The sequence below is a fragment of the Mustela putorius genome, unplaced genomic scaffold, assembly GCF_011764305.1.
Source record: "Mustela putorius furo isolate JIRA1106 unplaced genomic scaffold, ASM1176430v1.1 tig00003858_pilon_pilon_pilon, whole genome shotgun sequence".
NCBI classification, from domain to species: Eukaryota; Metazoa; Chordata; class Mammalia; order Carnivora; family Mustelidae; genus Mustela; species Mustela putorius.
Window position 1 is genome coordinate 149,184 of NW_025422010.1, and position 72,089 is coordinate 221,272.

Consider the following 72,089-nt stretch of genomic DNA (forward strand, 5'->3'; position numbering starts at 1 on the left):
TGCAGGAGAACCATTCACTGGTGTCTTCCCTCAGTGCTGGGAGTTCCTGGCAGCATCTTGAGAGGGCTGAGTTGTTGACCATCTCCTAAGGGCCCTCTCAGGGGAAAAGCAACGGATGAACCACATGTCACTTCTTTGTAATTCCTGGTCTCCCCTTGAAGAATTCAGTGAAAAATTGGTATTAATGAACTCTGTCCCCTCAGGCCAAAGCAGAGAGTTATGGGCCTGGTCTGCTAGGTTGGGAAGTGTCTTGACATGAGGGAGATATTGGCTGACCCCCCCAGTCTCCTCTATATACCCTGGGAAGGGGTGTGCATGTCCTCTGCATTTCTGCTCCCTGGGTGCAGGATACATCTTTCCTAAGGGTTTAATTACCAGTGGCCCCAAAAACACAATTATCTAAAGGGTGGAGGAGCACAGGTCAGTTCATGCTGATAAGACCATGTCTCCGAAGACTGAGGTGTGGTGGCACCTGCAATACAGGAAGGAGTCCCCTGGCTGATAAAAAGTCCCTCCCTCTGTGTGGAGGTGATGGTGAGTCAGGCAGGTTGATATCCAGAGTGTCTCTCTCTCTACTCAGCTCTGGGCTGTCCCTCCCAGTCAGAGTGGAGTCTGAACACTGAAATGGCAGGGGTGCTGTGGGCTTTTCCCTTTGGATTTCTGGGGTGGGGTGAAGCCTCAGCAGGGCACCCCGTCCTGGAGCCCTGCCTTGTGCCATATTCTCTGTGCTCACTGGGGCCCAAGAGAGCTTCCCCAACCCTGCCCCACACTTTGCTGTCCCCACATTCAGGCCCAGGATCCCCAGGGGAGGGAGTGATTTGCATAAAGGTTTCCTTTCTGCTCTTCCAGGAGGGGAGAGGATAAGAGAGGCTTTGTGCAGGCCTCTCACTTGTGGGTTCAGAAGAGCCTGGGGCATCTCCACCATGGCCTGGAGCCTTTTCTTCATCACCCTCCTGACTCTCTGCTCAGGTGTCTGTCTGTGAAAAGCACAGGGAATGATTATGAGGACACATGGGTGGGGATTTCCTTCTTCCTTTTGAGAACACCTGGTGGGTGATAACTTGAGACTGACCTGTGTGTGTCTGCACTGCTCTGTTGCAGGATCCTGGGCACAGTCTTCCCTCACACAAGAAGCCTCCTTGTCAGCGTCTGTGGGACAGGAGGTCACACTCAACTGCGCTGGAAATGACAACAATGTTGGAGCATATTATGTGGGCTGGTACCAACAGGTTTCTGGTGGTGCCCCAAAAACAGTTATGCTTGGAACCACTAGGCCCTCAGGGATCCCAGACCGATTCTCTGGCTCTCACTCTGGGAACAAAGCCTCTCTGATCATCTCAAACCTGTGGCCTGAAGACGAAGCTGATTATTACTGCTCAACCTGGGACAAAGGCATCAACAATTACACAGTGCTGCAGGCCCATGCAGACCGTTGTCAAAAATCTGCCCCTGTTCCCCATGGTCACAGGGAGACTGTGCAGGGTCTGAGGATCTGACTCTCTGATCACAGAACAACTCTGAAGGTTCTAAAGTGACAGTGACTCTCCCTCATGTTGTTTTTCTTGCTACTGTTTGTAAAAATGAAGCAAAACAAAACTCTTGAGATAATTTTCATGCATAAAGTTGACTCAAAGTGCACAATCCAGTAGTCTTTAATGTATTTACAGAGGTGGACAACCTCTGTTCTGAACTAATTTACCACATTCCCATCGCCTGCAGAGAAATCCCAGATCCACCAGCAGTCAGGCCAGTGTCCCCATACAGCACTCAGCCCTCTGTGGCTCGAATTACATTCTGTCTGCAATGAGTTCTCCAGTGTACACATTTTACAGCGCCTGAATTACAATGCCATTATAAGTGCTCCATTCAAAGGTCATGTGGAGAAAGTGCATTGCTGTTATTATATCAGCACCACCATCTGTAAATATAGGAAAGCCTTTACTTTTGTGAAGTCATGCTTGTGCAGAGGCCATGCTAATCTTCTTCATGGTTCCAAATTTATTTTTTTTGTATTATAATAAAATGTCTAATTAAAACACTCTGGCAGAAGAGAATTTCTTTTTATTTAATTTTTTCAATTTATTTATTTTCAGAAAAACAGTATCAATTATTTTTTCACCACACCCAGTGCTCCGTGCAATCCGTGCCCTCTATAATACCCACAACCTGGTACCCCAACCTCCCACACCCCCGACACTTCAAACCCCTCAGACTGTTTTAAGAGTCCATAATCTCTCATGATTCACCTCCCCTTCCAATTTACCCCAATTCCCTTCTCCTCTCTAACACTCCTTGTCCTCCATGATATTTGTTATGCTCCACAGATAAGTGAAACCATATGATAATTGACTCTCTCTGCTTGACTTATTTCACTCAGCATAATCTCTTCCAGTCCCGTCCATGTTACTACAAAAGTTGGTTATTCATCCTTTCTGGTGGAGGCATAATACTCCATAGTGTATATGGACCACATCTTCCTTATCCATTTGTCCGTTGAAGGGCATCTTGGTTCTTTCCATAGTTTGGCGACCCTGGCCATTGCTGCTATAAACATTGGGGTACAGATGGCCCTTCTTTTCACAACATCTGTATCTTTGGGGTAAATAGCCAGGAGTGCAATTGCAGGGTCATAGGGAAGTTGTATTTTTAATTTCTTGAGGAATAACCACACTGTTCTCCAAAGAGGCTGCACCAACTTGCATTCCCACCAACAGTGTAAGAGGGTTCCCCTTTCTGCAAAACGTGTTGTTTCCTGTTTTCTTATTTTTGGCCATTCTAACTGTTGTAAGGTGATATCTCAATGTGGTTTTAATTTGAATCTCCCTGAAGGCTAATGATAATGAACAGTTTTTCATGTGTCTGATAGCCATTTGTATGCCTTGATTGGAGAAGTATCTGTCCATATCTTCTGCCAATTTTTTTTAAATTTTTTATAAACATATATTTTTATCCCCAGGGGTACAGGTCTGTGAATCACCAGGTTTACACACTTCACAGCACTCACCAAAGCACATACCCTCCCCAATGTCCATAATCCCACCCCCCTCCCCCAAACCCCATCCCCCGAGCAACCCTCAGTATGTTTTGTGAGATTAAGAGTCACTTATGGTTTGTCTCCCTCCCAATCCCATCTTCTTTCATTGATTCTTCTCCTACCCGCTTAAGCCCCCATGTTGCATCACCACTTCCTCATATCAGGGAGATCATATGATAGTTGTCTTTCTCTGCTTGACTTACTTCGCTAAGCATGATACGCTCTAGTTCCATCCATGTTGTCGCAAATGGCAAGATTTCATTTCTTTTGATGGCTGCATAGTATTCCATTGTGTATATATACCACATCTTCTTGATCCATTCATCTGTTGATGGACATCTAGGTTCTTTCCATAGTTTGGCTATTGTGGGCATTGCTGCTATAAACATTCGGGTGCATGTGCCCCTTTGGATCACTACGTTTGTATCTTTAGGGTAAATACCCAATAGTGCAATTGCTGGGTCATAGGGCAGTTCTATTTTCAACATTTTGAGGAACCTCCATGCTGATTGCCAGAGTGGCTGCACCAGCTTGCATTCCCACCAACAGTGTAGGAGGGTTCCCCTTTCTCCGCATCCTCGCCAGCATCTGTCATTTCCTGACTTGTTGATTTTAGCCATTCTGACTGGTGTGAGGTGATATCGCATTGTGGTTTTGATTTGTATTTCCCTGATGCCGAGTGATATGGAGCACTTTTTCATGTGTCTGTTGGCCATCTGGATATCTTCTTTGCAGAAATGTCTGTTCATGTCCTCTGCCCATTTCTTGATTGGATTATTTGTTCTTTGGGTGTTGAGTTTGCTAAGTTCTTTATAGATTCTGGACACTAGTCCTTTATCTGATATGTCATTTGCAAATATCTTCTCCCATTCTGTCAGTTGTCTTTTGATTTTGTTAACTGTTTCCTTTGCTGTGCAAAAGCTTTTGATCTTGATGAAATCCCAGTAGTTCATTTTTTCCCTTGCTTCCCTTGCCTTTTGCGTTGTTCCTAGGAAGATGTTGCTGCGGCAGAGGTCGAAGAGGTTGCTGCCCGTGTTCTCCTCAAGGATTTTGATGGATTCCTTTCGTACATTGAGGTCCTTCATCCATTTTGAGTCTATTTTTGTGTGTGGTGTAAGGAAATGGTCCAATTTCATTTTTCTGCATATGGCTGTCCAATTTTCCCAGCACCATTTATTAAAAAGGCTGTCTTTTTTCCATTGGACATTCTTTCCTGCTTTGTCGAAGATTAGTTGACCATAGATTTGAGGGTCTATTTCTGGGCTCTCTATTCTGTTCCATTGATCTATGTGTCTGTTTTTGTGCCAGTACCATGCTGTCTTGATGATGACAGCTTTGTAATAGAGCTTGAAGACCGGAATTGTGATGCCACCAACGGTGGCTTTCTTTTTCAATATCCCTTTGGCTATTCGAGGTCTTTTCTGGTTCCATATAAATTTTAGAATTATTTGTTCCATTTCTTGGAAAAAGATGGATGGTATTTTGATAGGAATTGCATTAAATGTGTAGATTACTTTAGGTAGCATAGACATTTTCACAATATTTATTCTTCCAATCCAGGAGCATGGAACATTTTTCCATTTCTTTGTGTCTTCCTCAATTTCTTTCATGAGTACTTTATAGTTTTCTGAGTATAGATTCTGTGTCTCTTTGGTTAGGTTTATTCCTAGGTATCTTATGGTTTTGGATGCAATTGTAAATGGGATTGACTCCTTAATATCACTTTCTTCTGTCTTGCTGTTGGTGTAGAGAAATGCAACTGATTTCTGTGCATTGATTTTATATCCTGACACTTTACTGAATTCCTGTATAAGTTCTAGCAGTTTTGGAGTGGAGTCTTTTGGGTTTTCCACATATAGTATCATATCATCTGCGAAGAGTGATAATTTGACTTCTTCTTTGCCGATTTGGATGCCTTTAATTTCCTTTTGTTGTCTGATTGCTGAGGCTAGGACCTCTAGTATGATGTTGAATAGCAGTGGTGATAATGGACATCCCTGCCGTGTTCCTGACCTTAGCGGAAAAGCTTTCAGTTTTTCTCCATTGAGAATGATATTTGTGGTGGGTTTTTCATAGATGGCTTTGATGATATTGAGGTATGTGCCCTCTATCCCTACACTTTGAAGAGTTTTGATCAGGAAGGGATGTTGTACTTTGTCAAATGCTTTTTCAGCATCTATTGAGAGTATCATATGGTTCTTGTTCTTACTTTTATTGATGTGTTGTATCACATTGACTGATTTGCGGATGTTGAACCAACCTTGCAGCCCTGGAATAAATCCCACTTGGTCGTGGTGAATAATCTTTTTAATGTACTGTTGAATCCTATTGGCTAGTATTTTGTTGAGTATTTTCGCATCTGTGTTCATCAAGGATATCGGTCTATAGCTCTCTTTTTTGGTGGGATCCTTGTCTGGTTTTGGGATCAAGGTGATGCTGGCCTCATAAAATGAGTTTGGAAGGTTTCCTTCCATTTCTATTTTTTGGAACAGTTTCAGGAGAATAGGAATTAGTTCTTCTTTAAATGTTTGGTAGAATTCCCCCGGGAAGCCGTCTGACCCTGGGCTTTTGTTTGTTTGGAGATTTTTAATGACTGTTTCAATCTCCTTACTGGTTATGGGTCTGTTCAGGCTTTCTTTTTCTTCCTGGTTCAGTTGTGGTAGTTTATATGTTTCTAGGAATGCATCCATTTCTTCCAGATTGTCAAATTTATTGCCGTAGAGTTGCTCATAGTATGTTCTTATAATAGTTTGTATTTCTTTGGTGTTAGTTGTGATCTCTCCTCTTTCATTCATGATTTTATTTATTTGGGTCCTTTCTCTTTTCTTTTTGATAAGTCGGGCCAGGGGTTTATCAATTTTATTAATTCTTTCAAAGAACCAGCTCCTAGTTTCGTTGATTTGTTCTATTGTTTTTTTGGTTTCTATTTCATTGATTTCTGCTCTGATCTTTATGATTTCTCTTCTCCTGCTGGGCTTAGGGTTTCTTTCTTGTTCTTTCTCCAGCTCCTTTAGGTGTAGGGTTAGGCTGTGTACCTGAGACCTTTCTTGTTTCTTGAGAAAGGCTTGTACCGCTATATATTTTCCTCTCAGGACTGCCTTTGTTGTGTCCCACAGATTTTGAACCGTTGTATTTTCATTATCATTTGTTTCCATGATTTTTTTCAATTCTTCTTTAATTTCCCGGTTGACCGATTCCTTCTTTAGAAGGATACTATTTAGTCACCATGTATTTGGGTTCTTTCCAAACTTCCTTTTGTGGTTGAGTTCTAGCTTTAGAGCATTGTGGTCTGAAAATATGCAGGGAATGATCCCAATCTTTTGATACCGGTTGAGTCCTGATTTAGGACCGAGGATGTGATCTATTCTGGAGAATGTTCCATGTGCACTAGAGAAGAATGTGTATTCTGTTGCCCTGGGATGAAATATTCTGAATATATCTGTGATGTCCATCTGGTCCAGTGTGTCATTTAAGGCCTTTATTTCCTTGCTGATCTTTTGCTTGGATGACCTGTCCATTTCAGTGAGGGGAGTGTTAAAGTCCCCTACTATTATTGTATTATTGTTGATGTGTTTCTTTGATTTTGTTATTAATTGGTTTATATAGTTGGCTGCTCCCACATTGGGGGCATAGATATTTAAAATTGTTAAATATTCTTGTTGGACAGACCCTTTGAGTATGATATAGTTTCCTTCCTCATCTCTTATTATAGTCTTTGGCTTAAAATCTAATTGATCTGATATAAGGATTGCCACTCCTGCTTTCTTCTGATGTCCATTAGCATGGTAAATTCTTTTCCACCCCCTCACTTTAAATCTGGAGGTGTCTTCGGGCTTAAAATGTGTTTCTTGGAGGCAACATATAGATGCGTTTTGTTTTTTTATCCATTCTGATACCCTGTGTCTTTTGACAGGGGCATTTAGCCCATTGACATTCAGGGTAACTATTGAGAGATATGAATTTAGTGCCATTGTATTGCCTGTAAGGTGACTGTTTCTGTATATGGTCTCTGTTCCTTTCTGATCTACCACTTGTAGGCTCTCTCTTTGCTTAGAGGACCCCTTTCAATATTTCCTGTAGAGCTGGTTTGGTATTTGCAAATTCTTTCAGTTGTTGTTTGTCCTGGAAGCTTTTAATCTCTCCTTCTATTTTCAATGATAGCCTAGCTGGATATAGTATTCTTGGTTGCATGTTTTTCTCGTTTAGTGCTCTGAAAATATCATGCCAGCTCTTTCTGGCCTGCCAGGTCTCTGTGGATAAGTCAGCTGCCAATCTAATATTTTTATCATTGTATGTTACAGACTTCTTTTCCCGGGCTGCTTTCAGGATTTTCTCTTTGTCATTGAGACTTGTATATTTTACTATTAGGTGACGGGGTGTGGGCCTATTCTTATTGATTTTGAGGGGCATTCTCTGAACCTCCTGAATTTTGATGCTCGTTCCCTTTGCCATATTGGGGAAATTCTCCCCAATAATTCTCTCCAGTATACCTTCTGCTCCCCTCTCACTTTCTTCTTCTTCTGGAATCCCAATTATTCTAATGTTGTTTCGTCTTATGGTGTCACTTATCTCTCGAATTCTCCCCTCGTGGTCCAGTAGCTGTTTGTCCCTCTTTTGCTCAGCTTCTTTATTCTCTGTCATTTGGTCTTCTATATCACTAATTCTTTCTTCTGCCTCATTTATCCTAGCAGTTAGAGCCTCCATTTTTGATTGCACCTCATTAATAGCTTTTTTGATTTCACCTTGGTGAGATTGTAGTTCTTTTATTTCTCCAGAAAGGGCTTTTATATCTCTCGAGAGGGTTTCTCTAATATCTTCCATGCCTTTTTCGAGCCCGGCTTGAACCTTGAGAATTGTCATTCTGAACTCTAGATCTGACATATTACCGATGTCTGTATTGATTAGGTCCCTAGCCTTCGGTACTGCCTCTTGTTCTTTTTTTTGTGTTGAATTTTTACGTCTTGTCATTTTGTCCAGATAAGAGTAAATGAAGGGGCAAGTAAAATACTAAAAGGGTGGCAACAACCCCAGGAAAATATGCTTTAACCAAATTAGAAGAGATCCAAAATCGTGAGTGGGGAGAAAGGGGATAAAAAGAGGTTCAAAATGAAGAAAGAAAAAAAAAACAAAAAGAAAAGAAAAAGAAAAAAAAAGAAAAGAAAAGAAAAGAATTTTTTAAAAAAAGAAAACACCTAAGAAAAATGTCAAAAAAATATATATATATATTAGATAAACTAGTAAAAAATCTTTAAAAAAGAAAAAGGTAACAGTTAAAAAAAATTTTACCCAAAGGCGAGGAAAAAAAAAAATGAAAAAGAAAAATTAAATTAACTGCAAGACTAAAAAAAATCACAGGAAAAAAGCCATGAGTTCCGTGCTTGGCTTTCTCCTCCTCTGGAATTCTGCTGCTCTCCTTGGTATTGAAACCGCACTCCTTGGTAGGTGAACTTGGTCTCGGCTGGATTTCTTGTTGATCTTCTGGGGGAGGGGCCTGTTGTAGTGATTCTCAAGTGTCTTTGCCCCAGGCGGAATTACACCGCCCTTACCCGGGGCCGGGGTGAGTAATCCGCTTGGGTTTGCTTTCAGGAGCTTTTGTTCCCTGAGCGCTTTCCGTAGAGTTCCATAGGACGGGAATACAAATGGCGGCCTCCTGGTCTCCGGCCCAGAGGAGCCGAGAGCCCAGGGCCCCACTCCTCAGTGTGCCCTCAGAGAACCGCGCCCAGTTACTCCCGTCTGCCTGACCTCCGGCCGCGCTCCGAGCTCACCGTGCCTGCGACCGGTTCAAGGTAACACGGAGCTGCGAGCTTACTGTCGGCTCTGTCTCTGTAGCCGGCTTTCCCGTTCCAATACCCGCAAGCTCTGCGACACTCAGACACCCCTGATCCTTCTGTGACCCTGCGGGACCTGAGGCCACGCTGACCCCGCGTGGGCTTCGCCCCGGTTTAGCCTCTGGAGCGATGTCCCTCAGCGGAACAGACTTTTAAAAGTCCTGATTTTGTGCGCGGTTGCTCCGCCACTTGCCGGGAGCCGGCCCCTCCCCCCGGGGTCTATCTTCCCGTCGCTTTGGATTCACTTCCCCGCCAGTCCTACCTTTCAGAAAGTGGTTGTTTTTCTGTTTCCAGAATTGCTGTTCTTCTTCTCTTCGATCTGCCGATGGATTTTCAGGTGTTTGCAATCTTTAGATAAGCTATCTAGCTGATCTCCGGCTAGCTGAAGCATCTCAGCTTGCTACTTCTCCGCCATCTTGACTCCTCCCCCCCCTTCATCCATTTTGAGTCTATTTTTGTGTGTGGTGTAAGGAAATGGTCCAATTTCATTTTTCTGCATGTGGCTGTCCAATTTTCCCAGCAACATTTATTGAAGAGGCTGTCTTTTTTCCATTGGACATTCTTTCCTGCTTTGTCGAAGATTAGTTGACCGTAGAGTTGAGGGTCTATTTCTGGGTTCTCTATTCTGTTCCATTGATCTATGTGTCTGTTTTTGTGCCAGTACCATGCTGTCTTGATGAAGACAGCTTTATAATAGAGCTTGAAGTCCGGAATTGCGATGCCACCAACGTTGGCTTTCTTTTTCAATATCCCTTTGGCTATTCGAGGTCTTTTCTGGTTCCATATAAATTTTAGAATTATTTGTTCCATTTCTTTGAAAAAGATGGATGGTACTTTGAAAGGAATTGCATTAAATGTGTAGATTGCTTTAGGTAGCATAGACATTTTCACAATATTTATTCTTCCAATCCAGGAGCATGGAACATTTTTCCATTTCTTTGTGTCTTCCTCAATTTCTTTCATGAGTTCTTTATAGTTTTCTGAGTATAGATTCTGTGTCTCTTTGGTTAGGTATTCCTAGGTATCTTATGGTTTTGGGTGCAATTGTAAATGGGATTGACTCCTTAATTTCTCTTTCTTCTGTCTTGCTGTTGGTGTAGAGAAATGCAACTGATTTCTGTGCATTGATTTTATATCCTGACACTTTACTGAATTCCTGTATAAGTTCTAGCAGCTTTGGAGTGGAGTCTTTTGGGTTTTCCACGTATAGTATCATATCATCTGCGAAGAGTGATAATTTGACTTCTTCTTTGCCAATTTGGATGCATTTAATTTCCTTTTGTTGTCTGATTGCTGAGGCTAGGACCTCTAGTACTATGTTGAATAGCAGTAGTGATAATGGAAATCCCTGCCGTGTTCCTGACCTTAGCGGAAAAGCTTTCAGTTTTTCTCCATTGAGAATGATATTTGCGGTGGGTTTTTCATAGATGGCTTTGATGATATTGAGGTATGTGCCCTCTATCCCTACACTTTGAAGAGTTTTGATCAGGAAGGGATGTTGTACTTTGTCAAATGCTTTTTCAGCATCTATTGAGAGTATCATATGGTTCTTGTTCTTACTTTTATTGATGTGTTGTATCACATTGACTGATTTGCGGATGTTGAACCAACCTTGCAGCCCTGGAATAAATCCCACTTGGTCGTGGTGAATAATCCTTTAAATGTACTGTTGAATCCTATTGGCTAGTATTTTGTTGAGTATTTTCGCATCTGTGTTCATCAAGGATATCGGTCTATAGCTCTCTTTTTTGATGGGATCCTTGTCTGGTTTTGGGATCAAGGTGATGCTGGCCTCATAAAATGAGTTTGGAAGTTTTCCTTCCATTTCTATTTTTTGGAACAGTTTCAGGAGAATAGGAATTAGTTCTTCTTTAAATGTTTGGTAGAATTCCCCCTGGAAGCCGTCTGACCCTGGGCTTTTGTTTGTTTGGAGATTTTTAATGACTGTTTCAATCTCCTTACTGGTTATGGGTCTGTTCAGGCTTTCTATTTCTTCCTGGTTCAGTTGTGGTAGTTTATATGTTTCTAGGAATGCAGCCATTTCTTCCAGATTGTCACATTTATTGGCGTAGAGTTGCTCATAGTATGTTCTTATAATAGATTTTATTTCTTTGGTGTTAGTTGTGATCTCTCCTCTTTCATTCATGATTTTATTTATTTGGGTCCTTTCTCTTTTCTTTTTGATAAGTTGGGCCAGGGGTTTATCAATTTTATTAATTCTTTCAAAGAATCAGCTCCTACTTTCGATGATTTGTTCTATTGTTTTTTTGGTTTCTATTTCCTTGATTTCTGCTCTGATCTTTATGATTTCTCTTCTCCTGCTGGGCTTAGGGTTTCTTTCTTGTTCTTTCTCCAGCTCCTTTAGGTGTAGGGTTAGGTTGTGTACCTGAGACCTTTCTTGTTTCTTGAGAAAGGCTTGTACCGCTATATATTTTCTTCTCAGGACTGCCTTTGTTGTGTCTCACAGATTTTGAACCGTTGTATTTTCATTAACATTAGTTTCCATGATTTTTATCAATTCTTCTTTAATTTCCCGGTTAACCCATTCATTCTTTAGAAGGATGCTGTTTAGTCTCCATGTATCTTGGTTCTTTTCAAACTTCCTTTTGTGTTTGAGTTCTAGCTTTAGAGCATTGTGGTCTGAAAATATGCAGGGAATGATCCCAATCTTTTGATACCGGTTGAGTCCTGATTTAGGACCGAGGATGTGATCTATTCTGGAGAATGTTCCATGTGCACTAGAGAAGAATGTGTATTCTGTTCCTTTGGGATGAAATATTCTGAATATATCTGTAATGTCCATCTGGTCCAGTGTGTCATTTAAGGCCTTTATTTCCTTGCTGATCTTTTGCTTGGATGATCTGTCCATTTCAGTGAGGGGAGTGTTAAAGTCCCCTCCTATTATTGTATTATTGTTGATGTGTTTCTTTGATTTTGTTATTAATTGGTTTATATAGTTGGCTGCTCCCACGTTGGGGGCATAGATATTTAAAATTGTTAAATCTTCTTGTTGGACAGACCCTTTGAGTATGATATAGTGTCCTTCCTCATCTCTTATTATAGTCTTTGGCTTAAAATCTAATTGATCTGATATAAGGATTGCCACTCCTGCTTTCTTCTGATGTCCATTAGCATGGTAAATTCTTTTCCACCCCCTCACTTTAAATCTGGAGGTGTCTTCGGGCTTAAAATGAGTTTCTTGGAAGGCAACATATAGATGGGTTTTGGTTTTGTATCCATTCTGATACCCTGTGTATTTTGACAGGGGCATTTAGCCCATTAACATTCAGGGTAACTATTGAGAGATATGAATTTAGTGCCATTGTTTTGCCTGTAAGGTGACTGTTACTGTATATGGTCTCTGTTCTTTCTGATCTTCCACTTGTAGGCTCTCTCTTTGCTTAGAGGACCCCTTTCAATATTTCCTGTAGAGCTGGTTTGGTGTTTGCAAACTCTTTCAGTTGTTGTTTGTCCTGGAAGCTTTTAATCTCTCCTTCTATTTTCAATGATATCCTAGCTGGATATTGTATTCTGGGCTGCATGTTTTTCTCATTTAGTGCTCTGAAAATATCATGCCAGCTCTTTCTGGCCTGCCAGGTCTCTGTGGATAAGTCAGCTGCCAATCTAATATTTTTACCATTGTATGTTACAGACTTCTTTTCCCGGGCTGCTTTCAGGATTTTCTCTTTGTCATTGAGACTTGTAAATTTTACTATTAGGTGACGGGGTGTGGGCCTTTTCTTATTGATTTTGAGGGGCGTTCTCTGAACCTTCTGAATTTTGATGCTCTTTCCCTTTGCCATATTGGGGAAATTCTCCCCATGTCTGTCCATTTCTTGACTGGATTCTTTGTTCTTTGGGTGTTGAATTTGATAAGTTCTTCATAGATTTTTTTTCACAGTGTCTAACATTTTTATTTTTTTTTAATTTTCATTATAACAGTACTCATTATTTTTGCACCACAGCCAGTGCTCCATGCAATCCTTGCCTTCTATAATACCCACCAACTGGTACCCCAACCTCCATCCCCCCTGCCACTTCAAACCCTCAGATTGTTTTACAGAGTCCATAGTCTCTCATGGTTCACCTCCCCTTCCAATTTCTCCCAACTCCCTTCTCCTCTCTAACTCCCCATGTCCTCCATGTTATTTGTTATGCTCCACATATAAGTGAAACCATATGATAATTGACTCTCTCTTCTTGACTTATTTCATTCAGCATAATTTCTTCCAGTCCCGTCCATGTTGCTACAAAACTTGGGTATTGGGACGCCTGGGTGGCTCAGTTGGTTGAGCAGCTGCCTTCAGCTCAGGTCATGATCCCAGCATCCTGGGATCGAGTCCCACATATGGCTCCTTGCTCGGCAGGGAGCCTGCTTCTCCCTCTGCCTTTGCCTGCCTGTGCTTGCTTTCTCACTCTCCCTCTGACAAATAAATAAATGCAATCTTAAAAAAAAATTGGGTATTCATCTTTTCTGATGGAGGCATAATACTCTATAGTGTATATGGACCACATCTTCCTTATCCATTCGTCCGTTGAAGGGCATCTTGGTTCTTTCCACAGTTTGGCGACCGTGGCCATTGCTGCTATAAACATTGGGTTACAGATGATCCTTCTTTTCACTACATCTGTATCTTTGGGGTAATTACCCAGGAGTGCAATCTTCATAGATATTTATCTGTATGGTTATTTGGGAATATTTTCTCCCATTCCTTGGATTGCCTTTTAGTTTTGTTGATTATTTTCCTTGTTGTGAAGAAGAATTTTATCTTGGTGGAGTCCCAAAAGTCCATTTTTGCTTTTGTTTTCCTTGACTGTGGAGACATGTCTTGAAATAATTTGCTGTGGCTGTTGTTGAAGAGGTTACTGCCTATGTTCTCTAGGATTTTGATTGATTCCTGTATCACATTGAGGTCGTCCATGTATTTTGAGTTTATCTTTTTTTTTTTTTTAAATGAACATAGGTTTGAAGTGACGGGGGGGTGGGAGGTTGGGGTACCAGGTGGTGGGTATTATAGAGGGCACGGACTGCATGGAGCACTGGATGTGGTGAAAAAATAATGAATACTGTTTTTCTGAAAATAAATAAATTAATTAAAAAAATAAAAAAAAAACAAAGAAGAGCCAAAAAAAATGTATTATTTGATTCAGGGGTACAGGTCTGAATCATCAGTTTTACACAATTCACAGCACTCACCATAGCACATACCCTCCCCAATGTCCATAACCTAACCCCCTTATCCCTCCCCGCCTTGAGTTTATCTTTGTGTATCATGTAAGAGAATGGTCCAGTTTCATTCTTCTGCTTGTCTTTGTCCAGTTTAACCAATATCATTTGTTGAAGTGACTGTTTTCTTTTTTCCCCCATTAGATTTTTTTTCCTGCTTTGTTGAAGATTAGTTGAGCATAGAGTTGAGGGTCTATTTCTAGGCTCTCTATTCTGTTCAATTTATCTATGTGTCTGTTTTCATTCCAGGATCATACTGTCTTGATGATTACAGCTTTGTTATAGAGCTTGACATCCAAAATTGTGATACCTCAGATTTTAGTTTTCTTTAATAACATTTTTCTGGCTATTCAGGGTCATTTCTGGTTCCATACAAATTTAAGGATTATTTTATTTTTGTAAAAAAAGTTGATGGTACTTTGATAGGGATTGCATTGAATGTGTAGATTTCTCTATGTGGCATAGACATTTTAACAATATTTTTTCTTCCAATGCATGAGTATGGACTGTTTTCCCATTTCTTTGTGTCTTCCATATTTTTTTCCATGAGTATTCTATAGTTTTCTAAGTATAGTTCCTTTGTCTCTTTGGTTAGATTTATTCCTCTGCATCTTATTATTTTAGGTACAATTTTAAATGGGATTGACTCCTTAATTTCTCTGTCTTCTATCTTGTTGTTGGTGTATAGAAATGTAGCTGATTTCTGGGCCATTCATCTTATATCCTGCCACTTTACTAAATTTCTGTATGAGTTCCACAGTTTTGGGCAGAGTCTTTTGGGTTTTCCACATAAATTATTGTATCATCTGCAAGGAGTGAATGTTTGACTTTTTCTTTGCCAAATGGGATGCCTTTCACCTTTTTTTGTTGTCTGATTGCTGGTGCTAGGGCTTCTAGTCTTTGGGATAGTGGACAGCCCTGCTGTTTTCCTTACCTTAAGGGAAAAGCTCTGTTTTTCCCTATTGAAAATGATATTTGTTGTGGGTTTTTCAGAGAGGTTGTTGATTATATTGTGGGATGTACCTTATATCCCTACAACGTGAAGGGTTTTAATAAAAAATGGTGTTGTACTTTGTTAAATGGTTTGTCTGCATCTACTGAGAGTATCATATGGTTTTTCTGCTTTCTTTTACTAATGCATTTTATCACATTGATTGATTTGCACATGTTGAGCCAACCTTACAGCCCAGGAATAAATTCCACTTGAATGTGGTGAATAATAATTTTAATGTACTGTTGGATTCTATTGACGAGTATTTTAGTGAGATTTTTTGCATTGATGTTCATCAAGTATATTGTTCTGCAATTATCCTTTTTGGTGGTATCTTTGTCTGGTTTGGGGATCAAGGAAATGTGGCCTCATAAAATGAGTTTGGCAGCTTTCCTTTCATTTCTATTTTGGGAAGAGTTTTAGAAGAATAGGTATTAATTCTTCTTTAAATTTTTGGTAGAATTTTTCTGGGAAGAGGTCTGGCCCTGGGCCCTTGTTTATTCGGAGGTTTTTCATGACTGCTTCAATTTCCTTGCCTCTTATGGGTTGAAGATAACTGTAAAAGCAATTTCCATAACTAAATATATATTAGGAAACTAAAACCTAACTGCTATTGTGGCTGTTGATGCATATGAGCAAATAGTGACTTCATCACCACATTAATAACCATACTAGTTAAATCCATGGTCAGTAATGGTATGAGATCCAGGTGCTAAATATATTTCATTATTTGAAATAAATAAATACATAAATACAAAAATAAATATTAGTATAAACAAGTAAATAACTTGTTATTTACCTAACAGCAATCAGTGTTTCCAACATGTTTCCTTCTGTATTAAAGAACCTTAGTTTTGTTGAAATGCTCATTTCCTCCAAAATTTTGACTTTAGGAGAGTGATCAAATCTGTAGTTACAGGAGTGAGTCATGATTGGTCTGAAAAATCAGTCGGTAATATGGCCACCCAGTGATTGGTTTAGCAAAGGACAGTTCACTAAGCTTTTCTACTTTCATTATTTCATTTAAATGTCAAAACCACCCCACAATGATTTCTTGTACAAAATCAGTGTGCTACTAAATGATGGAGCCAGAAGTCCCACATTTGACCCAATTAAAATCAACAAGATATTACTCTCCAAGATACCACAAGAGGCAAAAAAATAACCTCTTGCTTTCTAAGCAATTATGTTAATTCAATCAACAAGCATTTTCTGGTAAGTTTGCTGTTCCAGCAAAATTTTGTCAGCTAATGGATTTGAAAACAACATCTCTAAAAGAGAGAATAAAAAGTTAAAAAAATTAAAAGTTAAATAAAAAATAAATAAAATAAATTATATAATATATATATATATATATATATACACATATGTATATATGTGTGTGTGTGTGTATTCTCAAACTCAACACCCAAGAAACAAATAATCAAGTAAAAAAAAAAAGTGGGGGGCAGAAGGCAAGAACAGATACCTCTTCAAAGAAGACATACAATTATCTAACAGACACATGAAAAAGTGTTCATCATCATTAGCCATCAGGGAAATTCAAATCAAAACCACACATACACACCACTTTACACTACTTTGAATGGCAAAAATTAACAAAGCAGGAAACAACAAATGTTGGAGAGGATATTGAGTACAGTCACTTTGGAAAACAATATGTAGGTTCATCAAAATGTTATGCATAGTTAAAAATAGTTAAGAATACCCAGCAATTACACTACTAGGTATTTACCTCAAATATACAGATGTAGTGAAAAGAAGGAGCACATGCACCTAATGTTAATAGTGGCTATATCAACAATAGCTGAACTGTGGAAGGAGCTGAGATGTCCTTCAACAGATGAATGGATAGAGAAGATATGGTTCATATACACATTGTAGTATTAGCCATCAAAAATGATGAATACTCATCATTTGTATCAACATGGATGGAACTGGAGGGGATTATGCTAAGTGAAATAAGCCAAGTAGAGGAAGACAGTTATATGTACCAGGGAAAACTGAGGTGGGGAAATCAGAGAGGGAGGTGAACCACGAGAGAATATGGACTCCAGGAAACAATCTGAGGTTTTCAGAGGGGTCGGATGGGGTTATGGGTTAGCCTGGTGGTGGGTATTAAGGAGGGCACATGTTGTAATGAGCACTGATGAACACTACATCAAAAACTAATGATGTACTATATGGTGACTAATATAACATAATAAAATTCGACCAGATTTCAACCAGAATATTCTTACATGAATACACTGCTTTAATTTGTCCTCCTATCATTATTACAGACATAAATTTATTTAAATAGAAACATTAAGGAGAAGAGAATAGCAGCATATTCTTCATCCTTTGGAACTGTTATCAAGCCTTCTTTTTTTCAGGATGAAATATTTAACTATTGTGGAATAATAATCAGCACCAGAAAGCATATCATATTTTTGGAATTTTGTTTTGTAAAACAATCATTTGGTCCTAATTTCTGGAAAATAAAAGCACTGTCCATCTAATTTCTGAGATTTTTGGCACAGATCCCACTGTTGCTTTCTGGAAGCCCATTTATTGATGCTGTCTCTAAGTTTATGTCCAGAAACCGAGGTTTTTGGTAATATTTTTCCACAGTTAAATACAAGTTCTTTTCCAAATTACTCAATGTGTTATCTACTTATAAATTGCCAAATTGTTTCCTCTGACATACTCATGTAGTGCCACTTGTAGAATAAAACCTAATATACTTGTACAAATTAAATAGGATACTCCAAAGTCATTGTTACATTTTACAGTCTACACACAGTAAAAATTATAACACCTGAAAATTACTTTCTGAGTACAGAAATAGCTAAAAATGAATAAACATGAGAATAAAACATAATCATCAAATTATTCCAAAAATATATGATAAGATCAGACAACCCAAAAGCCTAAAGTATGAACAGGTGGAAGTAATGGAGTCAGTTTTTAAATTTGGCAAATGAGATAGAAACAATTTCGGTTTGCTGATAAATTAACATTAGGTTAGAGGTGTTTGTTTTATTTTGGGAAAGTAGCAAGAACTCCTCTTAGGTAAAATGTATATTCACCAAACAAATAGAGCTATAACTTCATGGCTGTTTGCTGTAGAAGTTATAAGAAAGAAGTAATAAGTACAATTTTGACTGTCTTTATATATGCATAAGTTGAACAATCCAGAATTAAATCATATTTATGTACTGTATTAAATATCTAATTACAAAAGCATCTCATTAAATTATGGTTTGTTGATAGTGGCCCACTGTTGGATATTTTCAGAGTATATTAGTTATTGGAAATTACTTAGAAATAAACATCTTAAATAAAGGTGAAAAGTGGATTTTTTTTCTTTTTTTAAAGGTTTTATTTACTTATTAGATAGAAAGTAGAAGCAAGCTAGATAGAAAGCATGAGGTGGGGCATGAGACAAGATGGCATGGAAGTAGGAGGAAGCGCCTTTTCAACCTGTACCCTATAGTGAGCTGATTACCTACCAAAGAACTCCGATCACCCATGAAATCAGCCTGAGATCAGAATTATACACATCTGGATCTCTACAGGGTCATAAGACACCAGTAGACAGGTAAAGCAGAGTGGGAACTTCGCACTGATACCAGAAGATAAACAAAAGGGGGAGGGAGACACCAGAGGCGACACATCCGAAAGTAATACCCCAATACAAGAGTGCCTTGCATCTGGGGACCAGCATTAACTTAGAGTCTGGTTGAAAGCACTCCAAAAGAGCAAGGGATCATGGAGAGATATTGTGGGAATCAGGGTGGTTAGGGATGGGGGCAAAGGCTCCGAACCCAAGACGGCCACCCCTGGCACTGAGCCAGAGAAAGTGTGGAAGAGAAACCAGGAATCTGCCAATGCACCTGAGAGTGTGTGGGGTCTGGCTTCCATGAGGGGCTGGGAACATCGCCAGCTGGCAGAAGCACAGCCTTTTTGCAGTCCCCACATGAGTGCTGTGCCATGTTATCAGAGTCTGAGTCGTGCCCCACACCCTCCCCTGAGAGAGGTGCGCACAGGTGCCAGCCACAGGGCTCATGGACCTGGAGAGACCAGGCACTACCAGCCTGGGCCAGCAGGAAAATCTCAGTGTGCGATCACTACTTGGAATCTCTCGGTGGTCCATAGCTGCCCAGACAGCTGCCGCTGTCATGGTTTGGGGTACAAGCAGGAGTTCCTCTGTCCCCAGGGACCTCAACTCGAGGGGGAACTTATGTGCTCTGCAGCACCCAGAGAGGAGCAGACAGAGGCTTTTCTCTGAGGGGGAGGTCTGGGTGCAGTTTGCTTTCCTCTAAACCTCAAAAAAACATCATGAGCTGTCAAGGTGAGAGAAAGAAAATGAAAAAAAAAAAAAAAAAAAACAAAACACGAACAAACAAACATAAAAAACCTCCAAAGAACAAAAGCCTGAAAAACCTGTTTCCTCAGAGCCCACCCACTTGAGGGGGGGGCGGGAGGACTTAACTGAGAGAACATTGCCTGAAAACTCATGTGGGAGGCCCCTCCCCCAGAAAGCCAAGAAGGAAAAAAAAAAAAAAAAAAGAAAAAAAAAAAAAACCAAGAAGAGAACAACCGTCACTACTTCATAGATACAACTTTTATTTTTAATTCATTCCCACTATTCTGCTTCATTTTTTATGTAGATAATTTTTAACCTATTTACCATCACAGCAAGATGTCCAGTACATCAATTTCCAAAATAACCTTTTAACCTGAACATTTTGATACATATACCCATGTTTTTCTTTTGCTTTTCAATTTTTTAATTTTTTTTAAATTTTAGTTTAGTTTAGTTTATTCTTTTTTTATTTGTATTTTTTAACATTCATATAGAGTTAAACTTCAAGGTAATCCCCTTTCCCAAATCACTGCTATCCCTATAGGTAAACCAATTTTTAATCACCCTATATCATAGAAAAGTTAAGCCTTTTAAGAAAGATATCAAAATACATCCAGGGAGAATCAAAATAAACTTCCTTGCCCACACTGAGAACTTATAACCACTCTCCCATCTTTTTCTTCCACCAATGTTTCAGTGTATTTGTTTTTGTCTTAGTAGTATATAAATCTTATACTTGAAGTTATCTTTGATGAAGTTCCTTTTTTTTTGCATAAATATATATTATTTATTTATTTATTTGACAGACAGAGATCACAGGTAGGCAGAGAGACAGGCAGAGAGAGAGGAAGGGAATCAGGCTCCCCAATGAGCAGAGATCCCAATGTGGGGCTCGATCCCAGGGCCCTGGGATCATGACCTTAGCTGAAGGCAGAGGCTTTAGCCCACTGAGCAACCCAGGTTCCACTATATATATATTTTTTTCTCTTGTTATATACTTTTTAAAATTTCTTTTTCTATTTATTTTCAACATAACAGTATTCATTATTTTTGCACCACACCCAGTGCTCTATGCAATCCGTGCCTTCTATAATACCCCCAACATGGTACCCCAAACTGCCACCACCCGCCGCTTCAAAACCCTCAGATTTTTTGGAGAGTCCATAGTCTCTCACGGTTCACCTCCCTTTTCAATTGCCCCCAACTCCCTTCTCCTTTATAACATCCCATGTCCTCCATGCTATTTGTTATGCTCCACAAATAAGTGAAACCTTATGATACTTGATTCTCTGCTTGACTGATTTCACTCAGCAGAATCTCTTCCAGTCCCGTCCATGTTGCTACAAAAGTTGGGTATTAGTCCTTTCTGATGGAGGCAAAATACTCCATAGTGTATATAAACCATATCTTCCTTATCCATTCATCCGTTGAAGGGCATCTTGGTTCTTTCCAGTTTGGCGACGGTGGCCATTGCTGCTATAAACATTGGGGTACAGATGGCCCTTATTTTCACGGCATCTGTATCTTTGGAGTAAATACCCAGGAGTGCAATGGCAGGGTCATAGGTATGTTCTTTTTTTTTTTTTTTTCAAAGATTTTATTTATTTATTTGACAGACAGAGATCACAAGTAGGCAGAGAGGCAGACAGAGAGAGAGAGAGGAGGAAGCAGGCTCTCCACAGAGCAGAGAGCCCGATGTGGGGCTCGATCTCAGAATACCGGGATCATGACCTGAGCCTAAGGCAGAGGCTTTAACCCACTGAGCCAGCCAGGCCCTCCCGGGAATTTCTATTTTTAACTTCTTGAGGAATCTCCACACTGTTCTCCAAAGAAGCTGCACCAACTTGCATTCTCACCAACAATGGAAGAGGGTTCCCCTTTCTCCACATCCCCTCCAACACATGTTGTTACCTGGCTTGCTAATTTCGGCCATTCTAACTGGTGTAAGGTGATATTACAATGTGGTTTCCATTTGAAACTCCCTGATGGCTAGTGATGATGAACATTTTTTCATGTGTCTAATAGCCATTTGTATGTCTTTATTGGAGAAGTGTCAATTAATGTCTTCTGCCCATTTTTTGATATGCTTGTTTTGTGTATGTTGAGTTTGAGGAGCTCTTTATAGATCCTGATATCAACCTTTTGTCTGTACTGTCATTTGCATATATCTTCTCCCCTTCCGTGGGTTGCCTCTTTGTTTCTTGACTGTTTCCTTTTTTGTGCAGAAGCTTTTGATTTTGATGAAATCCCAAAAGTTCATTTTGGCTTTTGTATCCTTGCCTTTGAAGACATATCTTGAAAGGAGTTGCTGTGGCTGATATCATAAAGATTACTGCCTATGTTCTCCTCTAGGATTCTGATGGATTCCAGTCTCACATTGAGGTCTTTTATCCATTTTGAGTTTATCTTTGTGTACAGTGTAAGAGAATGGTTGAGTTTAATTCTTCTACATATAGCTGTCCACTTTTCCCAGCACCATTTATTGAAGAGACTGTCCTTTTCCACTGTATATTTTCCCGTTTTGTTGAAGCTTATTTGACCATAGAGTTGTGGGTCCATACCTGGGCTCTCTACTCTGTTCCACTGGTCTATGTGTCTGTTTTTATGCCAGTACCATGCGTCTTGGTGATCACAGCTTTGTAGTAAAGCTTGAAATCAGGTAGCATGATACTCCCTGATTTATTTTCTGTTTTTCGACATTTGCTTAGCGATTCGGGGTCTCTTCTGATTCCATAGAAAGTTTTGGATTATTTGCTCCAGCTCTTTGAAGAATACCAGTGGAATTTTGATCTTAATGGCATTAAAAGTATAGATTGCTGTAGGCAGTATAGACAGTTTAACAATGTTTATTCTTCCAATCCAAGAGCTTGGAATTGTCTTCCATCTTTTTGTGTCTTCTTCAATTTCTTTCATGAGTGTTCTGTAGTTCCTCGAATACAGATCCTTTACCTCTTTGGTTAGGTTTATTCCCAGGTACCTTATGGTTCTTGGTGCTCTAGTAAATGGAATCGATTCTCTAATTTCCCTTTCTGTATTTTCATTGTTAGTGTATAATGAAGCCACTGATTTCTGCACATTGACTTTGTATCCTGCCATATTGCTGTATTGCTGTATGAGTTCTAGTAGTTTGGGGGTGGAGTCTTTTGGGTTTTCCATATAAAGAATCATGTCATCTGCGAAGAGAAAGATTTTGACTTTGTCATTGCCAATTTGGATAACCTTTTATTTCTCTTTGTTGTCTGATTGTTGTAGCTAGGACTTCTAATACTATGTTGAATAAGAGTGGTGAGAGTGGACATCCTTGTCGTGTTCCTGATCTCAATGGTAAGGCTGTAAGCTTTTTCCCATTGAGAGTGATATTTGCTGTGGGTCTTTCATAGATAGATTTGATTAGGTTCAGGAATGTTCTCTCTATCCCTATACTTTGAAACATTTTAATCAAGAACGGATGCTGGATTTTGTCAAATGCTTTTTCTGCATCGATTGAGAGGACCACGTGGTTCATCTCTCTTCTCATATTAATTTGTTCTATCACATTGATTGATATGCAAATGTTGAACCATCCTTGTAGTTCAGGGATGAATCACACCCGGTCATGGGGGATAAACTCTTTAATGTGCTGTTGGATGCTGTTGGCTAGGATCTTGTTGAGAATCTTAGCATCCATATTCATCAGTGATATTGGTCTAAAATTCTCCTTTTTGGTAGGGTCTTTGCCTGGTTTGGGGATCAGGGTAATGCTGGCTTCATAGAAAGAGTCAGGAAGTTTTCCTTCTGCTTCAACTATTTGAAACAGCTTCAGGAGAATAGATGTTATTTCTTCTTCCAAAGTTTGATAGAATTCCCCAGGGATTCAGTCAGGTCCTGGGCTCTTGTTTTTTGGGAGGTTTTTGATCACTGCTTCAATCTCGTTACTAGATATCAGTCTATTCAGGTTGTAACTTTCTTCCTGGTTCAATTTTGGGAGTTTATAGTTTTCCAGGAATGCATCCATTTCATCTAGGTTGCTTAGTTTTTTGGCATATAACTGTTGATAACAACTTTTGGTGATTGTTTCTACTTCCTTGGTGTTCGTTGTGATCTCTCCCTTTTCATTCATGGTTTTATGAATTTGGGCTTTTTCTCTTTTCTTTTGGATTAGTGTGGCCAATGGTTTCTCGATCTTATTGATTCTTTCAAAAAACCAACTTCTAGTTTCATTGATACGTTCTACTGTATCTCTTATTTCTACCTCATCGATCTCAGCTCTAATCTTGATGATTTCCCTTCTTATATGTGGAGTTGGTTTGATTTCTTGTTGAATCTCTAGTTCTTTTAGGTGTAGAGACAGCTGCTGTGTTCTGGATTTTTCAATATTTTTCAGGGAGGTGTGGATGGCTATGTATTTCCCCCTTAGGACCGCCTTTGTTGTATCCCATAGGTTTTGGACCGAAGTGTCTTCATTCTCATTGGTTTCCATGAATTTTTTCAGTTCTTCTTTGATCTACTGGTTGATCCAAGCATTCTTCAGCAAGGTGGCCTTTAGCTTCCAGGTTTTTGAGTTCCTTCAGAACTTTTCCTTGTGATTGAGCTCCAGTTTCAAGGCCTTGTGATCTGAGAATATGCAGGGAATAATCTCAGTCTTTTGGTATCTCAGTCCTGATTTGTGACCCAGTGTGTGGTCTATTCTTGAGAAGGTTCTGTGTGCACTTGAGAAGAATGAATATTCTGTTGTTTTAGGGTGGAATGTTCTGTATATATCTTTGAGGTCCATTTGGTCCAATGTGTCATTCAGTGCTCTTGTTTCTTTATTGATTTTCTGCTTTGATGATCTGTCTATTTCTGAGAGAGACGTGTTAAGATCTCCTACTATTAATGTATTCATCTCAATATGATTCTTTATCTTGAATAACAGTTTTCTTATGTAATTGGCTGCTCCCATATTCGGGGCATAGATACTTACAGTTGTTAGAATATCTTGGTGGATAGTACCTTTAAGAATGATGTTGTATCCTTCTGTATCTCTGACTATGGTCTTTAGTTTAAAATCTAATTTCTCTGATATGAGAATCACTACCCCAGCCTTCTTTTGAGGCCCATTGGCATGAAAGATGCTTCTCCATCCCTTCACTTTCAATCTGGGTGTATCTTTCGGTTCAAAATGGGTCTCTTATAGACAACATATGGATGGGTCCTGTCATTTTATCCAATCTGCAACCCTGTGCCATTTTATGGGTGTATTTAGGCCATTCACATTGAGAGTGATTATTGATAGACACGTTTTTATTGACATCATGTTAACTTTGAAGTCTTTCTTTCTGCAGATTGTCTCTATATTTCTGTTCAATGCTATTTGTAGGATTTTTCCTCTTTTGTAGAACCGCCTTAATATTTCCTGCAGTGTTGGCTTGGTGGTTGCATAATCTTTTAGGCCTTGCTGGTCTTGGAAACTCTTTATTTCTCCATTCATTTTGAATGTCAGTCTTGCTGTATAAAGTATTCTTGGATGCATGTTCTTCTCATTTAATGCCCTGAATATATCTTGCCAGGCCTTTCTGGCTTGTCAGGTTTATGTGGACAGGTCTGACATTATTCTGATGGACTTTCTTTGTAAGTAAGGAGCCTCTTTGTCGTAGCCGTTTTCAAGTGATTATACCTACAATTATAATTCCTCAATTTGACTATCAGGGGTCCTGATGTTTTTTTGGAATGTATAATTTTGGGTGGAGACCGTTCAGCCTCTAGTACATGAACGCTGATTCGCGAGAATGGGGAAATTTTCATGAAGAACTTTTTCCACTATATCTTCTAGAATTCTTTCTTTCTCCTCCCCTTCAGGGATTCCAATAATTTTGACGTTGGAACATTTCATGGCATCACTTATTTCCCTGATTCTGTTTTCGTGTTTTCTAAGCTGTTTGTTCCAGGCTTCCTCCTGATCCTTTATCTCTATCTGTTTGTCCTCCAGATCACTAATTCTATCTTCTGTGTCAGTTACCGTAGCTTTGAGAGAATTTAGATTAGATTGGAACTCATTGAGAGCATTGTGAAGCTCATAGCTGGTAGCTTTAAGCTCCGCCCTAACATTGTGAACATCCTGTCTGGTCGCTTTCAGTTTGGCCCTAATCAATTCCGTTTGGTCATCCATGGCTTTCTCCAATCTAGCTATGCCTGGATAATTGTTACCCTGAATTCTCTTTCTGACATATTGTCTATGTTGATAGCCATTAGCTCTGTTGCTGAAGATCCATCCTCTGTATTTTTCTTCTGTTGGGCATTCCTCTTCCTAGTCATTTTGGTGGGAGATGACTGAACAGATGTAGCTGGATGTATCGACCATGGTGCAGTCAAGGTTCACCCTGGGACACTTCTGAGCAATCAGGATTCCCCACCCACATGAGAGACAAAAGAAAAGAAAAAGAACAAAAGGAAAAGAAAGAGAGAGAGAGAGAGGAAAGAAAGGGAGGATGAAAGAGAATGTTCAGCCCAAAAGGGACCCAAGGTAAGATTTATGAAATATATGAACAAAGAGAGACAAACACAAAGACTGATAAAAGTATATGAGAAGAGGGAAAATAAATAAATATAGATAGATAGATAGATACAAATAAATGAAGAACCTCATCAAAAAGAACCCAAAGTAAGGTTTATATAATATTAGGAAAAACACAATAACACAGAAACAATGGTGGAAGATAAAGATGGGAGAGTGGTTATAAGCTCTCAGTGTGGGCGAGGAAGGTTGTTTTGATTCCTCTTGGATGAATCTTGATATCTTTGTTAAAGGAGTCAAGTTTCCTAAGATAAAGGGAGATTAAAAATTGGTTTAACTATAGGACTTGTATTGACTGGGGAAAGGGGATTAGTTTGAAGTAAAACTCTTTATGAATACTAGAAAATAAAAATAAAAGGAATAAACCAGACTAAACTGTAACTTTTTAAAAATATTCAAAAAATAGAAATCCAAAAGAAAAACACAGGTGTATGTATCAGAAAGTTCAGATTGGAAGGTTATTATGATATTTGATGTACTGGATATCTCACTATGATGGTAAATAGGTTAAAAAAATTATCTATTAAAAAAAAAGAGGAAGAAGAACCAGAATAGTGGGAACTAGTTAAAAATAAAAGTTGTCCTATGAAGTAGTGGTGGTTGTTCTCTTGTGGTCTTTTTTTTTCTCCTTTCTTGGTTTGTTTTCTGGGGGAGGGGCCTGCCACTTGGGTTTTCAGTCAATGATGTTCCCTGCATTAATTCCCCCCATCCCCCACAAGGGGGTGGGCTCTGAGGAAACTGGTTTTCTTCAGGCTTTTGTTCTCTGGCAGTTTTTATGTTTTTCACTTTTTCTTTTTCTCTCACCTTGACCACTTTTGATGGTTTTTGTAGTTTTAGAGGAAAACAAACCGCACCCTGATCTCCCTCTCAGAGAGAAGCCTCAGTCTGGCTGCAGAGCCCAAATAAGTTCCCCTTTGGCCGCTGGCAGAGCAGGTTCCAAATCCCAGTCTCTAGGGATGCAGGATCTTTTGCTTGTACCCAAAACCACGGCAGAGGCAGCTGTCTGGATGGCTCCAGACTGCCAGAGAGGTTCCAAGCAGCGATCACACACTGAGATTTTCCCGGGGGCCCAGGCTAGGAGTGCCTGGTCTTTCTGGGTAAGAGCGCCCGGCTTGTGCGCACCAATTTCAGGGGAGGCTGTGGGTTGCTCGAGCTTTTCAGGCTCTGAGAATGGGGCACAGGTCCAAAAGCACCAGGCTGGGCCTTTGCGCACTTCTTTCAGGGAAGAATTTGGGGCGCACGTCTTAGGCTCTGAAACAGAGCTCCGGGCGAGACTTTGTGTACATCTTTCAGGGGAGAAAAGGGGTCATGCGCATCTCTGGCTCTGGTGAGGCACCCAACCCCTCACAGGAGCCGGACCCCACGCGTTCTGGGGGGGGGGGCTGGCTGCTTAGGGACAGAGACCTGGTTTCTCTGCCACACTCTCTGGCTCAGTGCCAGGGGAGGCTGCCCTGGGACCGGGGACTTAAGCCCCTGTCCCTAGCCATCCTGATTCCCACAATTTCCCCCTTGAGATCCTTTGCTCTTTTGGAGTGCTTTCAAGCAGTCTCCAAGTTAATGCTGGTCCCCAGGTGCAGGGCACTCTTGCTCCTATTGAGGTATTACTTTCCAACCAGTTGCCTCTGGTGGCTCCCTCCCCCTTTTGTTTATCTTAAGATATCAGTCGCCCTTCTCACTCCGCTTTACCTGCCCACTGGCATCTTCTGCCCCTGTAGAGATCAAGACGTGTATAATTCTGATCTCAGGCTGATTTCATGGGTGATTGGAGTTCTTTGGTTGGCGCCTCCTCCTACTTCCCTGCCATCATGTCCCCCTCCTCTCATATACTTTTATCAGTCATTTTGTTTGTCTGTTTTTGTTTGTATATGTCATAAATCTTACCTTAGGGCCAATTTGGGTTGAGCCTTCTCTTTTACTTTTCTTCTTTTTTCTGTCTCTCTCTCTCTCTTTTCTTTCTTTCTTTTTTTTTTTTTTTTTTTTTTTTCTTTTTTTTCTCTCTCTTTCTTTTTTCTTCCATTTGGATGGGAACTCCTGATTGCTCAGAAGCATTTCAGGGTGCACCTTGACTGCACCATGGTCGATACATCCAGCTACATTCGTTCAGCCATCTTTCACCAAAATGATTAGGAGGAGGAATGCCCCAACAGAAGAAAAATTCAGAGGATGGGCCTTCTGCAAAAGAGCTAATGGCTATCAGCATAGGCAATGTGTCTGAAAGTGAATTCAGGCTAACAATTATCGAGACAATAGCTAGTATGGAGAAAGCCATGGATGACCAAACACAATTGATTAGGGCAGAACTGAAAGCAACTGGGGATGATGTTCAAATGTTCTCAATTAGTTCAAATCTCATCTAAACTCTAAAAGCTAGGGCAACTGAGACAGAAGATAGAATTAGCAATCTGGAGGACAAACAGATAGAGAGAAAGGATCAGGAGGAAGTCTTGAACAAACAGCTTAGAAGCCACAAAAACAGAATCAGGAAAATATATGATGTCATTAAATGTTCCAATGTCAGAATTATTGGAATCCCTGAAGGGGAGGAGAAAGAAAGAAGTCTAGAAGATATAGTAGAACAAGTTCTCCATGAAAAATTTCCCAATCTCGTGAATGGAACCAGTGTTCATGTACTAGAGGCAGAACGGACTCACCTCAAGTTTATAGATTCTCAAAAGTCCTCGAGACAACTAATAGTAAGAATGAAGAATTATAATTGTAGAAGGCATGCAGCCAAGAATACTTTATCCAGCAAGACTGACATTAAAAATGAATGGAGAGATAAAGAGTTTCCAAGACCAGCAAGGCTTAAAAGAGTATGTGATCACCAAGCTGACACTGCAGGAAATATTAAGGGGGGTTCTATAAAAGAGGAAAATTCCTAAGAATAGCATTGAACAGAAATATAGAGACAATCTACAGAAATAAAGATATCAAAGGTGAAAAAAATGTCAATAAAAACGTATCTATCAATAATCACTGTTAATATGAATGGCCTAAATGCACCCATAAAATGGCACAGGGTTGCAGATTGGATAAAACGACAGGACCCATCCATATGTTGTCTACAGGAGACCCATTTTGAACCTAAGGATACACCCAGACTGAAAGTAAAGGATAGGGAAGCATCTTTCATGCCAATGGTCCTTAAAAGAAGACCAGGTTAGTGATTCGCATATCAGAAAAATTAGATTTTAAACTAAAGACTGTAGTCACAGATACAGAAGGACACTACATAATTCTTAAAGAGACTATCTGCCAAGATGATCTAAAAATTGTAAATATTTATGCCCTCAATATGGGAGAAGCCAATAACATAAGAAAACTATTATTTAGATCAAGAGTCATATTGAAATGAATACCTTAATAGTAGGAGATCTTAACACACCTCTATCAGAAATAGACAGATCATCAAAGCAGAAAATCAAAAAAGAAAGAAGATAATTGAATGACACAGTGGACAAGATTGGCCTCATAGATATATACAGAACATTCCACCCTAAAACAACAGAACACTCATTCTCAAGTGCACATGGAACCTTCTCCAGTATAGACCACTTACTGGGTCACAAATCAGGACTCAACTGATACCAAAAGACTGAGATTATTCCCTGCATATTCTCAGATCACAATGCTTTGAAACTGTAGCTCAATCACAAGGAGAAGTTCAGAAGGAACTCAAAAACCTGGAAGCTAAAGACCACCTTGCTTAGGAATGCTTGGATCAACCAGGAGATCAAAGAAGAACTGAAACAATTCATGGAAACCAATGAGAATGAAGACACTTCAGTCCAAAACCTAAAGGATACAGCAAAGGCAGTCCTAAGGGGGAAATACATAGCCATCCAAGCCTCCCTCAAAAAAATTGAGAAATCCAGAACACACTAGCTGTCTCTACACCTTAAAGAACTGGAGAATCAACAACAAATCAAACCAACTTCACTCATAAGAAGGGAAATCATCAAGATTAGAGCTGAGATCAATGAGGTAAAAACTGGAGATACAGTAGAATGTATCAATGAAACTAGAAGCTGTTTTTTTTTTGAAAGAATCAATAAAATCAATAAACTATTGGCCACACTATTCCAAAAGAAAATAGAGAAAGCTCAAATACATAAAATTGTGAATGAAAAGGGAGAGATCACAATGAACACCAAGGAAGTAGAAACAATCATCAGCAGTTATTATCAACAGTTATATGCCAATAAATTAAGCAACCTGCATGAAATGAATGCATTCCTGGGAAACTATAAACTCCCCAAATTGAACCAGGAAGAAATCGACAACCTGAATAAACTGATATCAAGTAACGAGATTGAAACAGTGATCAAAAACTTCCCAAAGAACAAGAGCCCAGGACCTGACGGATTCCCTGGGGAATTCTACAAAACTTTGAAAGAAGAAATAACACCTATTCTCCTGAAGCTCTTTCAAAAAATTGAAGCATTTTTTCATGTGTCTGATAGCCATTTGTATGTCTTCATTGGAGAAGTGTCTGTCCATATCTTCTGCCCATTTTTTTATATGATTATCTGTTTTGTGTGTGTTGAGTTTGAGAAGTTTATTATAGATCCTGGATATCAACCTTTTGTTGCTCTGTACTGTCATTTCTCAAATATCTTCTCCCATTCCATGGGTTACCTCTTTGTTTTTTTGACTGTTTCCTTTGCTGTGCAGAAAGTTTTGATCTTGATGTTAATCATCACTAGCCATCAGGGAGATTCAAATTAAAACCACTTTGAGATACCACCTTAAACCAGTTAGAATGGCCAAAATTAGCAAGACAGGAAACAACGTGTACTGGAGAGGATGTGGAGAAAGGGGTACCCTCTTCCACTGTTGGTGGGAATGCAAGTTGGTGCAGCCACTTTGGAGAACTGTGTGGAGATTCCTTAAGAAATTAAAAATAGAGCTTCCCTATGACCCTGAAATTACACTATTTGCAGATGTACTGAAAAAAAAGGGCCATCTGTACCCCAATGTTTATAGCAGCAATGGCCATGGTCGCCAAACTGTGGAAAGAACAAAGATCCCCTTCAATGGATGAATGGATAAAGAAGATGTGGTCCATATACACTATGGAGTACTATGCCTCCTTCAGAAATGATGAATACCCAACTTTTGTAGCAACATGGACAAGACTGGAAGATATTATGCTGAGTGAAATAAGTCAAGCAGGGAAAGTCAATTACCATATGGTCTCACTTATTTGTGGAGCATACCAAATAACGTGGAGGACATGGGTAGATGGAGAAAAGAAGGGAGTTGAGGGAAATTGGAAGGTGAGGTGAACCATGAGAGACTATGGACTCTGAAAAACAACCTGATGGTTTTGAAGGGTCAGGGGGTGGGAGGTTGGTTGAACCAAGTGGTGGGTATAGGAGAGACACGGATTGTAAGGAGCACTGGGTGTGGTGCAAGAACTATGAATACTGTTACCCTGAAAAGAAATTAAAAAAAAATAATCAAACAAACAAACAAATGTTCTGATGCTTCTATTCTCCTTTCCAAGACCTCACTAACAGACTAGCAGTGGTAAGAGAGGGATATGGACATCAATGCTAAGAATTAGTAAAACACACAACAAGTATACTCCAAATTGTTATTTTTTAAAGGTTTTAATTATTTATTTGAGAGAGAGAGAACATACCTGCCTGCAGGAACAAACAGGGGAGGGGCAGAGGGGGAGTGGGCAAAGAGTAAGGGAGAAGCAGACTCCCCACTGAACATGGAGCCCAATGCAGGGGTTGACCCCAGGACTCTGAGATCATGACTTGAGCCAAAGGCAGTGATTCATCTACTGAGTCACCTAGGAGCCCCTAAAATATGATCTTACTAAAACTAGGGATATACAGTCAAACTTCTAATACATTTAAAAAATGTAGCAGATTCTGAGGCTGTCTGACAGAAATTGTTAAAGTGGTGGTACGCAGTGATCTTTATATTGAAATTTGATACTCATCAGAAGAGTTTTGAAAACAAGCAAGACTTGTTTTACAGGGACTATTGTGCACTGTGTGTTAAACGCCAGCAACGAACCACAGAACACTACTTCAAGAAGTAACATATGGCTAACGTAACATAATAAAATTAAATTAAAAATGAAACAAGGGTGCCTGGGTGGCCTGGGTTAAAGCCTCTGCTTTCGGCTCAGGTCATAATCCCAGGGTCCTGGGATCGAGCCCCACATTGGGCTTTCTGCTCTGTGGGGATCCTTCTTCCTCCTCTGTCTCTCTGCCTGCCTCTCTGCCTACTTGTGACCTCTGTCTGTCAATTAAATGAATAAAATCTTTTAAAAAATGAAACAAAACAAACAAATAAAACAAGTATCACTGTTTATATTGAGGCTATGCCTCTCAGGAACTTGCCAGTACTATCTGCACCATAATAGCTTGCTGAGCTTCACACTTATCTCCTGAAAAGAATCTTCAAAGGGTAATAGAAGAAGAAAAAAAAAATGTAGCCTAAGAACAACCTTTTTATAGTTTTTCTAATGACTGAATTCCTTTTTTGTTTCTTAGAGTTTCTACACACCTTTATTCAGAAATCATTAAAACTATTAGTTTTTGATGCCATGAGAAAGCTGCTCCCATTAATTAGTTTAAGGCATCAAACAATTCTTTGAAAATATCTATAAATAGCTATTGAATTAATATCACTTCTGAATTTTGTACAATTCATGGCTCAAACAGTGTTTTTCAAATTGTGACTCCCACTCTAGCAACATCAGCATCAATTAGGGATAGATTACAAACGTTAAATTCTGGAATGTCATTGCAGAGGATCTGGATCAGAACCCATGGAATGGGACCCAGAAATATTTGTTTTAACAATCCCTCTATATCAGATGGTTCCAACACTTGTTATGGTTTGAGGGTCACTGACCTAAAACTGGTTTCTCCTTAGACCCATCACACACACATACACACACACTCCTTAATATATACACATACATTTGTATAAAATCATCCCATCCAGAAGTCTTTGCTTTCCTATGATAATAAAATTGAGAAAGTGATCTTCTCCCAAATATGCGGAAGAAATGAATATTTCATCTTGGAAAAACATAAGGACTTAATCATTTTGATGGAAATTCTGTGGTGCAAAGTCTGTCTTACATGTCCTAGAAACATATTTCCTTCTGCTACTACCTCTACTTCTTGGGAGAAAATAGATCATTCTTTGTGTATATGTATTGTCCTGTATACTAGGGTCCATTATTAGTTATGAATACCATGTAGATGAAGTTCCCAGTGTATCAATTCATGCCATCATATTCACATGACATCAGTAGTGATATTAAATTTGATCAGTTGGTTAAGGTACTGTTTGCCAGGTTTCTTCCTGTAAAGTTAATAATTCTCTCCTTCCCTACTTTGTTCTCTATAATTAAGTCATAAAATCCAGGATAGACTTTTATAGGCTTTTAAATAATTGGAATTATAATGCTTTAGTGAATATCTCTTATGTATATCCTGGTGTTGTTTAGTTCATTAAAAGTAGTTTAAAAGGAATTGAGACTTGTTTCAAGGTACTAAAGTTGTGTTAAGAAGGTACTAAATTGTGTGTTAAAACAGCATACCAATTTGTGGAAAGGTTCTTTATTTTACATGGTAGTTAACTGTAAATATTATCAACATATTTATATTTTATTATTTAAATTTAATACCTAAACATTTTTGTTGCCAAACTGAGAGCAGAATGTGGAAATGCCATCAGTGCCTAATAATACCTTTTCCTATTACTTATGTGGTGTGGATTTACTAAGGATTCTTCATTTATGAATTTATTCATCATATTTGCATATTTTCTACTAGGTAATTAATATTTATCTATTCACTTGCATTTTATTATTTTCTACCTACTGTTATTTGCCCACTATCTTTGTAAACATTTTTCTTGGTCTATTAAGATTTATATTTTATAAAACATATAGAAAATTGCAAATTTAAGAAGTGTCTGTAAAAATGATTCCTAAGAAGGAAGGAATTTTCATAAAAGGTTTATAGATTTATAGCCCCATTCTCAAGACTATCTTTACTGAAGAGAGAAAAAAGGAATACCAGGCTGCATTCCCTTGACATGATAAATATACAAATAGTGCCTCATGTTCTCCTTATCATAGGTTCAATGTGTGAGATTCCTTATAGACAGAAATTAGAGGAACTGATACAACATGCTAAATGAACATTTGGCTCTTTATATGAGTTCCTGTGAGTTAACTATTCATTTTCTATGCTAGCTTTGAAAACGTTTACTTGAAAGATTGTCATGACACTGAAATTTGGCCCTCATTGTAGTTTATGAGGAAAACCAAAGGACTTTGTGTTTCAGATATTTTTATCAGAGAATGATGTTAACAAGAGATCGCTTCAGCCAAGATGTGACTAGGATTTACAGAAAGGATAATGTCTGTCAAATAGTTGGATCAACCAAACTAGATAAGACTTGAAGAGAAGACGAAACACCTCTCCTTTTGCTTATTAAACTGAGATATATACCACTTCATTTCTTCCATGCCAGTCTGGTTCAAATCTGCAAGAAAAACACATTGCTCACAATGCAGAGGAGCCTTGGAAACACATGGAAACCTTTGAGTTTGTAAGAGAAACCAAAGACCAAAGGCTGCACACTGTGTGATTCAATTTGCATGAAACCAAACTCCATTTGTCTTTGAAACCAAAGACAAAAAGCCACACACCATGTGACTCAATTTGCATAAAGTGTATATAATAGTCAGAAATTCATAAAGACTGCAAGGAGAGTTGGAATTGAGGAGGGATGGGAAGGCAGTCAATATTAATGTCTTTTGGGGGGGTGATGGAAATGTGCTGGAATTAAGTAGTTATGATAGTCTCACAACACATTGGATATTACCAAAAACCACTGGACTACGTACTTTACAGGAATGACTAATGGTATGCAAATTTCATCTCACTAAACTGTTATTAAAAAAGAGGAAAAGACATTAATTATATTCCAGAAAATGCTCCAAAATACATAATTTTTATTAAAAGAAAACTTATTAAAGAAATTGATATACCCAACACGGCTATACCATTTTTTTAAAATATTTTATTTAATTATCAGAGAGACAGAGGGGGAGAGAATGAGCACAGGCAGACAGAATGGCAGGCAGAGGCAGAGGGAGAAGCAGGCTCCCTGCCTAGCAAGGAGCCCAATGCGGGACTCGATCCCAGGACGCTGGGATCATGAACCTGAGCCGAAGGCAGCTGCTTAACCAACTGAGCCACCCAGGTGTCCCAAAAGAAAACTTATTAAAGAAATTGATATACCCAACATGGATATACCATTTTATAAACATACAATAGTTCTGTTCCCCTAAGTCATAATGTGCTTAAGAACACTATTATCCTGTTTCCTCACATGAAAAGTTTTCAGAACAGGACTTCCCTCAGACATGGGAACTGAGCAAATAAATGCTTATGAAACTTGATTTTTCAGGAGGCACCAAAGCAATAGAAAGGCTTCAGAGGGAAAGTGAAAGAGAGAGGAGGGACACTATATATGAGGAAACATTTGCAAACATCATAGAATTTCACAGTTCCATTGCCATAATCCAGAATAAAAACTCCAATCTGATAAAGAGACCTTTTTACATACTAAGTTAGGGGTGGGGAGTTGGTAGAGAGGCCATAAGTATTGTTCATCTTCAAAGAAAACAGAAGAAATGCTTCTGCAGAATGAATAATGCCATCAGGATCCCTGGTCAAGGAATCTTTACAGATTCCAAGAATCCAATTTGGGAAGCATGTGATATCCATCTCCCAGTAATGCCTACTGGAGGTAAAGACCTGAGGTCCCTGGGCTGCAAAGCTCTTGGCACCCTTGTACTCTCTGGATATACCTTGTTGTTGTGACTCCAAGGGTCCCATTTCCAGCATCCATAGAAAGGCTCCTGTAGCTACCGGTGGCTTCCTGACTCAGAATATTAGCTGCCTTAGAGAGAGGTAAAAATAACGTCCGCCAATGGGATTTCCATGCCCTGAGGCATAGGGTTCTCTACCCACCAGCTACACTCTTCATTTCCCCTCCTCAGAATCAATACAAAACAAAAAGAATAAAGAAAATTCAGACTGGCTTATCTATGAAGACCTAGAGTTGCCACTACCTCTGTAGCACACAGAAACCCTTCAATCATACAGAAAAAGGAAAAACATCCAAACATATCATGAGCTGGGAAGCAGTCATTTAATGTTAATCTGGATATTTTATTTTAGGACACACCTATTTTTTTTCTTTAGAAAACTTTTCTTGTGTTGTTTTTCTTTATTACTATTTAATCAATAGACAGCACTTAGCTAATATTGGGTGTTTACTGGGATATAACTGATAGCCATTACATTTTTTAAATGTCAAAAATTTTATAGAAATCCACATATGCATAGTTTAGAATCTTTTGAAAAGAATGTTCTGGTTTTACATTATTAGTTCAGACCCTTGATTCAGTTGAATATCAATTTCAGCTCTCTGCTCTCTAGACATGCTCTCTACTGTAGGTATACTAGGATTTAGCCCTATTCACATACATGTCCCTTGTCTTTCAGTGGTTTTGAGATTGATCTAATAACATTAAAATTATTCAATTACAATTTTGTTTTTTCTCTGTCAAAACTTTCTGAGTTTTTATTTTTTTTTCAGCTTTTTATTTTTTTATTTATTTATTTTTTAATTTTTTATTTTTGATAAACATATATTTTTATCCCCAGGGGTACAGGTCTGTGAATCACCAGGTTTACACACTTCACAGCACTCACCAAATCACATACCCTCCCCAATGTCCATAATCCCACCCCATTCTCCCTAACCCCCTCCCCCCGGCAACCCTCAGTTTGTTTTGTGAGATTAAGAGTCGCTTATGGTTTGTCTCCCTCCCAATCCCATCTTATTTCATTTATTCTTCTTCTACCCACTTAAGCCTCCATGTTGTATCACCACTTCCTCATATCAGGGAGATCATATGATAGTTGTCTTTCTCTGCTTGACTTATTTCGCTAAGCATGATACGCTCTAGTTCCATCCACGTTGTTGCAAATGGCAAGATTTCATTTCTTTTGATGGCTGCATAGTATTCCATTGTGTATATATACCACATCTTCTTGATCCATTCATCTGTTGATGGACATCTAGGTTCTTTCCATAGTTTGGCTATTGTGGACATTGCTGCTATAAACATTCGGGTGCATGTGCCCCTTTGGATCACTACATTTCTATCTTTAGGGTAAATACCCAATAGTGCAATTGCTGGGTCATAGGGCAGTTCTATTTTCAACATTTTGAGGAACCTCCATGCTGTTTTGCAGAGTGGCTGCACCAGCTTGCATTCCCACCAACAGTATAGGAGGGTTCCCCTTTCTCCGCATCCTCGCCAGCATCTGTCATTTCCTGACTTGTTGATTTTAGCCATTCTGACTGGTGTGAGGTGATATCGCATTGTGGTTTTGATTTGTATTTCCCTGATGCCGAGTGATATGGAGCACTTTTTCATGTGTCTGTTGGCCATCTGGATATCTTCTTTGCAGAAATGTCTGTTCATGTCCTCTGCCCATTTCTTGATTGGATTATTTGTTCTTTGGGTGTTGAGTGTGCTAAGTTCTTTATAGATTCTGGACACTAGTCCTTTATCTGATATGTCGTTTGCAAATATCTTCTCCCATTCTGTCAGTTGTCTTTGATTTTGTTAACTGTTTCCTTTGCTGTGCAAAAGCTTTTGATCTTGATGAAATCCCAGTAGTTCATTTTTTCCCTTGCTTCCCTTGCCTTTTGCATTCTTCCTTGGAAGATGTTGCTGCGGCAGAGGTCGAAGAGGTTGCTGCCCGTGTTCTCCTCAAGGATTTTGATGGATTCCTTTCGTACATTGAGGTCCTTCATCCATTTTGAGTCTATTTTTGTGTGTGGGGTAAGGGAATGGTCCAATTTCATTTTTCTGCATGTGGCTGTCCAATTTTCCCAGCACCATTTATTGAAAAGGCTGTCTTTTTTCCATTGGACATTCTTTCCTGCTTTGTCGAAGATTAGTTGACCATAGATTTGAGGGTCTATTTCTGGGCTCTCTATTCTGTTCCATTGATCTATGTGTCTGTTTTTGTGCCAGTACCATGCTGTCTTGATGATGACAGCTTTGTAATAGAGCTTGAAGTCCGGAATTGTGATGCCACCAACGTTGGCTTTCTTTTTCAATATCCCTTTGGCTATTCGAGGTCTTTTCTGGTTCCATATAAATTTTAGCATTATTTGTTCCATTTCTTTGAAAAAGATGGATGGTACTTTGATAGGAATTGCATTAAATGTGTAGATTGCTTTAGGTAGCATAGACATTTTCACAATATTTATTCTTCCAATCCAGGAGCATGGAACATTTTTCCATTTCTTTGTGTCTTCCTCAATTTCTTTCATGAGTACCTTATAGTTTTCTGAGTATAGATTCTGTGTCTCTTTGGTTAGGTTTATTCCTAGGTATCTTATGGTTTTGGGTGCAATTGTAAATGGGATTGACTCCTTAATATCTCTTTCTTCTGTCTTGCTGTTGGTGTACAGAAATGCAACTGATTTCTGTGCATTGATTTTATATCCTGACACTTTACTGAATTCCTGTACAAGTTCTAGCAGTTTTGGAGTGGAGTCTTTTGGGTTTTCCACATATAGTATCATATCATCTGCGAGGAGTGATAATTTGACTTCTTCTTTGCCGATTTGGATGCCTTTAATTTCCTTTTGTTGTCTGATTGCTGAGGCTAGGACCTCTAGTTCGATGTTGAATAGCAGTGGTGATAATGGACATCCCTGCCGTGTTCCTGACCTTAGCGGAAAAGCTTTCAGTTTTTCTCCATTGAGAATGATATTTGTGGTGGGTTTTTCATAGATGGCTTTGATGATATTGAGGTATGTGCCCTCTATCCCTACACTTTGAAGAGTTTTGATCAGGAAGGGATGTTGTACTTTGTCAAATGCTTTTTCAGCATCTATTGAGAGTATCATATGGTTCTTGTTCTTTCTTTTATTGATGTGTTGTATCACATTGACTGATTTGCGGATGTTGAACCAACCTTGCAACTCTGGAATGAATCCCACTTGGTCGTGGTGAATAATCCTTTTAATGTACTGTTGAATCCTATTGGCTAGTATTTTGTTGAGTATTTTCGCATCTGTGTTCATCAAGGATATCGGTCTATAGCTCTCTTTTTTGGTGGGATCCTTGTCTGGTTTTGGGATCAAGGTGATGCTGGCCTCATAAAATGAGTTTGGAAGTTTTCCTTCCATTTCTATTTTTTGGAACAGTTTCAGGAGAATAGGAATTAGTTCTTCTTTAAATGTTTGGTAGAATTCCCCCTGGAAGCCGTCTGACCCTGGGCTTTTGTTTGTTTGGAGATTTTTAATGACTGTTTCAGTCTCTTTACTGGTTATGGGTCTGTTCAGGCTTTCTATTTCTTCCTGGTTCAGTTGTGGTAGTATATGTTTCTAGGAATGCATCCATTTCTTCCAGATTGTCAAATTTATTGGCGTAGAGTTGCTCATAGTATGTTCTTATAATAGTTTGTATTTCTTTGGTGTTAGTTGTGATCTCTCCTCTTTCATTCATGATTTTATTTATTTGGGTCCTTTCTCTTTTCTTTTTGATAAGTCGCGCCAGGGGTTTATCAATTTTATTAATTCTTTCAAAGAACCAGCTCCTAGTTTCGTTGATTTGTTCTATTGTTTTTTTGGTTTCTATTTCATTGATTTCTGCTCTGATCTTTATGATTTCTCTTCTCCTGCTGGGCTTAGGGTTTCTTTCTTGTTCTTTCTCCAGCTCCTTTAGGTGTAGGGTTAGGTTGTGTACCTGAGACCTTTCTTGTTTCTTGAGAAAGGCTTGTACCGCTATATATTTTCCTCTCAGGACTGCCTTTGTTGTCTCCCACAGATTTTGAACCGTTGTGTTTTCATTATCATTTGTTTCCATGATTTTTTTCAATTCTTCTTTAATTTCCCGGTTGACCCATTCATTCTTTAGAAGGATGCTGTTTAGTCTCCATGTATTTGGGTTCTTTCCAAACTTCCTTTTGTGGTTGAGTTCTAGCTTTAGAGCATTGTGGTCTGAAAATATGCAGGGAATGATCCCAATCTTTTGATACCGGTTGAGTCCTGATTTAGGACCGAGGATGTGATCTATTCTGGAGAATGTTCATTGTGCACTAGAGAAGAATGTGTATTCTGCTGCTTTGGGATGAAATATTCTGAATGTATCTGTGATGTCCATCTGGTCCAGTATGTCGTTTAAGGCCTTTATTTCCTTGCTGATCTTTTGCTTGGATGACCTATCCATTTCAGTGAGGGGAGTATTAAAGTCCCCTACTATTATTGTATTATTGTTGATGTGTTTCTTTGATTTTGTTATTAATTGGTTTATATAGTTGGCTGCTCCCACATTGGGGGCATAGATATTTAAAATTGTTAAATCTTCTTGTTGGACAGACCCTTTGAGTATGATATAGTGTCCTTCCTCATCTCTTATTATAGTCTTTGGCTTAAAATCTAATTGATCTGATATAAGGATTGCCACTCCTGCTTTCTTCTGATGTCCATTAGCATGGTAAATTCTTTTCCACCCCCTCACTTTAAATCTGGAGGTGTCTTCGGGCTTAAAATGAGTTTCTTGGAGGCAACATATAGATGGGTTTTGTTTTTTTATCCATTCTGATACCCTGTGTCTTTTGACAGGGGCATTTAGCCCATTCACATTCAGGGTAACTATTGAGAGATATGAATTTAGTGCCATTGTATTGCCTGTAAGGTGACTGTTACTGTATATGGTCTCTGTTCCTTTCTGACCTGCCACTTGTAGGCTCTCTCTTTGCTTAGAGGACCCCTTTCAATATTTCCTGTAGAGCTGGTTTGGTATTTGCAAATTCTTTCAGTTGTTGTTTGTCCTGGAAGCTTTTAATCTCTCCTTCTATTTTCAATGATAGCCTAGCTGGATATAGTATTCTTGGCTGCACTTTTTTCTCGTTTAGTGCTCTGAAAATATCATGCCAGCTCTTTCTGGCCTGCCAGGTCTCTGTGGATAAGTCAGCTGCCAATCTAATATTTTTACCATTGTATGTTACAGACTTCTCTTTTCCCGGGCTGCTTTCAGGATTTTCTCTTTGTCACTGAGACTTGTAAATTTTACTATTAGGTGACGGGGTGTGGGCCTATTCTTATTGATTTTGAGGGGCATTCTCTGAACCTCCTGAATTTTGATGCTCGTTCCCTTTGCCATATTGGGGAAATTCTCCCCAATAATTCTCTCCAGGATACCTTCTGCTCCCCTCTCACTTTCTTCTTCTTCTGGAATCCCAATTATTCTAATGTTGTTTCGTCTTATGGTGTCACTTATCTCTCCAATTCTTCCCTCATGGTCCAGTAGCTGTTTGTCCCTCTTTTGCTCAGCTTCTTTATTCTCTGTCATTTGGTCTTCTATATCACTAATTCTTTCTTCTGCCTCATTTATCCTAGCAGTTAGAGCCTCCATTTTTGATTGCACCTCATTAATAGCTTTTTTGATTTCACCTTGGTTAGATTTTAGTTCTTTTATTTCTCCAGAAAGGGCTTTTATATCTCTCGAGAGGGTTTCTCTAATATCTTCCATGCCTTTTTCGAGCCCGGCTAGATCCTTGAGAATTGTCATTCTGAACTCTAGATCTGACATATTACCGATGCCTGTATTGATTAGGTCCCTAGCCTTCGGTACTGCCTCTTGTTCTTTTTTGTGTGTTGAATTTTTACGTCTTGTCATTTTGTCCAGATAAGACTAAATGAAGGGGCAAGTAAAATACTAAAAGGGTGGCAACAACCCCAGGAAAATATGCTTTAACCAAATTAGAAGAGATCCAAAATCGTGAGTGGGGAGAAAGCGGATAAAAAGAGGTTCAAAAAGGAAGAAAGAAAAAAAAAAGAAAAAAAGAAAAAAAAAAGAAAAGAAAAGAATTTTTAAAAAAAGAATACACCTTTCAGAAAGTGGTTGTTTTTCTGTTTCCAGAATTGCTGTTTTTCTTCTCTTCGATCTGCCGATGGATTTTCAGGTGTTTGCAATCTTTAGATAAGGTATCTAGCTGATCTCTGGCTAGCTGAAGCAGTCTCAGCTTGCTACTTCTCCGCCATCTTCCTTTCTGAGTTTTTAAATCATAAATATTCTTTGTACAGTGAATGATAAAATAATGATAGAATAAATTAAAAAACTGCAACTGCCATACTTAAACTTTTAAGAGTGGAGTAAACTGTATAAACATATATAGTGTTCGCAACTCTGAAAACTAAAAATTATCTTCGTAAACCACATGATCAACCTGATGATTGCTCTTCTCTGCTCGGCGTGTCGCATGTCACAATAATATGTATTTTGCTTTGCATTATAAGGAAAGTATAAGTTGCAAAATTTAGTCTTGATCATTGTACTATGACTTTCCAGAGAGAAAAGGGATAATGATTTTGGAAAATTTATACTACCTTCATGTCAGAAAAAAAAAAATTAAAAGGAAAGAAGTCTCCTTCCTAAGAACCACTAAAGTGATTGATGACTGATTACTAAAGGGCTGACTCTTACCTCTGAACTCATTCATTATATCTAGGATTCCTGTGATGCTCTGTGAAGTGAGGTCTGGATTCACAGGCTGAGACTTCTGCATTTGTGCCAATTCAGGCCTGTAAAGGATGATGTCACTTATACTTCTGGGCCAAAGGTCAATCACACAACTGTTATAAAAGTAGCAGTTTTTAATCAAAGAGTTTTCATCAAAATTCTCCCACTTTGGTTAATTGGGTATTTATATTCTACACTCTTGGGGATGTAAGAGGTGTTGCCTTACCTTTTTTCTAAGTTTAAATTATATCGAATCCCAACTTCACCATTCTTCTCAAATATTATTCCATTTATAAAATTAGTGAGGATCATTTCCTCCCTCTGCCCCACCTCAGGTAAAGCAAAGATGCTGGGGGTCTTACAGAGAGCAGAATGTTCAGGCAAATTGCTTGGGATTTCAGTGTTCAAGTAGTAACTAATGATATATTTAGTGTCTAAAAGGGGAAATCCCAATGAATCAGAAATCTTTGCTCTTCCCCGTCTAACAAGAGATGCTAATTCTAGCCTAGAAGCCTGGTCTTGAGGGTCTGACTTCCCCTCACCCCAGGGGCACCAGGAAACCACTCCCTCTGAGGTCCTGTCCCATTCTTAGGAAATCGTCCTCTTTCCTGTCTTGTTCACATCTAAGGCTCTTGAGTGGAGAATCTTCTGTGACAAGTTAAAAATATTCCTTTTGTAAGGTTTATTGTGAGGCTGGAGAGGATTGGGAGGGAGTGTGTGGAACAAAGCCCAGAATGTCACACGGTTTTTAAATATATTTGAATTCAGCCACATAAGAAGAGAACTTCTGAGACCGAGGAGATGAAAGCCTTCAGCCTTCTTTTAAAACAAATAGAAAGTAATGGAGTCTGGGTGACACAGTTGGTTAAGTATTAGACTCTTGATTTTGGCTCAGGGTCCTGGGATACAGCCCTATGTCAGGCTCCATGTTCAGGAGGGAGTCCAGTTAAGATTCTCTCTTTCCCTCTGCCCCTCTCCCAATCTTTCTCTTCAAAATCAATAAATAAAACAAAATAGTAGCCACAGGGATGATGTTAAGAATGCAAAACATGTACATCCACATTATCAACAAGACCAAGAGACTTCCTCAGCAATCAGAAATTGTTAGTGCAAACTCACCTTTGCAGTACATTTCCTAGTCCTGCAAGGAAATAAAAAAATGTTAACCATAAAAGGTCTGTTACTTTGCATCTTCTCTAGTATTCTTGTTTGTTTCAGTAATGTACTTTTTTCTCTTATTCTCCTCAAAGGAATAGAGGCTACCTTCATAATAGAAATGACACTAAGGCATGTCAGGCTCCCTCAGGATGTATTAAGGAAGCAAGGAGGTCAGAAAGGGACTGTGTAATGATGTATTATGATTCAGGTTTCCACTGTCACTCAGGACTCAGTCTTCTCCCCAAGAAGTGATCTGTTTACATCTAAAGCAAAACAGTGACTTTAGATATTTAAAAAGTATATATAGCATGCACTGAGATTGTTTACCAAATTCTACAATTCTTGCCTAAGGAAAAGGCAAAAACTTAGTATCTTCAACAAGTTATTTCTGGGGCTGAGGGTGGGAGGGTGGGTGTGAAAAAGAGAGAGTGACAATGGATTAAAGTTACAAAAATTGGGAACTACCCCAACAAATTTAACCCTCTTCTGGTTATAGGGTTTTTTGCTGCTTTTGGATAAATTTCTCATATGGTTAGTTGTCCTGATTACACAGCAAATAATTTTGTCTTGGGTGAGATATTAAGAGGGTAAAAGTCTCTCAAGGATTACCAGGATATGAGGAAATAAATGGAAACAAACATTATCTCTCAGTTGAGAGTAATGGTGTATGTGGGTAACATTTCCATGCCATGGCAAAATTTCCCAAAAAAAAGGATTCCTTCCTCTGTGGATGGACCCTCCTTTCTTACCTGGAGCAGCCCCACATTAGGCTTGTGGCATATATTAGTTAGCCCTCTGTAAATTTCTTTCAGTCATTCTTTCTGTTGGGTCATTCTGAGTTCACTTTCCTTAAGTTGTTGGACAATCCCCTTTGCTTATTTCTCCATTGTCCCCAGATGGAGTTGTTCCTCTTCTTGGAGAAATAGATGCATCTTCTGTTTTGGCACTTTGATCATCACCTTCCTTAAGGCCACATAGTCCTGAAGAGATAATAGATACAAAGGATTACATATCCTCATACTCAACAGAGAGTACTCTTTACTTAGTGTCATCAAGAAAGTATTTGACTAACTTTACGCCTCACATCTCCATGTGTCTTGAATATCTCCTGGTACTTTCTGTCCAACCTTCCTATAGATTCTTAGACTCCTTCCCTGTTTGAATCAAGTCCTCTAAGGTCCCAGGATCTCTTCCTAGATATTCCAGAAGTTATTTCCTTTCTAACTGGAACCTCTAGTTTCTCTTGTGTTTTTTTCCCTGATTTTAATATATTTAAAAATATTTATGTGTATACCATATTTTATAGATGTTTAAATTAAGTTATCTAGTTTTCCTCCAGGTGCTACCCTATTGTCCTCCTCTCTTTTATTCAGATTTATTGTGATGGTTTCTTAAACCCAGTGTCTAAGAAGGTTCATCAAAACCTTCAAGGTTGGACTAGAGTTAGTTATTTCCATATGCTAGCATTATTTGCACAAATTTTTATTGGCCTATATATTTGTGATTATTGATATATCATTTGAAAAAACTACTTTTTCCTGGATTAAGAAAAATCCTTTAATTGGTAACTTGATTTTAGCTGAAAGTCACAAGCAGCATTATGTCAATCTCCCAATAAATAAATAAATAATATTTCGATTCTTATTTATTTATTTATTTTTAGATTTATTTTTTATTATTTTCAGTGTAACAGTATTCCTTATTTTTGCACCACACCCAGTGCTCCATGCAATCCATACTCTCTCTAATACCCACCACCTGGTACCACAACCAACCAGCCCCGAACCCTTCAAAACCCTCATATTGTTTTTGAGAGTCCATAGTCTCTCATGGTTCACATCCCCTTCCAATTTCCCCCAATTCCCTTCTCCTCTCTAACTCCCCATGTCCTCCATGCTATTTGTTATGCTCCACAAATAAGTGAAACCATATGATAATTGACTCTCTCTGCTTGGCTTATTTCACTCAGCATAATCTCTTCCAGTCCCGTCCATGTTGCTACAAAAGTTAGGTATTCTTCCTTCCTGATGGAGGCATGATACTCCATAGTGTATATGGACCACATCTTCCTTATCCATTCATCCTTTGAAGGGCATCTTGGATCTTTCCACAGACCGTGGAATTGACTGTGGCCATTGCTACTATAAACTTTGAGGTACAGATGGCCCTTCTTTTCATGACATCTGTATCTTTGGGGTAAATACCCAGGAGTGCAATGGCAGGGTCATAGGGAAGTTCTATATTTAATTTTTTTGAGGAATCTCCACACTGTTCTCCAAAGAAGCTGCAACATTTTGCATTCCCACCAACAGTGTAAGAGGGTTCCCCTTTCTCCACATCCCCTTCAACACATGTTGTGTCTCGTCTTGCTAATTTTAGCCATTCTAACTGGTGTAAGGTGATATCTCAATGTGGTTTTCATTTGAATCTCCCTGATGGCTAGTAATGATGAAAATTTTTTCATGTGTCTGATATCCATTTGTATGTCTTCATTGGAGAAGTGTCTGTTCATATCTTCTGTCCATTTTTTGATATGCTTGTCTGTTTGTGTGTGTTGAGTTTCAGGAGTTCTTTATAGATCCTGGATATCATTTGCAAATATCTTCTCCCATTGCCTCTTTGTTTTCTTGACTGTTTCCTTTGCTTAGCAGAAGCTTTTGATTTTGATGAAGTCCCAAAAGTTCATTTTGGTTTTTGTTTCCTTTGCCTTTGGATACATATCTTGAAAGAAGTTGCTGTGGCTGATATCAAAGAGATTACTGCCTACATTCTCCTCTAGGATTCTGATGGATTGCTGTCTCACGTTGAGGTCTTTTAACCATTTTGAATGTATCTTTGTATACAGTGTAATAGAACGGTCGAATTTCATTCATCTACATGTAGTTGTCCAATTTTCCCAGCACCTTTTATTGAAGAGACTGTCTTTTTTCCACTGTATATTTTTTCACATTTTGTTGAAGATTATTTGCCCATAGAATTGAGGGTCCATACCTGGGCTCTCTACTCTGTTCCACTGGTCTATGTGTCTGTTCTTATGGCAGTACCATGCTGTCTTGGTGATCACAGCTTTGTAGAAAATCCTGAAATCAGGTAGTGTGATGCCCCTTGTTTTATTTTGGTTTTTCAACATTTCATTAGTGATTCAGGGTCTCTTCTGATTCCATACAAAGTTTTGGATTATTTGCTCCAGCACTTTGAAAAATACTGGTGAAATTTTGATTGGAATGGCATTAAAAGTATAGATTGCTCGGGAGGAGGAGTAAAGATGGTGGAGAAGTAGCAGGCTGAGACTACTTCAGCTAGCCGAGATCAGCTAGATAGCTTCTCTAAAGATTGCAAACACCTGAAAATCCATCGGCAGATCGAAGAGAAGAAGAACAGCAATTCTGGAAACAGAAAAACAACCACTTTCTGAAAGGTAGGACCGGCGGAGAAGTGAATCCAAAGCGATGGGAAGATAGACCCTGGGGGGAGGGGCCGGCTCCAGGCAAGCAGCGGAGCAACGGAGCACAAAGTCAGGACTTTTAAAAGTCTGTTCCGCTGAGGGACATCGCTCCAGAGGCTAAACCGGGGCGAACCCCACACGGGGTCAGCGTGGCCTCAGGTCCCGCAGGGTCATAGAAGGATCGGGGGGTGTCTGAGTGTCGCAGAGCTTGCGGGTATTGGAACGGGAAAGCCGGCTACAGAGACAGAGCCAACAGTAAGCTCACAGCTCGGTGTTACCTTGAACCGGTCGAAGGCTAGGTGAGCTCGGAGCGCGGCAGGAGGTTAGGCAGACGGGAGTAACTGGGCGCTGGTCTCTGAGGGCGCACTGAGGAGTGTGGCCCTGGGCTCTCGGCACCTCCGCGCCAGAAACCAGGAGGCCGCCATTTGTATTCCAGTCCTCTGGAACTCTACGGAAAGCACTCAGGGAACAAAAGCTCCTGAAAGCAAACCCGAGCGGATTACTCACCCCGGCCCCTGCTAAGGGCGGTGCAATTCCGCCTGGGGCAAAGACACTTGAGAATCACTACAACAGGCCCCTCCCCCAGAAGATCAACAAGAAATCCACCCGACACCAAGTTCACCTATCAAGGAGTGCGGTTTCAATCCCAAGGAGAGCAGCAGAATTCCAGAGGAGGAGAAAGCAAAGCACGGAACTCATGGCTTTATCCCCTGTGATTTTAATTAGTCTTGCAGTTAATTTAATTTTTTTCTTTTTTATTCTTTGTTTTTTTTTTTTCTCGCCTACTGGTAAATTTTTTTTTAACTTTTAACTTTTTCTTTTTTAACGTTTTTTAACTAGTTTAATATATATATATTTTCTTTTTTATATTTTTCTTTATTTGTTTTCTTTCTTTTATTAAAATTCTTTTCTTTTTTCTTTTTTTTTCTTTCTTCCTTTTTGAACCTCTTTTTATCCCCTTTCTCCCCCCTCACGATTTGGGATCTCTTCTAATTTGGTGAAAGCATATTTTCCTGGGGTTGTTGCCACCCTTTTAGTATTTTACTTGCCCCTTCATATACTCTTATCTGGACAAAATAACAAGACGGAAAAATTCAACACACAAAAAAAAGAACAAGAGGCAGTACCGAAGGCTAGGGACCTAATCAATACAGACATCGGTAATATGTCAGATCTAGAGTTCAGAATGACAATTCTCAAGGTTCTAGCCGGGCTCAAAAAGGCATGGAAGATATTAGAGAAACCATCTCGAGAGATATAAAAGCGCTTTCTGGAGAAATAAAAAAACTAAAATCTAACCAAGTTGAAAACAAAAAAGCTCTTAATGAGGTGCAATCAAAAATGGATGCTCTCACTGCTAGGATAAATGAGGCAGAAGAAAGAATTAGTGATATAGAAGATCAAATGACAGAGAATAAGGAAGCTGAGAAAAGAGGGACAAACAGCTACTGGACCATGAGGGGAGAATTCGAGAGATCAGTGACACCATAAGATGAAACAACATTAGAATAATTGGGATTCCAGAAGAAGAAGAAAGAGAGAGGGGAGCAGAATGTATACTGGAGAAAATTATTGGGGAGAATTCCCCAATATGACAAAGGGAATGAGCATCAAAATTCAGGAGGTACAGAGAACGCCCCTCAAAATCAATAAGAATAGGCCCACACCCCGTCACCTAATAGTAAAATTTACAAGTCTCAATGACAAAGAGAAAATCCTGAAAGCAGCCCGGGAAAAGAAGTCTGTAACATACAATGGTAAAAATATTAGATTGGCAGCTGACTTATCCACAGAGACCTGGCAGGCCAGATAGAGCTGGCATGATATTTTCAGAGCACTAAACGAGAAAAACATGCAGCCAAGAATACTATATCCAGCTAGGCTATCATTGAAAATAGAAGGAGAGATTAAAAGCTTCCAGGACAAACAACAACTGAAAGAATTTGCAAACACCAAACCAGCTCTACAGAAATATTGAAAGGGCTCCTCTAAGCAAAGAGAGAGCCTACAAGTGGTAGATCAGAAAGGAACAGAGACCATATACAGTAACAGTCACCTTACAGGCAATACAATGGCACTAAATTCATATCTCTCAATAGTTATTCTTAATGTTAATGGGCTCAATGCCCCTGTCAAAAGACACAGGGTATCAGAATGGATAAAAAACCAAAACCCATCTATATATTGCCTCCAAGAAACTCATTTTAAGCCCAAAGACACCTCTACATTTAAATTGAGGGGGTGGAAAAGAATTTACCATGCTAAAGGACATCAGAAGAAAGCAGGAGTGGCAATCCTTATATCAGATCAATTAGATTTTAAGCCAAATACTATAATAAGAGATGAGGAAGAACACCATATCATACTCAAAGGGTCTGTCCAACAAGTAGATTTAACAATTTTAAATATCTATGCCCCCAACGTGGGAGCAGCCAACTATATAAACCAATTAATAACAAAATCAAAGAAACACATCAACAATAATACAATAATAGTAGGGGACTTTAACACTCCCCTCACTGAAATGGACAGGTCATCCAAGCAAAAGATCAGCAAGGAAATAAAGGCCTTAAACGACACACTGGACCAATGGACGTCACAGATATATTCAGATCATTTCATCCCAAAGCAACAGAATACACATTCTTCGCTAGTGCACATGGAACATTCTCCAGAATAGATCACATCCTTGGTCCTAAATCGGGACTCAACCGGTATCAAAAGAGTGGGGTCATTCCCTGCATATTTTCAGACCACAATGCTCTAAAGCTAGAACTCAACCACAAAAGGAAGTTTGGAAAGAACCCAAATACATGGAGACTAAACAGCATCCTTCTAAAGAATGAATGGGTCAACCGGGAAATTAAAGAAGAATTGAAAAAAATCATGGAAACAAATGATAATGAAAACACAACGGTTCAAAATCTGTGGGACACAACAAAGGCAGTCCTGAGAGGAAAATATATAGCGGTACAAGCCTTTCTCAAGAAACAAGAAAGGTCTCAGGTACACAACCTAACCCTACACCTAAAGGAGCTGGAGAAAGAACAAGAAAGAAACCCTAAGCCCAGCAGGAGAAGAGAAATCATAAAGATCAGAGCAGAAATCAATGAAATAGAAACCAAAAAAACAATAGAACAAATCAACGAAAGTAGGAGCTGGTTCTTTGAAAGAATTAATAAAATTGATAAACTCCTGGCTCGACTTATCAAAAAGAAAAGAGAAAGGACCCAAATAAATAAAATCATGAATGAAAGAGGAGAGATCACAACTAACACCAAAGAAATACAAACTATTATAAGAACATACTATGAGCAACTCTACGCCAATAAATTTGACAATCTGGAAGAAATGGATGCATTCCTAGAAACATATACTACCACAACTGAACCAGGAAGAAATAGAAAGCCTGAACAGACCCATAACCAGTAAGGAGACTGAAACAGTCATTAAAAATCTCCAAACAAACAAAAGCCCAGGGCCAGATGGCTTCCCGGGGGAATTCTACCAAACATTTAAAGAAGAACTAATTCCTATTCTCCTGAAAATGTTCCAAAAAATAGAAATGGAAGGAAAACTTCCAAACTCATTTTATGAGGCCAGCATCACCTTGATCCCAAAACCAGACAAGGATCCCATCAAAAAAGAGAGCTACAGACCAATATCCTTGATGAACACAGATGCGAAAATACTCAACAAAATACTAGCCAATAGGATTCAACAGTACATTAAAAGGATTATTCACCACGACCAAGTGGGATTTATTCCAGGGCTGCAAGGATGGTTCAACATCCACAAATCAATGTGATCAACACATCAATAAAAGAAAGAACAAGAACCATATGATACTCTCAATAGATGCTGAAAAAGCATTTGACAAAGTACAACATCCCTTCCTAATCAAAACTCTTCAAAGTGTAGGGATAGAGGGCACATCAAAGCCATCTGTGAAAAACCCACCACAAATATCATTCTCAATGGAGAAAAACTGAAAGCTTTTCCGCTAAGGTCAGGAACATGGCAGGGATGTCCATTATCACCACTGCTATTCAACATAGCACTAGAGGTCCTAGCCTCAGCCATCAGACAACAAAAGGAAATTAAAGGCATCCAAATCGGCAAAGAAGAAGTCAAATTATCACTCTTCGCAGATGATATGATACTATATGTGGAAAACTCAAAAGACTCCACTCCAAAACTGCTAGAACTTGTACAGGAATTCAGTAAAGTGTCAGGATATAAAATCAATGCACAGAAATCAGTTGCATTTCTCTACACCAACAGCAAGACAGAAGAAAGAGAAATTAAGGAGTCAATCCCATTTACAATTGCATCCAAAACCATAAGATACCTAGGAATAAACCTAACCAAAGAGACACAGAATCTATACTCAGAAAACTATAAAGTACTCATGAAAGAAATTAAGGAAGACACAAAGAAATGGAAAAATGTTCCATGCTCCTGGATTGGAAGAATAAATATTGTGAAAATGTCTATGCTACCTAAAGCAATCTACACATTTAATGCAATTCCTATCAAAGTACCATCCATCTTTTTCAAAGAAATGGAACAAATAATTCTAAAATTTATATGGAACCAGAAAAGACCTCGAATAGCCAAAGGGATATTGAAAAAGAAAGCCAACGTTGGTGGCATGACAATTCAGACTTCAAGCTGTATTACAAAGCTGTCATCATCAAGACAGCATGATACTGGTACAAAAACAGACACATAGATCAATGGATCAGAATAGAGAGCCCAGAAATAGACCCTCAACTCTATGGTCAAGTAATCTTCGACAAAGCAGGAAAAAATGTCCAATGGAAAAAAGACAGCCTCTTCAATAAATGGTGCTGGGAAATTTGACAGCCACATGCAGAAAAATGAAATTGGACCATTTCCTTACACCACACACAAAAATAGTCTCAAAATGGATGAAGGACCTCAATGTGCAAAAGGAATCCATCAAAATCCTTGAGGAGAACACAGGCAGCAACATCTTTGACCTCAGCCGCAGCAACATCTTCCTAGGAACAACGCCAAATGCAAGAGAGGCAAGGTCAAAAATGAACTTTTGGGATTTCATCAAGATCAAAAGCTTTTGTGCAGCAAAGGAAACAGTTAACAAAATCAAGACAACTGACAGAATGGGAGAAGATATTTGCAAACGACATATCAGATAAAGGACTAGTGTCCAGAATCTATAAAGAACTTAGCAAACTCAACAACCAAAGAATAAATAACTCCATATCACTCGGCCCCAGGGAAATACAAATCTAAACCACAATGAGATATCACCTCACACCAGTCAGAATGGCTAAAATCAACAAGTCAGGAAATGACAGATGCTGGTGAGGATGCGGAGTAAGGGGAACCCTCCTACACTGTTGGTGGGAATGCAAGCTGGTGCAGCCACTCTGCAAAACAGCATGGAGTTTCCTGAAAATGTTGAAAATAGAACTGCCCTATGACCCAGCAATTGCACTATTGGGTATTTACCCTAAAGATACAAACGTAGTGATCCAAAGGGTCACGTGCACCCGAATGTTTATAGCAGCAATGTCCACAATAGCCAAACTATGGAAAGAACCTAGATGTCCATCAACAGATGAATGGATCAAGAAGATGTGGTATATATACACAATGGAATACTATGCAGCCATCAAAAGAAATGAAGTCTTGCCATTTGCGACAACATGGATTGAACTAGAGCGTATCATGCTTAGTGAAATAAGTCAAGCAGAGAAAGACAACTATCATATGCTCTCCCTGATATGAGGAAGTGGTGATGCAACATGGGGGCTTAAGTGGGTAGGAGAAGAATAAATGAAACAATATGGGAATGGGAGAGAGACAAACCATAAGGGACTCTTAATCTCACAAAACAAACTGAGGGTTGCTGGGGGGAGGGGGTTTTGGAGAATGGGGTGGGATTATGGACATTGGGGAGGGTATGTCCTTGGTGAGTGCTGTGAAGTGTGTAAACCTGGTGATTCACAGACCTGTACCCCTGGGGACTAAAAATATATGTTTATAAGAAATTAAAAAAATAAAAAAAGTATAGATTGCTCTAGGCAGTATAGACATTTTAACAATGTTTATTCTTCCGATCCAAGAGAGTGGAATGGTCGTCCATCTTTTTGTGTCTTCTTCAATTTCTTTCATGATTGTTCTGTAGTTCCTTGAATACAGATCCTTTACCTCTTTGCTTAGGTTTATTCCCAGGTATCCTATGGTTCTTGGTGCTATAGTAAATGGAATCAATTCTCTAATTTCCTTTTTTGTATTTTAGTTTTTAGTGTATAAGAAAGCCAGTGATTTCTATACATCGACTTTGTATCCTGCCACGTTGCTGAATTGCTGTATGAGTTCTAGTAGTTTGGGCGTGGAGTCTTTGGGTTTTCCATATAAAGAATCATGTCATCTGTGATGAGAGAAAGTTTGACTTCTTCATTGCCAATTTGGATACCTTTTATTTCTCTTTGTTGTCTGATTGCTGTGGCTAGGACTTCTAATACTATTTTGAATAAGTGTAGTGAGATTGGACATCCTTGTCGTGTTCCTGATCTCAAAGGGAAGGTTCTAAGCTTTTCCCCATTGAGGATGATATTTGCTATGGGTCTTTCATAGATAGATTTGATGAAGTTCAGGAATGTTTCCTCTATCCCTATACTTTGAAGCGTTTTAATCAGGAACAGATGCTGGATTTTGTCAAATGCATTTTCTACATCAATTGAGAGGATCATGTGGTTCTTCCCTCTTCTTATATTAATTTGTTCTATCACAATGATTGATTTGTGAATGTTGAACCAACCTTGTAGCTCATGGATGAATCCCACCTGGTCATGGTGGATAATCTTTTTAATGTGCTGTGGAACCTGTTTGCTAAGAACTTCTTGAGAATCTTAGCATCCATATTCATCAGTGATATTGATCTGAAATTCTCCTTTTTTGTAGGCTCTTTGCCTGGTTTGGGGATCAGGGTAATGCTAGCTTCATAGAAAGACTCAGGAAGTTTTCCTTCTGCTTCAATCTTTTGAAAAAGCTTCAGGAGAATTGGTGTTATTTCTTCTTTGAAATTTTGGTAGAATTCCCCAGGGAATCCGTCAGGTCCTGGGCTCTTGTTTTTTGGGAGGTTTTTGATAACTGCTTCAATCTCATTACTAGATATCAGTCTATTCAGGTTGTCGATTTCTTCCTGGCTTAATTTTGGGAGTTTATAGTTTCCCAGGAATGCATCCATTTCATCTAGGCTGCTAATCTTATTGGCATATAACTGTTGATAATAACTTCTGATGATTGTTTCTACTTCCTTGGTGTTAGTTGTGATCTCTCCCTTTTCATTCATAATTTTATGAATTTGGGCTTTTTCTCCTTTCTTTTAGATTAGTGTGGCTAGTGGCTTATCGATCTTATTGATTCTTTCAAAAAAACAACTTCTAGTTCCATTGTAATGTTCTACTGTATCTTTGGTTTCTACCTCATTGATCTCACCTCTGATCTTGTTGATTTCCCTTTCTATGTGTGGAGTTGGTTTGATTTGTTGTGGATTCTCCTGTTCTTTAAGATGTAGAGAAAGCTGCTGTGTTCTAGATTTTTTTTTTTTTTTTTTTTTTGATAGAGGCTTGGATGGCTATGTATTTCCCCCTTAGGACTGCCTTTGCTGTATCCCATAGGTTTTGGACCCAAGTGTCTTTATTCTCGTTGGTTTCCATGAATTGTTTCAGTTCTTCTTTTATCTCCTGGTTGTCCAAGCATTCTTAAGCAAGGTGGTCTTTAGCTTCCAGGTGTTTGAGTTCCTTCTGAACTTTTCCTTGTGATTGAGCTCCAGTTTCAAGGCATTGTGATCTGAAAATATGCAGGGAATGATCTCAGTCTTTTGGTATCGGTTGAGTCCTGACTTGTTACCCAGTTAGTGGTCTATTCTTGAGAAGGTTCCATGTGCACTTGAGAAGAATGAGTATTCTGTTGTTTTAGGGTGGAATGTTCTGTATATATCTATGACGTCCATCTGGTCCAATGTGTCATTCAATGCTCTTGTTTCTTTATTGATTTTCTGCTTCGATGATCTGTCTATTTCTGAGAGAGGCATGTTAAGATCTCCTACTATTAATGTATTTGTATCAATATGATTATTTATCTTGATTAACAGTTTTCTTATCTAATTGGCTGTTCCCATATTGGGGGCATAGATATTTACAATTGTTAGATCATCTTGGTGGATAGTCCCTTTAAGAATGACGTAGTGTCCTTCCGTATCTCTGACTATGACCTTTACTTTAAAATCTAATTTAACTGATCTAAGAATCGCTACCCCAGCCTTCTTTTGAGGCCCATTGGCATGAAAAATGCTTCTCTGTCCCTTCACTTTCAGTATGGGTGTTTCTTTAGGTTCAAAATGGGTCTTTTGTAGACAACATATGGATGGGTCCTGTCGGTTTATCCAATCTGCAACCCTGTGCCATTTTGTGGGTGCATTTAGGCCATTTACATTGAGAGTGATTATTGATAGATACGTTTTTATTGGCATCGTGTTACCTTTGAAGTCTTTCTTTCTGCAGATTGTCTCTATATTTCTGTTCAATGCTATTCGTAGGATTTTTCCTCTTTTATAGAACCCGCCTTAATATTTCCTGCAGTGTTGGCTTGGTGGTTGCATGGTCTTTTAAGCCTTGCCGGTCTTGAAAACTCTTTGTCTCTCCATCCATTTTGAATGTCACTCTTGCTAGATAACATATTCTTGGCTGCGTGTTCATCTCATTTAGTGCCCTGAATATATCTTGCCAGCTTTTTCTGGCTTGCCAGGTCTCTGCGGACAGGCCTGATGGTATTATGATGGGCTTTCTTCTGTAAGTAAAGAGCCTCTTTCTCCTATCGGCTTTCAAGAGATTATACCTACAATTATGATTCCTCAATTTGACTATCAGGTGTGTGAATATTTTTTGGAATGTATAATCTTGGGTGGAGACTGTTCAGCTTCTAGTACATGAACACTGGTTCCATTCGCGAGATTGGGAAAATTTTCATGAAGAACTTGTTCCACTATACCTTCTCGACTTCTTTCTTTCTCCTCCCCTTCAGGGATTCCAATAATTCTGATGTTGGAATGTTTCATGGCATCATTTATTTACCTGATTCTGTTTTTTGTGACTTCTAAGCTGTTTGTTCCAGGCTTCCTCCTGATCCTTTCTCTCTATCTGTTTGTCCTCCAGATTACTAATTCTATCTTCTGTCTCAGTTACCCTAGCTTTGAGAGAGTTTAGATTAGATTGGAACTCATTGAGAGCATTGTGAACCTCCTCCTTGGTAGCTTTAAGGTCCACCCTAACATTGTGAACATCCTGTCTAGTCGCTTTCAGTTTGGCCTTAATCAATTCTATTTGGTCATCCATGGCTTTCTCCAATCTAGCTATTGCCTGGATAATTGTTAGCCTGAATTCTCTTTCCGACATATTGTCTATGTTGATAGCCTTTAGCTCTGCTGCTGAAGGTCCATCCTCTGTATTTTTCTTCTGTTGGGCATTTCTCCTCATAGTCATTTTGGTGAGAGATGACTGAACAGATGTAGCTGTAGGTATCAAATGTGGTGCAGTCAAGGTGCACCCAATATTTTCATTTTTATCTCAGATGACAGGATTTTGCTATTTTCATGATTCAGATCATTTTGCATTTCCTGAGTCTTGTTCCATAAAGAGCCATTTCTCTTCAGAAGTTTTTCCTGCAAAATAACCATGAACTTTAGCAATACAGAACATTATATTATAGATTTTGTCCCCTTACTATGGAAAAAGGCAGTGGCTGGGAAAATCCTAATTTTTGAATTATCATGGAGTGGTCATATTTCCTCCCATGAATCTAATTTGATTCTAAGATTTGCAATATCAGAGGTGGCAAACATAATAGAGATTAGAGGATACTCTGTACATAATATAATCCATTTCCTGTGAAAATCACACTTGGATTTTTATAGAATTTGACTGTGAAGACATCAAGCTTGCATCAGAAGCCAGTGGTCCAGTAATAGCCACAACTACCCGCAATGGCATCAACTACACATATTTGGACAATGTTTCTAAGGACATTTCCCTTGTCAGAGGCTCAATGTAGCTATGATTATAGTGCCAATGTTGGTCAAGAGCATTGAAAGGATGCATGTACACCTTGGTATTTCTATTGAAAATTCACTACCTCCACTTCCTCTACTCAATTCAATGCCCTTTTCCTTTTGCTCACCTTTCCCTCTGATTTAGAAATCTGTAAGATTCCAAATGGCATTAGAGGCATCACTCACCCTGTATTCCTCAGTAGCCCATTGTACCAGACCATGGCTATGAGTCATGTGTTCTGGTGATTCAGAGCACAGTTTGTAGAGCAGGTTCTTGCCCACCTCTCAGAAAATTCCCTTCACTTCTTTGGGCAGTGCACAAATCTTCTCCTCAGATCTGCTGACATGGTCAACTCAGACCTGTCAGTCAAGGGAAGCCAGCTTCTTGAGTGCAATTTTCATTTTGAAGTCTGACCTCTCTGAAAGTCCCCAGCATTCAGGGCAGCACCTTGGGGTTTAGGCTTCTTTCCAGCAGAGGCACAGGCAGGGACTGCAAAAGCTGTGCTCACAGTCAATAGTGACAGGTTATAAGCAGTGGTTCATACAGATGGCACAGATGAGTTTATTCTGAAAGACTTGCAAAGTGTGTAGATATATGTCTCTGTAGTTTTTTTAAAAAAGAAATACAGAGAGAGTAAGTCACTTTTCTACCCTGATAAGGGATAAGAAAAGACCTTAGACAAAACCTTATTTGCTTTAATTCTATCTAATATATCTACTAATTTAATGCCAGTACAAATGTATGCTTGGTAAGTATGGACAGATTGGGTTTATGCTATGAAACAAATGAGAAAATGGGAGAAGAGCAGCCTTGCCATACTTTTTGTTTCAAATATACAGCATCCTCGATCACAATTAAACTACCTGGACAAGCTGAAATATTGGAGCAGTGAATAAAAGTTTGGATGATTCCAGACCAGAGTTACATTTCTTAGCTGACTGGTCCAGAAGCACATATAAAATCTTAATCTCTCCCTGTGTGTGTGTGTATGTGTGTGTGTCTCTCTCTCTCTGAATTATTACACACACACACACTTTATCTTTATCTCTATGCTAGTAGCCTCCATGTATCCTGTCTCCAAACTTACAGGGGAATTTTTTAAAGACAATTAAAATTGATTAGGTTTAATTTAAGCTTAATTCAATCATGTTGAATTCATCTTTGACTCCTGAAACTATAATCTGTTGAATTTATGCTTCCACCTTTAATAGTAAACTCTTCCTTTTAGGAGATAAAGTATAAAAATTATCGTTTGTTTCTAGTTCAGAATTTTTTTTTTCCCAGAGAAGTTCAGATCATCAGAGTAATTTCACATCTTGAATTGTTACAGTGCTAATCAGCAACAATTAGTATACTTTTTTAAGAAACAAAAAAGACTAAGCACTAGAATTTCCTCTCTGCATTAGAAAATACAGAGCTGCAGTGAAAGAAAGCATGATGGATTCATCTTTATTTTTGGTATTTCCCCATGGCAAGCAACACCATTCCTTGAGAGTCATTACCAGTTAGCTGGATCTAACCTGAACACTTTTTAATCTGGTTTCCAGGAATGGGGATCAGACCTGACCCAAGGAGACTATTCATCAGATTTCCAGGAATTCAGATGTCTACTTGCTGTCCTCTCACACTTGATGAACCTCACCTGTGCCTGTTGAAATGCCAGAGAATTGTTACAAGAACACCAGGTGAGAATGAGCTGAGTCCCTTTGTCTATAAACACTCGTGAGCGAACCTGATGGAAAAGTGAGCTGAGGCACAGGGTCCCCATCATGCAGGAGAGAGCCTCATCCTTCATGGAATCAGGCTGGGCCTTGCAGAATTCGATCTGGACAGCTGTCTCAGAGAAAAAACACAGAGGGGGATGATGGTTTTGCTTCAACACCCGTGTGTCCAGAGTGGCTACACACCCATAGCTTTGTGAATTTGTGGGCAAATGTGGGGGTGGGGAATGTCAACTGGAGCCCAACTACCAACTGAAGGGCCTGCCTAGAGGCGCTCTGGCCAGTGTTCCGCCCCTCCATGTCCCCAAACCACCCACCAGCTGAAGTAGCCCTGGCAGCCGGGACCCTGCAGTGTTGGGGCAGAGGGGCAACAACAGCTCTACCAGATATTTACCTGCTCTGCAGAGAGGCCCCAGGATCACACAGGGCTAATGGTTACCTCCCCCTATAATTACTTCTCCACAGGATGGCAGACAGTGATAACCTCAAGGTGTGGTGCCAGTAGTGTCAGAGAGCCCTGGCATCTGTGTGGAACCCTGAGTGATCCATCAGGGCCTATTGCTGTCTGGAGGGGCTGTGGAGAAGAGCTCTTGGCCATGGTCCTGCCCTGCCCTTCAGACTCTCAGCACAGCCCACCCCACAACCTTAGTAGTCCACAGCTGGGCCTGCAGTGTAGGCGGCAGTGGTTCCCACCTCATAGGTAGGAACACCGTGGAGAGGCCCCGGGATCACCCACTGCCAGCGCCTATAGCCCCAGACAATTCTCCCAGTGCTGGTTCACAGTGATTATGCCTAGGGCGCCCAGCGACGTCAGAGGGCTCCTGGGCGTACAGCAGCTCATCAGAGGCATGGCAGAGGCGTGGCTGTAAGGGGGGCAGTCTGGGGGGCATGACAGCGGGACAACAGAGTTGGGGCATAGCAATGGGGGAGCCCAGCAGGGCAGCGCGGCAGCTGGTGGGTGCACAGCGGGGAGCCAGTGGCAAGGGAGTGGGGCAGTGGGGCAGCAACAACACCTGGTGGTGGTCAGGTCGCAGGGGTCCATGATAGGGGGGATGGGCAGGACCAGCAGGCCACTGCTGCAGGGCAAAGGGCAGTGGGGCAGTGGAGTATAACAGCAGCAATGGGGCAGAGGGCAGCAGCAGGGCTACAGAGGTGAGGGGCCAGAGGAGCAGCTGTGGCAGTAGCAGGGTAGTGGCAGAAGCCCTGGTACCACAGGCAGCAGCATCAGAGGCAGCGGTCTGTGGGGGTGGGCAGCTGGGTGACTGGGGTGGTGCAGCGTCCTGGCACCAGTGGGGGGGGGCACAGCCAGAGGGTAGTGGCATGGGGGGGGTGCAGTGTGCCACAGTGTGCAGGGCAGTGGGACAGCTACTGCAGCATGAGGGGGCAGTGGGGCACAGCAGTACAGTGGGGTGGGGGAGAAGCAGCAGAGCAGTAGCAGCACTGCATGCTATGGGGTGCAGGGTGGAGCAAAGGAATGGCAGCGGCAGCAGGGTGACCAAGGTAGGAGAGGTGGACTTGGAAACACAGGCAGAGGGGCACCAGGGGGGTGCAGGTGGGCTCCAGAGGCAAGGTGACTGGGCAGGGGCACAGGGCCACAGCAAGGAAGCAGTGGCCCTGGAGGTGGAGATGGGTTGTGCAGCTAGTGGGTCAGCTGAATGCAGCAGTAGCTGGGTCAAAGGGCAGCAGCTCATCAGCAGCAGCTGAGGTCTTGGTACCACAGGCATAACACAGGCATGGGGAGCTACGGGGGATGCGGGGGATGGCAGTGGTGTGGGAGTGGGGTGCAGCTGGGCGGCAGCAGTGGGTCAGCGGGGTAGGGCAGCAGGACTGCAGCAGGGTGGGGCAGCATATCCTGGCAGCAGGGCAACCAAGGTAGCTGTGATGGACTTGGAGACACAGGCAGCAGCCAAGGGGTGTGGCAGCATCATGGGTGGGAAGCCAACATTGGGGGGGTGGCAAGCAGCTGGGTGGCAGCAGTACAGGGGGGTGTGCAGCATCCCATCAACTGGGCAGAGGAGTGAAGTGCAACAGCAGCAGCTGGGTGGAGGGATGCAGAGTTGGCAGCAAGGGACAGCTGCAGTGGGGCAAGAGTGGGGATAGGAGGGCAGCAGTATTTGTGGGGGTGCCTAGGAGGGTTGCAGGGTTGGGGAAAGGTAGTATATCTGCAGCTCTGCAGTTTTGACAGCCTAGGAACCACAGCAGTGTAGCAGAGTCCTTGGAACCCTGGTAGACTACAGCTCCCAGAAAAAAGGTGCTCTGTGGAGGGAGGAGTAGAGCCAGTGAAGTGGCTGAGAGGGGAAGTGAGCCCAAGGTGGAGTGCCAAGAGATGCTTCCTCCCATTGGGGAGCCGAGGAGAGTGGGACCTCCGCCCTGGGTCTGAGCCTCAGGCTCTCCATCTGTAAAGTGGGAAGAACAGAAAACCTTAGGGTCTTTGTGTGATTTAATAGAGTAAGAAGGTTGTTATAGACAGGTTCATAGTACAAGTTGTCATTCCTCTTATTGCACTTCTAGCTGCCCTACCTTTGGCAATTGGTGTCGTCTCCTCAGTTTTCTCATCTGAGAGATGGACCTGAAAGTTGTATGTACATAACCTTGTTTTAAGGATTTAGTGAGTTAGTAAATGGAATGTACATCCAAAGTAAATGTAAACCATGGTGCCTCCTGCAGGGGAAGTGAACACCATCGTGAATGTCATCCTCATGAGTATCATCATTAGTTAATTGAGGAGTTGCTGTGGGCCTGCCCCTGCTTCAGCATTCTATACACTTTACCAGCTTGATTATCTCAGTCTGCTAAGGTCCTGAGAGGGCCCTGGGTCTTAGAGACACAGAGACTGTTTGGAACCAGATTTCAAAATCTTGTCTCTGCAGCTCCTAAACCCATGCTTTGAAGCTCTCCATTATTGGGGCTTATCCAAATCCCTCATGCCTCCATGCTTTTCTTTGGACCTTATGGCTTAGAACATTGCCTAATGCATAGGAATAAACGCTACCTATTTTATTACTATTAATTTCTTGATTCACTTGCAGTCCATTAAGAGCACAGTTAGGAACAGCCTTTGTTAGTGATTGAGATCAACAGCTGAAGGACCATCGCAACAGAGAGAAATGAGACCAACTTTATGTGCTCTTCTCCCCCATTATAAGGGTCATGAGACAAGGATGATTCAGAGGTTACCAGTGAAGTAAAGAAGTTGGCTGCCCAGCTGACTGAGCCTAAGTAGAGCAGCAACAACTTTTTGGATCTCAAAAAGCAGGATCTTAAAAGACACCTAGGAAATGGACCATGCCCAGGGATTTAGAAACCGGTAAGGCACTTTCCATATACTTAGCATTGCTACCCTTCCTCAACTTTAGTATTCCCCAGCAACTCCCTGCTTCTTCCTGTACCCCAAAGTGTGAGGCAGGGCGACAGTGCTGAGCAGAGAGGAGCCCAGCACTTTGCATGTTGTTCTGTGCATTCTTTGTTCTGTGCTTTCCTTTAACCTATGTGAGGAACATGAGGGCAACCTCCTGTGCAGATGTTTGCAGTTCTGTGTAACATTCTGAGACCCCTGAGCAAAGGTGTCTGGATTATCTCTTTAAATGCAGTTTTGTTTTGTCCTGTTTTACAAAAACCTTTTTTTTTTCTTTTTGATAACTTGTAAGATTACTCTTAGCAATTTCCAAGTTTGCATTACAGTGTTAGTAACTCTGATCACCACGTTGCACATTACACCCTGTGACTTACTTATTTTATCCCTGTATGTCTGTTCCTTTGGACCCTTGTCATCCATCTCACACCCATCCCCCTGACCGTCAACCACCCATCTGTTCCCTGCATCTTTAAGCTCAGTTTTTTTTTTTTCTTTTAGATGCCATGTAAAAGTGATGTCACCATATAGCATTTGTTGTTGACTAATTTCACTTAGCATCATGCTCTCAGGGTCCACCCATGTGGCTGCAAATGGAAAGATTTCTTTTTTTAGGATGACCAAAGAGTATTACACTGTATTAACACACACCATATCTTCTTTATTGATTCACGCCTCCATGAATATGTAGGCTGTCCTCCTCTTAGCTATTCTAAATAGTCCTGCAGTGAGCATGAAGGTTCATCTGTCTTTTCAAATAGGTTTTTTGTTGTTGTTGTTGTTGTTTTTGAATAAACAGCAAGAAGAGAAATTGCTGGATTGTAGGGTAGTTGTATTTTTAATTTTTTGAGGAGACTGAATATTATTTCCTCAGTGTTTGTACATACTTACATTCCCACCAACCCTGCACCAGAGTAACCTTTCTTCTAAATCCTCACTCACATTTGTCGTTTCTTGTCTTTTTGGTACTAAGCCTTCTAATCAGTGTGAGGTGATACCTCACTGTTGTTTTGATTTGCATTTCCCTGATGATTAATGATGTTGAGTGTCTGTTCACCTACCTGTTGATTCTCTGTAAGTCTTCTCTGGATAATGCCCATTTGGAAAGTCCTTTCACTTTTTAATGACATTGTTTTTTGTTGTCATTATTCAATTGTATATGTATATATAATATATAGAGAAAGATGATATATTTAGATATATATTAAATCTATCATCTCTCAATATATATGTGTGTGTGTGTGTGTATATATATACTATGAACTATTTTTTTATTAAATTAATTTATTTATTTTAGGAAAAACAGTATTCATTATTTTTTCACAACACCCAGTGCTCCATACAATCCATGCCCTCTATAATACCCACAACCTGGTACCCCAACCTCCCATCCCCCTGCTACTTCAAACCCCTCAGATTGTTTTTCAGAGTCCATAATCTCTCATGGTTCAACTCCCCTTCCAATTTACCCCAACTCCCTTCTCCTCTCTAACACCCCTTGTCCTTCATGATATTTATATGCTCCACAAATAAGTGAGACCATATGATAATTGACTTTCCCTGCTTGACTTATTTCACTCAGCATAATTTCTTCCAGTCCTGTCCATATTGCCACAAAAGTAGGGTATTCATCCTTTCTGATGGAGGCATAATACTCCATAGTGTATATGGACCACATCTCCCTTATCCATTCATCCGTTGAAAGGCATCTTGGTTCTTTCCATAGTTTGGCGACGGTGGCCATAGCTGCTTAACATTGGGGTAGAGATGGCCCTTCTTTTCACTCCATCTGTATCTTTGGGGTAAATACCCAGGAGTGCAATTACAGGGTTATAGGGAAGTTCTATTTTTTAATTTCTTAAGGAATCTCCACATTGTTCTCCAAAGAGGCTATACCAACCTGCATTCCCACCAACAGTGTAAGAGGGTTCCCCTTTCTCCATATCCTCTCCAACACATGCTGTTTCCTGTTTTGTTAATTTTGGCCATTCTAACTGGTGTAAGGTGATATCTCAATGCAGTTTTAATTTGAATCTCCGTGAGGGCTAGTGACAATGAACATTTTTTCATGTGTCTGATAGCCATTTGTATGTCTTCATTGGAGAAATGTCTGTCCATATCTTCTGTCCATTTTTTGATATGTTTGCCTGTTTCGTATGTGTTCAGATTGAGGAGTTCATTATAGATCCTGGATATCAACCTTTTCTCTGTACTGTCATATGCAAATATCATCTCCCATTCTGTGGATTGCCTCTTTGTTTTGTTGACTGTTTCCTTTGCTGTGCAGCAGCTTTTGATTTTGATGAAGTCCCAAAAGTTTAGTTTCACTTTTGTTTCCTTTGCCTTTGGAGACATATCTTGAAAGAAGTTGCTGTGGCTGATATCGAAGAGATTACTGCCTATGTTCTCCTCTAGGATTCTGATGGATTCCTCTCTCACATTGAGGTCTTTTATCCATTTTGAGTTGATCTTTGTGTACGGTGTAAGAGAGTGGTCAAGTTTCATTCTTCTACATATAGCTTTCCAGTTTCCCCAGCACCATTTATTGAATAGGCTGTCTTTTTTCCACTGTATATTTTTCCTGTTTTGTCGAAGATTAATTGACCAGAGTTGAGGGTCCCTATCTGGGCTCTCTACTCTGTTCCACTGGTCCCTGTGTCTGTTTGTATGCCAGTACCATGCTGTCTTGGTGATCACAGCTTTGTAATAAAGCTTGAAATCAAGTATCGTGATGACCCCTGTTTTGTTTTTGTTTTTCAACATTTCCTTAGCGATTGGGGGTCTCTTCCGATTCCATAGAAATTTTTTGATTATATGCTCCAGCTCTTTGAAGAATACTTGTGGAATTTTGATCAGAATGGCATTAAAAGTATAGATTGCTCTAGGCAGTATAGACATTTTAACAATGTTTATTCTTCCGATCCAAGAGCATGGAATGGTCGTCCATCTTTTTATGTCTTCTTCAATTTCTTTCATGAGTGTTCTGTAGTTCCTCGAATACAGATCCTTTACCTCTTTGGTTAGGTTTATTCCCAGGTATCCTTTGGTTCTTGGTGCTATAGTAAATGGAATCGATTCTCTAATTTCCCTTTCTGTATTTTCATTCTTAGTGTATAAGAAATCCACTGATTTCTGCATATTGACTTTGTATCCTGCCACGTTGCTGAATTGCTGTATGAGTTCTAGTAGTTTGGGGGTGGAGTCTTTTGGGTTTTCCATATAAAGAATCATGTCATCTGCAAATAGAGAGAGTTTGACTTCTTCATTGCCAATTTGGATACCTTTTATTTCTCTTTGTTGTCTGATTGCTGTTGCTAGGACTTCTAATACTATGTTGAACAAGAGTGGTGAAAGTGGGCATCCTTGTCTTGTTCCTGATCTCAACGGGAAGGATGCAAGCTTTTTCCCATTGAGGATGATATTTAATGTGGGTCTTTTATAGATAGATTTGATGAGGTTCAGGAATGTTCCCTCTATCCCTATACTTTGAAGCGTTTTAATCAGGAATGGATGCTGGATTTTGTCATATGCTTTTTCTGCATCAACTGAGAGGACCATGTGGTTTTTATCTCTTCTTGTATTAATTTGTTCTATCACATTGATTGATTTGCGAATGTTCAACCATCCTTGTAGCCCAGGAATGAATCCCACCTGGTCATGGTGGATAATCTTTTTAATGTGCTGTTGGATCCTGTTGGCTAGGATCTTGTTGAGAATCTTAGCATCCATATTCATCAGTGATATTGGTCTAAAATTCTCCTTTTTGGTAGGTCTTTGCCTGGTTTGGGGATCAGGGTAATGCTGGATTCATAGAAATAGTCTGGATGTTATCCTTCTGCTTCAATTTTTTGAAACAGCTTCAGGATAATAGCTGTTATTTCTTCTTTGAAAGTTTGGTAGAATTCCCCAGTGAATCCGTCAGGTCCTGAGCTCTTGTTTTTTGGGAGGTTTTTGATCACTGTTTCAATCTCGTTACTAGATACTGGTCTGTTCAGGTTGTCGATTTCTTCTTGGTTCAATTTTGGGAGTTTATGGATTCCCAGGAATCATCCATTTCATCTTGGTTGCTAAGCTTATTGGCATATAACTGTTGATAATTACTTCTGATGATTGTTTCTACTTCCTTGGTGTTAGTTGTGATCTCTCCCTTTTCATTCATAATTTCATGAATTTGGCTTTCTCTCTTTTCTTTTGGATTAGTGTGGCCAATTGTTTATTGATCTTATTGATTCTTTCAAAAACCAGCTTCTAGTTTCATTGGTATGTTCTACTGTATCTCTGGTTTCTACCTCATTGATCTCAGCTCTAATCTTGATGATTTGTTTTCTTATGTGTGGAGTTGGCTTGATTTGTTGTAATTCTCTAGTTATTTAAGGTGTAGAGACAGCTGGTGTATTCTGACTTTTTCAATTTTTTTGAAGGAGGTTTGGATGGCTATGTATTTCCCCCTTAGGACAGCCTTTGCTGTATCCCATAGGTTTTGGACCCACGTGTCTTCATTGTGGAATGTTTCATGGCATCATTTTTCTCCCTGATTGTCTTTTCGTGGCTTCTAAGCTGTTTGTTCCAAGTTTCCTCCTGATCCTTTCTCTCTATCTGTTTGTCCTCCAGATCACTAATTCTATCTTCTGTCTCAGTTACCCTAGCTTTGAGAGAATTTAGATTAGATTGGAACTCATTGAGAGCCTTGTGAAGCTCATCCCTGGTAGCTTTCAACTCTTCCCTAATATTGAAAACATGATCTCTGGTCGTTCTCAGTTCGACCCTAATTAATTCCGTTTGGTCATCCATGGCTTTCTCCAACCTAACTATTGCCTGGATAATTGTTAGCCTGAATTCTCTTTCCAACATATTGTCTATGTTGATAGCCATTAGCTCTATTGCAGAAGGCCCATCCTCTGTATTGTTCTTCTGTTGGGCATTCCTCCACCTAGTCATTTTGGTGAGAGATGACTGAACAGATGTAGCTGGATGTATTGACCGTGGTGCAGTTGAGGTACACCCTGGAACACTTCTAAGCAATCAGAATTCCCCACCCAAAAGAGAGACAAAAGAAAAGGAAAAAAAAGAGATAGAGAGAGAGAGACAGGAAAAAAGGGAAGATGAAAGAGAAGGTTCAGTCCAAATGGGCCCCAAGGTAAGATAAATGAAGTAGACAAACAAAAACAGACAAACAAGAAGACCGATAAAAGTATATGACAAGAAAAAAAGAAAAATATATATATTATGAAAATAAAGGAAAATCCTCATCAAAAAACACCCAAGTGTAAGATTCATATACTATAAGGACAAACACAAAAACACAGTAACAGTGGTGGAAGAAAAAGATGGGAGAGTGGTTATAAATTCTCAGTGTGGGTGAAGAAGTTTGTTTTGATTCTTCCTGGATGTATCTTGATATGTTTCCAAAGGCAAAAGAAACAAAAGCGAAAATAAACTTTTGGGACTTCATAAAAATCAAAAGCTTCTGCACAGCAAAGGAAACAGTCGAGAAAACAAAGAGGCAACCCATGGAATGGGAGAAGATATTTGCAAATGACAGTACAGACAAAAGGTTGATATACAGGATCTTTAAAGAACTTCTCAAACTCAAGACACAAAAAACGGACAATCATATCAGAAAATGGGCAGAAGATATGAGCAGACACTTCTCCAATGAAGACATACAAATAGCTATCAGACACATGAAAAAATGTTCATCATTACTAGCCCTCCGGGAGATTCAAATTAAAACCACATTGAGATATCACCTTACACCAGTTAAAATGGCCAAAATTAGCAAGACAGGAAACAACACATGTTGGAGAGGACGTGGAGAAAGGGGAACCCTCTTACACTGCTGGTGGGAATGCAAGTTGGTGCAGCCTCTTTGGAGAACAATATGGAGATTCCTCAAAAAATTAAAAATAGAACTTCCCTATAACCCTGCAATTGCACTCCTGGGTATTTACCCCGAAGATACAGATGGAGTGAAAAGAAGGGCCATCTGTACCCCAATGTTTATAGCAGCAATGGCCAGGGTCGCCAAACTATGGAAAGAACCAAGATGCCCTTCAACGGACGAATGGAAAAGGAAGATGTGGTCCATATACACTATGGAGTATTATTCCTCTATCAGAAAGGATGAATACCCAACTTTTGTAGCAACATGGACGGGACTGGAAGAGATTATGCTGAGTGAAATAAGTCAAGCAGAGAGAGTCAATTATCATATGGTCTCACTTATTTGTGGAGCATAACAAATATCATGGAGGACAAGGGGTGTTAGAGAGAATGGAGTTGGGAGAAATTGGAAGGGGAGGTGAATCATGAGAGACTATGGACTCTGAAAAACAATCTGAGGGGTTTGAAGTGGCGGGGGGGTGGGAGGTTGGTGTACCAGGTTGTGGGTATTATAGAGGGCATGGATTGCATGGAGCACTGGGTGTGGTGAAAAAATAATGAATACTGTTTTTCTGAAAATAAATTAATTAAAAAAAAAGAGTTCATAGTGAAGATAAATTTTAACTTGAATAGCACATATCAAATAAATACTATCATTCCAGAAATGTTAAAGTTAATTCTCTTGTAATTGGAAATCTGTGAACTAAATTGTTTAAAATAGTTCATTTGCTCTAATATATAAACAATACAAAAATCCTTTAAATCTTTCATTGTCATCAAAAAAATATTTTAGTAAATGTGTTTATATTCTTTACAAAAAAAGAAATTAAAAATAGAACTTCCCTATGACCCTGCAATTGCACTCCTGGATATTTACCCCAAGGATACAGATGTCATGAAACGAAGGGCCATCTGCACCCCAATGTTTATAGCAGCAATGGCCACAGTCGCCAAACTTTGGAAAGAACCAAGATTCCCTTCAACGGATGAATGGATAAGGAAGATCTGGTCCATATACACTACGGAGTGTTATGACTCTATCAGAAAGGATGAATACCCAACTTTTGTAGCAACATGGACGGGACTGGAAGAGATGATGCTGAGTGAAATAAGTCAAGCAGAGAGAGTCAATTATCATATGGTTTCACTTATTTGTGGAGCATAACAGCATGGAGGACATGGGGAGTTAGAGAGGTGAAGGGAGTTGAGGGAAATTGGAAGGGAGGTGAGCCATGAGAGATTATGGACTCTGGAAAACAATCTGAGGGTTTTAAAGGGGCAGGGGGTGGGAGGTTGGGGTACCAGGTGGTGGGTATTATAGAGGTCATCGATTGCATGGAGCACTGGGTGTGGTGAAAAAATAATGAATACTGTTATGCTGAAAATTAAAAAAAATAATAATTATTATTTAAAAAAAATTAAAAGAACCCGAATAATGGGAATAAATTAAAAATAAAAGTTGTATCTATAAAATCGTGTTGGTGGTCCTCTTGTTTTGTTTCTTGTTGTGGTTTTTTGTTTTTGTTTTTGTTTTTTGGTATTTTTAGGGGCTGTCTTTCTGGTGGAGGGACCTGCCACGTGCTTTTTCAGAGAGTCTTGCTAGAATTGAGTCCTTCTGCCCCAATCAAGGGGCTGGGCTCTGTGTAAACCGGTTTTTCGGGCTTTTGAGCTCTAGAGGTTTTTTCGTTTGTTTGTTTGCTTTTTTCTCATCTTGGTGGCTTTTGGCCATGCTTTGAATGTTTAGAGGAGAGCAAACTGCACCCAGAACTCCCTTTCAGAGAAAAGCCTCAGTCTGTTCCCCTCTGGGTCTTCCAGAGCACAAAAATTACCCCTCTGCCACAGGCAGAGCACGTCCCTACTCTCAGTCTCTGGGGTAACAGGAACTCCTGCTTGTACCCAAAACCACAAAAAATACTAACTGAGGCTGTCTTGGCAGCTCCTACCGCCAGAGAGGTCCCGAGCATAGATAGTGCACTGAGATTTTCATGCTTGCCCTGACTGAGAGTGCTCAGACTCTCGTGGAGATTTCAGAGTCCAGACTTTGGAGGGATCATCTCCCTTTATTCTTCATTCCTTACATGTGTCTATTTTCATTTCAGGGACGAGTTCTCAGGCTGTGGTGATACTGACTGTGTCTCCAGGAGAGACAGTAACTCTTACCTGCAGCTCCAGGACTGGAGCAGTCACCAACCCTCACTATCCATACTGGTTCCAGCAGAAGCCTGCCCAAGTCCCAAGGATTTTCATTTATGGTACACACAATAAATACCCCTGGACCCCCCAATGGTCCTCAGTCTCCTTCCTTTGTGGCAAAGCTTCCCTGACCTTCACAGGGACCCATCCCAAGGATGAGGCTGAATACCCCTGAGGGCTACACTTTAGTGGTGTTGGCAAAGTGAGAGACCCAGAGAAGGAAGACATATACATTTTTTCACCAAGTGTGGGTACAAATATCATGTGATATTGGCATCTCATGGCATCCCACCTCAGCTCTCAGGGCACCCTTAATGTTGACCATCTGTGGAGAGATGGAAATGGGAAATGTTTGAATTGATCCCCTTCCCCATTTGAGTCCAAAACTAGAGAAAAATATGAATGATGTAGGAATGAATCTTTCTCCATTAGAAATGTGGACAAATTATGGTAAATTATCCTATGGAATAATGATAAACTATGCTTTTCAAAGATCCTTGATTATATTTTATATGGAGCAATGGAACTACACAAAAAGCCATATTGTGTAATGTGAAATTAATATTTTTACATTATTTTATTTATTATATTTATGTGCTAAAGCACATCCTTGAGAGTTTTATCACTTACCCCTTTTAGAATTAAGTGACTGTGGAACACAGGACTTGGTTGTTAGTGGATGATATCACATCAGTTTTATAGACCATCTGTATTTGTTTTTCCTGTATTTTGTTTATTAAATTATGTTATATTATTTAATATCAATCTGTCTACTGATAAAAATTATAAAAGTAGACTAAAAGGTATTTTATTAACATTTTAATAACAATGTGTTATTTGTTTCAGGGGTACAGATCTCTGATTCATCTCTTATAGATACTAAACATATCTTAAATGCATTGGAGAGTCAATACAAATAATTGTTGTAAGGGTAATATCCAAGAATAAATGAGAACCAAGTCCTCTGGGTGGCTCAGTCAGTTAAACATCTGACTCTTGATTTTTGCTCAGGTCATGATCTGAGGATCAAGGGATTGAGGACTGTGTCAGACTCAGCACTCATTGGGAAGTCTTCTTGAAATTCTGTCTCTCCCTCTCTATTCACCCCCCCCAAATAATTTTTTAAAAAAGAGAGAGAAACCACAGAAATAATCAAGCATGAAAGACAGGTTGTCTCTGACAATATGGTATTCTCATAGTAAAGATAAAGATAAAAGACATGTACCATGGGGTCTGGTGAACATAACAAGAGACCTTGACAACAACAACAATAACCAAATAAGTCAGTCTGTAAGGGTAACCCACATAGAATTATCACCAGAGTTCAATCATTGGGATTCTCTGGGGGACTTTAAGCTTTGAGCTTGGTTCAAGTTCATTACATCCCAATGATTAAACCAGGAACATGACAGATGGGAAGTCATATATCACATAATCCTGAAATATCTCATAAACAGTGTTTCAATTAGCTGTCTAACTGAAGGCATTGATGCTCTGGAAAAATGGATGGCTCAACCCAAAAGCCACATGGCTGACCTGCTCATTCTACTGCCCTTACTGTTGACATCAGAAAGGTCCAACTCCAAAGGTAACAAAGCCCTTCCAGAAGGGTTGTTGACTGTGGCATGGGCTGGAGAGCATGATGTCTGATGC

At 39.8% G+C, this 72,089-nt stretch overlaps 1 non-coding gene, 1 pseudogene and 1 gene segment (V, D, J or C); 1 reads left to right on the forward strand and 2 right to left on the reverse strand.

Annotated features, from left to right (window-relative positions):
* Positions 1-839: 839 nt before the first annotated feature.
* On the forward strand, positions 840-1,511 carry LOC101679978. The segment is given in 2 exon segments: positions 840-969; positions 1,102-1,511. Coding segments are annotated over 2 exon segments (441 nt in total).
* Positions 1,512-1,921: 410 nt separating this feature from the next.
* LOC123387684 lies at positions 1,922-2,023 on the reverse strand. Its single transcript, XR_006602195.1, has one exon. It is a non-coding gene; the product is annotated as a U6 spliceosomal RNA (small nuclear RNA).
* Positions 2,024-35,421: 33,398 nt separating this feature from the next.
* Positions 35,422-60,330, reverse strand: LOC101683383 (annotated as a pseudogene).
* Positions 60,331-72,089: the final 11,759 nt, after the last annotated feature.